This window comes from Podarcis gaigeae (assembly GCF_964106915.1).
Source record: "Podarcis gaigeae genome assembly, chromosome: 13".
NCBI lineage: Eukaryota > Metazoa > Chordata > Lepidosauria > Squamata > Lacertidae > Podarcis > Podarcis gaigeae.
Window position 1 is genome coordinate 22,619,571 of NC_139689.1, and position 72,089 is coordinate 22,691,659.

Genomic DNA, 72,089 nt, shown 5'->3' on the forward strand with positions numbered 1-72,089 from the left:
CAAGACTCCTACAAATCAAGGTCAAAAGGTTGACTGAGGTTGCAACACTATATACACTTACCTGGGAGTAAATCCCATTGAACTTATTAGTGTTTACTTCAGGTAGACATGTATAAGTTTGTACTGTTAAAAAATAAATACCCTATACTATGTATCACATGCTCCGAACCTGGTTGTGCATTGGCCACAACCTTTTGTACAGCAGGCTAGTTGTACAGCAGGCCCCTCTCTAACCCCCCCCCCCATTCAGGCAAACAAAAATCCAAGTTCAAGGACACAGTCCAGCCAGGCAAAAACACCTGAGGAAGGTACAAAGCAGGGCCAATAAGTGGTGCTATTCAAGAGGGTGTGGGGCTATGGTGAAAGTCCTGAGAGCCAGACAAAGAGACGCCTGGGCCTGAGGTTTCCCTATCTCGAAACCAGATGCCCAGCTTGCTAAAAAAAGAGAAAGGAGTCGAGGTTGCATTTTCAGCCAGCTGCATTCCTCTTACAAGTGTGATGTAGAATAGCTTATACAAACCTCATTAAATGGTAAGTTTTATAAGTCCTTAGAGGCAGCATACCCAGAGTGTGATTGGTGGCTTGTCAGCTTTAGACTGTGTTGCAAATAAGAATTTATGAGATGACTATTCATGACAGAAGATAAGAAAGCAAAGTGCCTCTCTCTCATCATGGAGGCTACTCTGACTAGTGCCTCTGAAATCCCCAGCTCTACAAATATTTGTTCTTTAAACCTGGTTTGCACAAGGTACATCAGTTCCCAGGCCCATGGGCTTCTAGGGATGTTAGATATCTGGGTGGTTTGCTTAAGTTTATAGGGGTGTTTGTTTTTTTTGAAACATAAATTTAAGAGAAGAAAAACACACAGCACCCAGTTTATTGGGGGTGGGTGGAGATGGAATTCTGAAGCAAGAGCTAATCTCATCAAATGCCCTATCACCATGGTTTAGTTTGTTCTTTTGATGGAGATTTTGTTTATATTATTGAACTTGGTTTTTTTTAATGGATACTGGAAGTTTTGTATATTGGTATCTTTCTTTTCCTGTATATTTATATTGTTCTTTTATTGCACTGTTTCCTGCTCTGGGATTGAAACATTCAGCGAAGAGTGGGTTATAAATATTAGGGTTAGGCACTGGATTTGGCTGAGTCCTGAGGCAAATTGGGTTTATTTGGGCATCAGCCAAGTTGGGTCGAGACAGCCACAGGATTGCAGAGGGTCTGTGTCCTGGCATTTTTGGAAGTGGGTCCCACATTATTTGCTGCCTACTGCTCCTCTTTGTTTTTTTAGTATGCACTGTGCTGCTTTGCTTTGCCTTCTCCACTCCCTCAGTGCCAACAGGAAGAGGTGAAACAGCACACAAACAGTGCACACTCAACAATCATTGAAGTACAAAAAAGGTAGACTGCTCTGAGAATTTCTTAGTCAGCAGATCCCATGGGAGAAGAATTTGGGAAGCAGCTCATGGATTTCAAGAAGAGCTGCTGAAAGGGAGATGAAAGTAAGATGTATGGGCTCCATAGTTTCCCTTTAGACAAACTTTTATCCAGTATTCCAAATGAAGCTTTTAACTTGGGGAAAATCGAAAAGCTTCTAAAAGAAAATATGAGTTAGAAATATAATGATATATGCATTTCCTGCTTATGAAACATAATGTGTTCCTGGAAATCATTCATTAGGCAAGTGTTTGCATAAGAAGTCCATAATTTCCATTATTTCTTATGGAAACATTTCTAATCAGGGATTTGTCCAATCCCCACCCCCACCTGATTTCTTCCTGAAATGGCTGCAACCAATCACTAAAAGAGAGACAAAGGCAAAAATTTATTTGTCCAGTTCCCCTGGACTCTGATTCATCTGTTCAAGTATCTGAATTTGCAGAGTGTATAGTGAGGTTTGGGCATAATTATTTATGCTTGAATATGTAAATTTACAAAAAGTGAGGGGACAGATAGTGGGACCCCTGTGTTGATAGATGAATAAGATTTATCTGTGCTGACTACTATAAATATTCTGCTCTGCATATTTGCAACTCTAGATCATAAACTAAAACAAAGGTTGCAGGTTCTTATTTTTTTCTGTATTTTCTTCTTATTAGCTCTTCCCTATTGTTCAGTTCAGGTCTCCATAATATAATGTAACATTTTGGTGAAAAGATGCACCCTAGCACCCCAGCGCTGGAGGCTAAGATAGAAAAGATCTCCACTGCAATCATGTATTTTCCTTTGGTGCTCAGGTAGGATGGAATAAAGGACAGCCAAACACTGCAAAAAACCAACATGCTAAAAGTGATAAACTTGGCTTCGTTGAAACTGTCCGGCAACTTCCTGGCAAGGAATGCTACAATGAAACTGACAATGGCCAGGAAACCCATGTAGCCAAGAACAGAGTAAAACAGAGTCACAGACCCCTCATTACATTCCAATATGATTTCATCTGTTACAGAGTGCATGTCCACATCTGGGAACGGGGGGGAGGTTGCCAGCCACACCATACAGATACCTACCTGAACCAAGGAGCAGGACAGAACAATGGAGTTGGCTAGTCTTTTCCCCACCCACACCCTCATCTTGGATCCTGGCCTGGTGGCCATGAAAGCAAGAACCACAGTGATTGTTTTTGCCAAGACACATGAAACAGCCGCTGAAAAGATTATGCCAAAAGCAGTTTGTCGGAGGAGACATGTTACCTTCTCAGGTCGGCCAATGAATAGCAGTGTACAAAGGAAGCAGAGCAAGAGGGAGATGAGGAGAATGTAGGTAAGGTTGCGGTTGTTAGCTTTGACGATGGGTGTGCCATGATGCTTCATAAATGCTCCTAGGATCAGAACTGTGATCAAAGCAAAGGAAAGAGAAAAACAAGCTAAACCGATCCCTAATGGTTCTTCATAAGCCAAGAAGGTTACAGTCTTGGGAATACAGAAATCCTGGTTTTTGTTTGGATAGTTCCCATCTGTGCATTTTTGGCAGTCATTCATATCTGCAACATGAAATGATTTGGTCAAGCCATTAAGCTTTCTGGCACCAGTTTGAAGAACATGCCAGAGCTCCAAAACTACTACAAATTCTCTATTTAAAATTATTGCAGATATGATGAAATGTGGCAGAGGTTGAGTGGTTAAATTATTTTTAATGGCCAGCTATTCACTGATTTTTTTTTAAAAAAAACAGATCATAGACGCACTCCAGATACACACTCCAGATTATTTTGTCTCCAGTAGCTTCCTCACAGCCTCTCCTTACCAAATCATACCACCTAAGAAAAGTATTGCTATATACCAATTCCTCTTAATTACATTTGAAATATATTTCTTACCATTCTGGCTTGAAATCTTCCCTTCTGGACACAGGATGCAATCATAACAGCAGAATAGCTGACCCTCCTTCACTATCTTGCTGTAACCAGGAGCACAACTCTCGCTACATATTGACAGGGGTCGTGTCTAATCCATACATGAAAGAGAATAAACATGTTCAGACTAAAGAGTTTGGGGTCCTTAAGTTTCTAGGGCTTTTCCATATGTATTTGAAATGACATGACAATTCAGTAATGCATGAATGGGATCAATACTTCTATTTCCCCCTTTTATAACAATAAAAATGGCACAACATTGTGGCTCTCACCAATCTACATGGATTGGTGAGAGCCACAATGTTGTGCCATGGTCGATAGTATGAAAAGCCAATGAGGGATCAAAATGCAGGAGCAAGGTCACACAGCCCACCACATTCTTGGCATAGGTCATCTACCTGGGCAAGCAAGGCCAATTCTATTCTTTGGCCATTTCTGAACCCAGGTTGGGACTGAATCTAAGTAATCTGTGTCTTCCAAGGATGCCTGCAGCTGCCCTTACAGGGCCCTCTCTGCCACCTTCCCGCCAAAGCGGATACTTACAACTGGTCAATAATTGTTCCAGTCCAAAGGGTCCAGAGTTAGTTTCAGCAGGAGCATCTCCCCACTGCCTCTTTCAATGCAACACTTGCAACGGGGACCACCCTCTCATGCAGTGCAGTGTTAACCACACACTGGACCCAACCAGTCAGCCCCTGGCCCCTCTTGCTGTAAGCCAAGAGGGATGGGGCCAAGGGAGCACATGTAATGGCCTCAAGTTGCAGGTCTGCTTCAGTTAGCTGCTACCTAGAGATTAATATTTTAGTCATAAAATGTTTAGCCCACCCTCCAACATTTAATAAACTCAGGGCAGCTTAAAAATACAACATTCAACATTTGAATAATTCCCTACTTGTCTAAAGTTGGATCCTACCTGGTTAAACCAGTTGTGCCATGTTATGTCATCCTCACTGATTGTGAATGCTTGGTCTGCAGGACTCTCAGGATCAACCTTCCCAACTTTCACGGAACGAAATGATTGGTTCAAGGAAAAAATCCAGTTGACAATGTCCAATCCAGCTACTACCTCCCCATTCTGGTTGAAGGATATTTTGTCCCCCACACTGTTGTTAAATGAGATAACTCTAAGGAATTGATGGAGCTAAATAGAGACATAAAAGGCAAGACTTGAAAAAGGCTCCATTTAGATCTTTCAGACGATGCTTTACATTTGAGTGGAAAAAGAATGATGCAAAATATGCCCATTCTTTATAACCCAGAGAAGACCACAAAAAGTCAAACAGGATGTCTGATTGTAATAAAGTCTATCATGTCCTTTCTAGGTGGAAAGGAAAGGAAGGAAGAAGAAAATGTTAGCACAGTAAGAATTGGGAGAGAATAACATCCAATATACAGTGTGAAGCCAAATGAAAGATTTTTAATTCAGTACCTGCCAGAGCTGTTGATTTTGAAGTTTTGGTCCTCTTTCATCCACCATTCCTCTCCATTTGGGTATAGATGAGGACATGTCATGTAACGCATGGGCCACAGCATAGACAGCATTGTAGATGCTGTAGCTATGACCAGTCATGGATAACTCAAAATAAGTTCCTGGAAGGCTTTCCATCTTCTCCCACCCTGTACAAATGTCTCCACTCACATTATCCACAACCACATTAGGAAACGTGCAGCCAAATGCCTGTTGCCAGAATGGCATTATAAAACTATCTCCTCTTCTGTTGAATGGGATTCTGCTTGCAACAAATTGGGGGAAACTAGGTATATTACTGGAGTGAATTTTGAAAGACAGAGCTCCATGGAATGATTTGGTTTCCCAAGTTCTTTGATAGACCAATGAAGTGAACTCCACTTGTGCTGTCATTATCCATACTGTACCTTTTGGATTCTCGCTCATGTGTTCGAGTTGTGATACATATGGAAACCATCTGAAAATGGTCATGGAATATGATTCTCCATAGGCTACCACTACATTGGCTTTGCTGCCAATTATGGTATCATGAAGTTTTGCTCCCATTTCTAGCATATCATTAATTTTACTGACAAAATTAAAACTGGGGACTTTTTCTAGGAAGGCAAAGCAGATACCATTCTTGGAAAACAGGGGAACTACAATATGTGCAAATCTTTCTCCGATGTCATTATTCATCACAATGCCTCCAATCCACGTCCATCTAAAATGCAGCAACAAAGAGAGAATCCCCATGTATTGTTGGCTTTCCTGAGGTGCCATCTGGTAGAAGGAAAGGCCTGGGGTCTTATCATTCATCACAGGAGCAGAACCATAAATGAGCTAAAGAAGTATTAACAACAGGGATAAAAGACAATAATAAGAATGCCATTTTCAAATTTGGGGGGGGGGACCCCAATCCACATTCAATTAATAGAATAACCCTCTAAGAAAGAGAAATTTGATTGTTCCTGTGACACAGAAAGGAATCTGATATTCAGGAAATGGGAGCCAGTCTATTGTCATCTAGTGAGTTCAATGCTTAATGGATAACTGCTGTTGACTCTAATGAAAAGAAATAGACTTGAACTCAAATACCTTTGCTAGGACACTCCATTAGAATGGAGTTAAACAATTCTTCATCTCATCCACCTCAAAAATGGCTGTTTTATCGATGGGGAAAGCTATATTCTAAGGTGTTTTATGAACTTGGAAGCAAGTACTCTCCCATCTGAAAGTCAGACAAATTTTGCACTAATCTGAAGACCCTGAAAGCCACTCACCTTTTCATGAGAAGGGAAGTCTGGTGACAGTGTGTGTGTAGGTCTGTCTGTATAAGCCCCTGTCCTACTCCACAGCCTATATTTTGATATCAAATGCAATTGGCTCAGAGAGCAAGAAGTGTGAGGCAGTGAAAAGGTTGGTTTCATGCCCATCTGCAACATGTTCAGGTTCATAATAAATATAGACTCCCCTCCTCCACTGTAGCCAAAGGGGTGAGCTGTTTTTATTTTTGGTTGAACTTTTACACATGTTCAGTTTGGCTCTCAGAGTGTGGACCTTGACATGCAGATAAAAAGTTAATCCTTATCTGATTAGCCACAACATTCAGCTGCAATGAATGTTCATGAAGAATGTCTTTCTCAGCCAGCACAAGACAGTCATTCATAAATAAATAAATAAATAAATAAATAAATAAATAAATAAATAAATAAAAGATATGTATGATTATTTCATTTGCACCCATTTCCGACTCCAATGAATGAAATGAAAGCAGAAAAAAAATAATGGATTCCAATACTCCACATATAACCTACCTGTGGAATCTTATAGATATCCAAAATGGTTGCAATGTAAAGGGATACTTCAGAGTCCAGTCCTCCAATGACTCCTGTCAGACTATTCTGGACACCACATCTGAAATTGGGGACAAACCTGTCTAGAGTGGATTGAAATAGCAGAGTGGCCTGATAGGTCCACTTTGCACTTAAATAGCTGTCATAGATGTGGAAACCCAAGGTGACATTGGGTAAGAGCTGTGAGTTTTCATTGATTTCCTTCACCGCATACTCCAAGGCCAAGATGTGTTGGTAGTTCTTAGGCATAATGCTAGAACAAGAGATGGATTCTGTATCAAAAGGGGTTCTCTTATGTTGGTAAAAAAGTGATGAATGGAAGAAAGAAGTGGAAGAAAATGTAAAGAAGAAGAAGAAGTAAGGTAGCTTTGAAAAGTGTGACTATGTAGAGTAAAGGGAGCTTCTTTTCTTCATTGTTCTCTTTACCATCATAACATTTTCTACAGCTCAAATGAATAACCCAGAGTTCTGCAAATCTAATACTTCATTATATTCTGATTATTCTGGTGGAAGGAAGGAAGAAAGAAAAGTCCTCACACAAGCTCTTCCGGTAATGCTGGAGGGGGTTCTTTAGTGAAGGTGAATGAGCTGGAGATGAAGCGAGCCTGAGAGACAATTCCACCAATGATAAGATCTCCTGGCTGATGGTACTTTTGAGGCGGAGGATGAGGACTAGGGACCCTGCATTGAACATTGCAAACTTTGCATACCATGTGAGGAAGAAATACCAGCTGCAAGACCACTAAAATCGACTTCATGAGTACAATGGAAATATTCCTTCTACACCCAGATTCTCTTATTTTGTTCTTCCACAGTAAAATTGGGTTTTCTGTGATGATAAGTGTCTGCTAGTTTGGTCTGCTGATAGGCCAGAACCCAGGAATATCAGAGTTCAAACTATAGAATAGAAACTATAGAATAAAAAGCAGAGGTGTGCAGAAGATAGGTCAGAATCTACTAATACATGGTATTATGAGTGCAGTTCTGGTTCTGAAAAGAAATTCCAGGGCTGAGCATGTGCTCAAAGGTATCCTTAGGATATGTTGTCTCCCTGCCGCTATCTGATACCTGGCTCCACTGGTGGTTCTAGGGCTTCTATAATAAAACAAAGGAGATTTTGCAAGCCTGATATTTGCCTGCTCCTGATGCCAAGTGTTCAAGTCCTTTCTCTGGTTCTAAATGGTAGTGGCTCTACTTATGACATTGTTCACCGTCTTAGCTATTAATTATGCTCATGATTCCTGAAACTGTCTAGGATTTTTGAGAAGCAGCGGCGTTATAATTAGAGTTCTTTTGATAATGAGAGAAGCGGGCTATTATGGTCAAAATTGGGTATTCCTGTGGGTTTTGAGATTTCAGCAGAATTAATTACCATCATTTTGGTCATTAAATAGGAAGTTAATCACCATCTGAAATCTGGGGAATTGCTGAAGAAATCTTGTTTTTCACAACTATAGCTTTCTCTCCTTTGAAGAGAGTAGGACTTGGAATGACAGAGAACAAGAAAATGATACCGGGAATGCCACACACAAACAGGTGGTGTGCATTTGATACCAGAACCTGAGCTGGGCCTGAACATATAGATCAAACAGGCTACAAACCACACCAACATCAGATTCCCACAGACCCCTTTCCATTCTCCAGACAGCTGATCAATGCAGCTTCTTTGAAAGGGCTACATGCACACTCAATACAGTTGAATTGGGGGCAAAAAAAATCCACACAGAATTAGATTGTACTGGTGTTGAACCAGCTTAGTGTTTTGATATTCTAAACCCACATTTTAAATCCTTCTTTTTAAAGCAATATTAAGTTTAGTTTATAGTAAGAGGTTTAACATTATGTATCAGATCCACCCTTGTTATTTAAGCTCCTGGCAGTTGCTTAACAGTTCATATTTTGCAAATATTTTGTACTTGTAAAACATTTTAGGGGAGGAAGCGTGATCTGTTTTGAATTCTCAGTGCATCACATCTGTGTGAACAATAACAAAAGCGATTGGAAGGCTAGCTCATTACGTGAAACCAAGGCGGCTAACTTTTTTTGAGAGGTATTTTAAAAAGATGGTTCAATTTTTAAATGTGCCATATTAAAACTGTCCGAAGTAAGATGGTTGCTACTTTTCCCAGCTGATTTCTAGAAAATCCTTTTGTAAGAAAACATTATAAGCTGATCTGCATATTTACAAAATCTTTGTCATAGCAAACATGCAACTTACAGAACATTTTGTTCTATGGCTATTTATGAATTTGTATATATATATATATATTTCATCTCCACAGAAAAAAAACTTTTTTATAAAATATAACAAGTAATAAAACATCCAGTAAAATTCTGACAGAAAATAAATGGTGGCTTGTCCTCTTAGATTCACTTAGCTGTAAATTAAATTAGTTTTCCTAAACACTGCTTACCAGAGCAAGAGTGTCTTGGTCAAGGCCCCAAAAACATAGATTCCAGAGCTTTTGAGACATAATACTTACATTTAGGGACACCTCGTCATGTTATATTTTTCAGATGTGAGCTGGGGCATTGCTATGCAACATACTGTAATCAGCTCCATACCAATTAACTGTCATTGCTTTTCTCCAAGGAATCCTGGGGAGCATAGTCTGATCTGCAACAGATTCCCCATCACAAAACAGTCCCCAAGAGTCCCCAGGAAAAAGGTTATGGGCATTAAATACCTGTGGTGCACATACATCCATAGACACTTGTTTGCATCCACAGACAAGAAGAGCTTGCCAGACTGCATTAGCTGTATTTGTACTTCACAGTAAGCCATAAATCACAGCTTATCCTGAATGAGCAGAGTCGTCGTGTGTGTTTGTTGACCACTCCTCAACTGGCGCATGTAGGAACAACACAAACCTTGCTTACTGTGCCACCTGAAGCTGAGACCATGGTTTGCAGGAACAAACCACGGTTCTGGGTTTGGAAAACACGCTAAGCCATGGTTTGCGGTTTGTTTCTTCTGCTCACGCAAGCGGAGTAGTGAAGCAGCAGTAGCTGGGAAGCAGACATGGCCACATTGCTTGTTCACGGCTTACTGTGATGTATGAACATAAGTCGCCATGTGGTAAAACAGGTAACAGCAAAACCCTGGCTTCCCGACACATGTGTTTAGCCAAAATCTGGGAAATGGCTCCCATGACTGCACAGAAACCACACGCTTGTACAACCTGTTCTGGCAAAATGTTTTTCCCTATGCATATATGAAACGGATTAATCCTATCTGCAAAATATATACCATGGTAGGGAGCCCTGAGATGACATCTGTGAGGGGCTGAAGTCAAATGCGTGAAGAGTAGGTCACGTGGCCGTAACACGGTGAAACCATCAGTATTGTGACACAGTGTCTTCCCTGTTTCCTCATAAATATACAAAATATACACTTCCAGTTTCTTTCACAATTTTTCCTCTTTTAAAAATGGAGAGCAGTTCATATGCAGTCAAAACACTTAAGCTAATTCTAACCGAACGTGTATATATACTTTAACCGAGTCACTAGGAAGTTGCATAGATACCAAGAGCCTCATGGAAAAGTCCAGCCTAGTTCTGATGTCTCTTCATGTGCAGAGCCAAGTGGTCAGACCGAGAAAAGCTGCGACTGCACACGGCACACTGGAAAGGTTTGGCCCCAGTGTGCTTTCTGTAGTGGCGGGTCAACTCGTCGGAGCGCGCAAATCTCCAGTCACACCCTTCCCATGTGCATTTGTATGGCTTCTCTCCAGTATGAGTTCGCAGGTGCGCTTTTAAGTGGGAAGACTTCGTATAGACTTTAGTGCAACCAGGATAATCACAGTAATGAATACGCCTCTTCTCCAAGTCTGGGTTACTCCTCCTGTTGTACCTGGGCGCTGGGATGGCTGGCAAATTCATGGGGATGTTTGCAGGCACACTGGGATTGTGGATTGCCATCTTGGAGGCAATCGTAGCAGCGTAAGACGGAGGAGGGGTCAAATTCTGCAGCATTTCCGCTTGCCGGTCTGGGCTGCCAGGCTCCGAGCTTGGGGGCGAAGGCGGGAAGTAAGTGGCTTGTTGCTGGAGAAACTGGTTTGGCATGGTGTACGTGCAAGGGGGCATCGCGTGAAACTGCTTCATGGTCGTCTGCGGCATAGCGGAGGACAGGGTGTTAAGGCCCGCCATGGCAGAGGACATGGAGACATTACTGAAGGAGTCCATCACCGCCGCTTGCGTAGTCGGGTTGGGCATGTCTAAATCGGGAGAGCTCAGGAGCTGATACAGCTGACCTTGTTGGGGCACAGAGACGTGGATATCTGGAGTGGGAAGCTCCTGCTTGATGAAGAGGTTGTTGACGTCGGGTGTCTGGTGGGGGCTGAAGATGCTTGTGAACTCGGGGAGCGCCTGGGTAGGGTTGGGGACGGGAGCAACAGTTTCACTCTGGTGGCTGAAGGCTGTCACGGGCTCCGTTTTGATGTGGGTGACCGGTGGCCTCTGCGATTTGTACAAGCCCGTTCTCAGCTGTGTGATATCAGGAAGGTAGATGTTCATGTTGACGCTGTAAGGCACCCCTTCACTGTTGGTGAAGAACTGGTCAACCACGGAGGCACTCTCTCGGCGGTACTTTTTCTGCTCAGGGAGAACCGGGGCAGGAGGGAGCTGAGGTGTCAGATATTTCTCCATTTCACATCGGGCCTGTGCCATCTCCTCGCTGGGGATCCTGGCTGCTGCGCCCGCTTGCTGCTGCTTGATCTCCTCGGGACCCTGCCCCGGGAACTGCGCGGCTTCCCGGCCGCCCAGCACGGGCTTGAGCTGCGCGAAGACGGGCTCCTCGGGCCCCAGGCGGGCGCTCATGCTCAGCACCCGCGTAGCCATGCGGAAGGCGCGCCTCGGCGCGAAAGCGGCAGGACGCACGGAATGGAGCCTCGCCTCGCTCACTCCCGCCCGACAGCAGCGCGCATGAGGCTCCCAAGCTCGCTCTACCTGGCTGAGGTCGCGCCGCCGGGCCAGCCAAGAAAGCTTGCCACATTTTTGTGACATTATTTTGGTTCTTCCCAAGGCAAGGCATTTCTCAAGTGTAGATTCCAGTAATAATAGACTGGTGTGGTAGCAGAGAAGTAATGATTATACTTGTTGATGCAGCTGAGCTTCTTGAGAATATGCCAAATAAAAGACGTTTGCTCAATATTTTTTTTTAATTTTGAAAAAATATTTTAAACCGCCCCCCCCATCCAACCCAGTGTTATTTTTTGTTTTTGCAACCTGAGCATGCCTCTGTTACAGGGGTAAAATCCTTTACCTATCATACTGTCTAATAGAATACAGTTAACAGAGCTATCTGTCCAGGGTTATATCTTTCATTTACGGTATATACAGAAAGCCCACAACTCATGCACATTAATTTGTGTTCATTCAACTTTATGTGCTTGGCATAGATAGCTAGATAGCTAAATAAATAAATAAATAAATAAATAAATAAATAAATAAATAAATAGATGATAGATGGATAGATGATAGATAGATGATAGATAGATAGATAGATAGATAGATAGATAGATAGATAGAGATAAGGAGTGGCAAGGAGGTAGGTGTCCAAGAAACAACATTGTCATTTTGACAATTTGAAATATTGGTTTCAGTGCAATCCCTGGAATGTAACCCGCATATAAGTTATGGGCTTACTGTACAGTGGTACCTCAGGTTAGAGACACTTCAGGTTACGTGATTTCGGGTTGCGCACTGCGCCAAACCCGGAACTACTGGAACGGGTTACTTCCGGGTTTTGGCACTCGCACATGCACAAATACACTAAATCGCACTTTGCGAATGTGCAGAAGTGTTGAATTGTGACCCACGTGTGTGCAGACGTGGCACTGCGGGTTGCAAACGCTGTGGGTTGCGAAGGTGCCTCCTGCACGGATCACGTTTGCAACCCGAGGTTCCACTGTATTTCAATGTAGCAGATTCAGTGGCACAGACTGTAGTGCTTTTCTGGTCAAGTTTGACTTTGAATTGGCCTTTATTCTGCAGCCAGGGCATTACATAGGGTAGCTGCTGAAAATACTATAGTATAAAGACACAAATTATTCATTCTTTTCTTCTTATTAGCTGTTCCTTGTTGTTCAGCTCAGGTCTCAAAATAATAATGTAGCATTTGGGGGAAAAGATGCAACCCAGCAAGCCAGCACTGGAGGCTAAAATGGAAAAGATCTCCACAGCAACCATATATTTTCCCTTGGTGCTCAGGTAGGTTGGAACAAAGGACAACCAAACACTGCAAAAAACCAACATGCTGAAAGTTATAAACTTGGCTTCGTTGAAACTGTCCGGCAACTTCCTGGCAAGGAATGCTACAATGAAACTGACAATGGCCAAGCAGCCCATGTAGCCAAGAACAGAGTAAAACAGAATCACAGACCCCTCATTACATTCTAGTATAATTTCTTTAGTCATTGAGTGCCTGTCAGCATCTGGGAATGGAGGAGAGGTTGCCAGCCATAAAGTACAAATGCCTATTTGAATAACAGAGCAGGAAAGAACAATGCTGTTAGCTAGCTTTTTCCCCACCCACTTCCTCATCCTGGATCCTGGCCTGGTGGCCATGAATGCAAGAACCACTGTGATGGTTTTTGCCAAGACACAAGAAATAGCCACAGAGAAGACACTTCCAAAAACTGTTTGTCGCAGGAGACATGTCACCATCTCAGGTCGGCCAATGAACTGTAAAGCACAAAGGAAGCAGAGCAAGAGGGAGATGAGGAGAATGTAGGTGAGGTCGCGGTTGTTGGCTTTGACGATGGGAGTGTCGTGGTGCTTCATAAATGTTCCTAGGTTCAGAATTGTGATCAAAGCAAAGGACAGAGAAAAACAAGATAAACTGACCCCTAATGGTTCTTCATAAGACAAGAAGGTTACAGTCTTGGGAACACAGAAATCCTGTTTTTTGTTTGGATAGTTCCCATCTGTGCATTTCTGGCAGTCGTTCATATCTGAAAAATGAAAAAGGTTTTGTCTTACTCCATTAATCTTGAAAGAACACGCCAAAATCATTCCTCCAGGACCAATAAAAACCATGTATTCAAATTACAGGATATATTTAATGCTGATACTCTGCAATGTAGCAGCATCTGGGTATTTAAATCTGGAGCCTTTAAAGTCATTTAAATAGATATAAGTCCAATTTTGGGTTTAGGCATGAGGATATAGTAAGCCAGCTGTGATAAGAGAGCCCTGCTAATGGTGAATGGAGTCCAATTATCATTAAACCTTCAACAAAAATTGACTGCATCAGTGTATTGGACACACAGCATGCTGGGTATAGCTGACCTCACAGTAGTTTTTTAAAAATAAAATATGTGCCATGAGCATACCTATGATTATTTATATAGTTGCTACAATATTAAACATGTATACAATATTGCAAATAATGATTGTACAACTGAGCAAGAATAATCTGTTGTGAATTACTGGTAAGAATGAGTATTCAGATCTTGCAAGCATAACACACACTGCCTGAGCAGCCTACGCACATGTAGGTGGACAAAACAGTTGCATAAAGCATATTGTTGCTGCAATTTTCTGTCATTGCATCAGTTGCAAAGATGACACCCTTCTCTTTTCTCAGTGTCAGCGGTGCTAGGTGCTACTACTTCTGAGGGTGCCTTACTTGATGTCCCAGGGAAAGTAACTTTGTTTTTAACTCAACCCAGTGCTTGATTTAGAGATCACAGAGGAGTTTTATTTAATCTGCATTATGGAGTGAACCTGTGCATTCTATCCCTCCCAGAGCCATGTGCAGAAATGGATTATTTTTCATCTATGCAAATGGATGTGCACATGGGCAAGAGGTGGCCCAAAGATGGTCTTCTTTATTAACACTTTACAGTAGGGACCAGAGGAGAAATGACCACTGGGGGGAGTGTAGAGAGAAGAAAGACCATGGTGCATCTGTAGCAACAGAACCGGACTCCTTCATCTGCCCCACCTGCAGTAAAACATGTCTCTCCTGTATCTGTTTCTACAGCAACAGCAGGCACTGCAGCTCTTCAATGGTTTGATCTCAGCCCTGAAGGCACACTCTTTCATTGTCTCCTGAGACAGATGAATGCCATCAACAACAGTTGCTGCTTGGAGCACCAAGAAAAACCCATGCTCCATGGGTTGCTCTATGTCAGGGGTCAGCAACCTTTTTCAGCCGTGCCCTGGTCCACCATCCCTCAGACCATGTGGTGGGCTGGACTATATTTTTCTGGGGAGAAATGAGCAAATTCCTATGCCCCAGAAATAACCCAGAGATGCATTTTAAATAAAAGCACACATTCTACTCATGTAAAAACACCAGGCAGGCCCCACAAATAACCCAGAGATGCATTTTAAATAGAAGGACACATTCTACTCTTGTAAAAACACACTGATTCCCGGACCATACGTGGGCCAGATTGAGAAGGCAATTGGACTGCATCTGGCCCATGGGCCTTAGGTTGCCTACCCCTGCTCTGTGTCATAATAGGCATAGTATATGCACATATTTCATTTCAAACTGAATTGACCCCCCCCCCCCAGTTCACACCATCATTGGCTGTTCAAGCGCCACTAGAATCGGAAACCGCCCACCCTGGCTACTGTTTGATAAAGTATGTGGACATGTATGTGGAAACCATCTCCTCTTATATGACCATATCACCTTTAATTCTGTTATCATAAAGAATGATGCCCACCATATATAGTAAACATATGTCCCAGAGTGCAGAAGAGTAATAACGTCACACCACTTTTTTTAAAAAAGCAGTTCTGTATACCTATTCCTCTGGATTATATTTGGTCTACTTGGTAAACCAGGAGAATATATTTTTTACCCTTCTGCTCTGAAATCTTCCCTTCTGGACATGGGATGCAATCATAGCAGCAGAATGGCTCCCCCTCCTTCACCTTCTTGCTGGTCCCAGGGTGGCAACTCTCGGTACATATGGAAAGAGGCTGCGTCTAATCCAAATATGAAAGAGAACAATGTTCAGAATGAAGAGCTTGGAATCCTTAAATTTCCAGGAATTTTCCATATGCTTCCAAAGTGACAAGACTATTTAGTAATGTATGAATGGGCTCAAAGCTACCACCATTTTCTTTTTCTACAAACAATTAATATGGTACAGTGTTATTCTTTTATTTATACCTACACAGACAACATATTGTAAAAACTGAACAGGTTTCTCTAAATTTGGTCGCAATTTTGCTTCCTACACAGTAGTATGATTTCACTATTGTTGCCATGTTTTTAAAAAGAGTAATTCAGAGCTGGAATATCATTTTGGTTCCATTTCTTTTTACAAGATGACAGTGATTTTGTTCACTGCCATTTCCCTCAAAATTGACTCTTGTTTTAATGCATATTTTGGGCACAGTATTTTCAACAAAAACAACATCTTATTGAAAATATTTGTAACATGGTGGCAACAATCCTATTTTTCTTTATTAAATCTCCAAATTTTGAACTCCCTTGCCCCCTAATTAATGAAATGTGATACCCGATTTCTCCTAAGAAATCTATTAGTTTTATTACAGAAGCCAGAGGGGAGATACCTGGACTTAATTCATTTTTATACTTATCCTATATTTTTAATTATTGTAGCCGTGTCACATTCTGCTTCAGAGTTTCTTCCCTCTATTTACCCCTTAGCAAATATTTCCAATGTAATAAAAACAATAAATCAATCTACTACAAGGGAATAGGAGAGGAGAATGCAGAAAACAGAGGTGAAACAACAGAATATATATAGGGTGGGAATGACCACTCCCCGCCAAAACGGGGGGCGCCCTTTGCGCCCTAGATCTGGAGCGGCTCCAACAGCATAGGCTTGGCTTTGCCTTCCCTCAGGTGGGATACCTGGAGGTCTCCGCCTACCTCAGTCAGTTGTCCAATCTCACCTGGGGGAAGCATTGCCAAGGAGACCAGGCCAGGCAGTGGAGGGATTACCTGCCCACACAATAGAGGGAGGATCTTACCTGGGAATCCTCACTTGGCTCCAGAGCTTCTCCCACCCTACCCACCCTCAGTTAATGTCTTATTTTGCAGGTTAACTTTTCTTCACAGGTTTTGCAGGTTAACTTTTCTTCACAGGTATGCGAGTGCTGCTACGTTAAGGACGCTGTTGAAGGGCTGGAAAGGAATTTCCCTGCATTGGCAGGTTTCGCCTTTCCCGTAGCAAAATGTCACAACTTTGGCGGTATCAGGCCTTGGGCGGAATCCTTTAGTCCATCTTTGCGGCGGCGATACCAGGGTTCCCCGTTAAAGGGGTTTCTGAAGGGAGGCTTTGACCGTACGCCAAAAGGTCGTCATTGCTCTCCCCTGCGGCGGCGGTGCAACGGGGGCGGCTATCTCTGCTTGAACATATGTTCTCCAGAGCCGGCCCATCCCCCCCACACTGATAACCCTGATGCTCCCTCGGTCCCCGGCTGAGGACTGGGGAGGGAGAACGCCCAATGCCTGAGCCAAGGTCTACCCACATTTGAAATTTAATAAAGTTGTGGCCAATTTAATCCAATAGCACGTTGTCTTGAGACGTTATTCCACATGACGGGGGGGGGGGGGACAGGACTGCGTGGGATCTGGGGACTCCGCCTGTCCACGCAAAATGGCATATTGAACATCATTCCAGGCATATTGAACATCATTATAATTGCCAGTTTTCACAGTTATTATTGGAATGAGTCCTTCAAGAGGACCTGATTAGTTTCTTTTAAATTACTTCTAGAGGGTAAATATGGACTATTATTTCATTTTCTGCTTCTCTCAGCGAGTGTAGATGGAGCAGCAGGTAGCACCCCTTCCCACAAGGAAATATTCAACCTGGACCCACTGGATCAACTCTCCCTCACTTGATTTCACCAGCCATGATGGGAAGGGTTTGAGAGGGCATGTAAAAAAAAAGGTAAAGGACCCCTGAGTGTTCAGTCCAGTCACGCACAACTCTGGGGTAGCGTCACTCATCTTGCTTTACTGGCCGAGGGAGCCGGCATTTGTCTGCAGACTGTTTTTGGGTCATGTGGCCAGCATGACTAAGCTGCTTCTGGCGAACCAGAGCAGTGCACGGAAATGCAGTTTACCTTCCCACCGGATTGGGACCTATTTATCTACTTGCACTTTGACGTGCTTTCAAACTGCTAGGTTGGCAGGAGCAGGGACCGAGCAATGGGAGCTCACCCCATCGCAGGGATTCGAACCGCTGACTTTTCAATCGGCAAGCCCAAGGCTCAGTGGTTTAGACCACGGCACCACCCGTGTCCCCTTGAGAGGGCATGTAGTCAGACACATTTCTGCAAGCACCCTGTTCACATAATTAGGCCATATAAGCTGCAGATTGTGCTTTGGGCTGAACACTGCCCAAAGAAATTAAATGTACAGATTAGAAGTGAATGTTCACTCAACATTTGAATACTTCCTTGTCTGCTAAAAATTGTACCATACCTGGTTAAACCAGTTGTGCCACGTTATGCCATCATCTCTGATAGTGAATGCTTGGTCGGCAATGCTTCCAACTTTCACAAGATGAAAGGACTGGTTTGAGTGCAGAATCCAGTTGACAATATCCAATCCAGCTACTACCTCTCCATTCTCATTGAAGAATACTTTGTCCCCCACACTGTTGTTAAATGAAACACCTCTGAGAACGCGATGGAGCTAAATTGAAAGAGAAAAGGTAAGACTTTAGAAAGGACTGCATTGGGGTCTTTCAGATTAAGGTTCAATGGCAGCAGCAAAACAACTTTGTATATTTGTGTGGGAAAAGGGTTATGGAAGACATGCTCATTCTTGATGACAAAGAGATTGCATGAAGGACTTGTACATGAATCTGCAAAAATTAGTACAATGTACATATAGTAAATTAACAAACCACAAACATTAAAACAGAATAGCAGATTGACATAGGGACTATTATATGCTGTCAATGTGGAAGGAAGAAGAAAATGTTAGCACAGTAAGAATTGGGAGAGAAAAACATCCAATATACAGTGTGATGCCAAATGAAGGATTTTGAATCCAGTACCTGCCAGAGCTGTTGGTTTTGAAGCTTTGGTCCTCTTTCATCCACCATTCCTCTCCGTTTGGGTACAGATGAGGACATATCTTGTAAAGCATGGGCCACAGCATAGACAGCATTGTAGATGCTGTAACTGTGACCAGTCATGGTTAATTCAAAATAGGTTCCCGGAAGGCTCTCCATCTTCTCCTGCCCTGTACAAATATCTCCATTTATATTGTCCACAACAGTATTTGGAAACTCACATCCAAATGCCTGTTTCCAGAATGCTGTAATAAAACCATCTTCTGTTCTGCTAAATGGGATTCTGCTGGCAACAAATTGGGGGAAACTAGGTATATTACTGGAGTGAATTTTGAAGGACAGAGCTCCATGGAATAAATCTGTCTCCCAGTTTCTTTGATAGGCCAGTGAAGTGAATTCCACTTGTGCTGTTGTTATCCATACTGTACCCTTTGGTTTATTTCTCATGTGTTCGAGCCCTGATATATATGGAAGCCATCTGAACATTGTCATGGAATAAGATTCTCCATAGGCCACCACAATGTTGGCTTTGCTGCTCATCACTTTATCATGTATTTTTGCCCCCTGATTTATCATGTCATTAGTTTCAGAGACAAAACTATAACCAGGGATTCTTTCTACGAAGGCAAAACACACACCATTCTTGGAAAACAGAGGAACTACAATTTGCACAAATTTTTCACCATTGTCATTATCCATAACAACTAGCCCAATCCAAGTCCATCTAAAATGCAGCAACAAAGAGAGAATCCCCATGTACTGTTGGCCTTCCTGAGGTGCCATCTGGTAGAAGGAAAGGCCTGGGGTCTTATCATTCATCACTGGAGCAGAACCATATATGAGCTAAAAAGATATTAATAATGGGGGAGAATGACAATAATAAACATGCCACTTGCAAGTATTCAATTCAATTAATAGTTATAACTATCCTCCAAGATAAGTGAATGTCGTTGTTTGCATGGTGGAGATAGGAATTTAATATTTAGGAAGCAGGAGGCAGCCTATGGTCATCTAGTGCAGTGTTTCCCAACCTTGGGCCTCCAGCTGTTTTTGAACTACAATTCCCATCATCCCTGACCACTGGTCTTGCTAGCTAGGGATGATGGGAGTTGTAGGCCAAAAACATCTGGAGGCCCAAGTTTGGGAAACACTGATCTAGTGAATTCAATGTTGGACAGAGATCTGCATTAGATTCCAGTGATAGAATAGATGTTGGAGAAAAGTAGAGACCCGAATGAAAGGGTTATCCAGGAAGGGGACTGGGGAAGGTGTTAGAGTTCACAAGTACATTTTACATGGGATGGGTATTGATAGTGGAGGATAAGAAAACCTCCTCACTGCCACACATGATTATCTGAAGCATGTCTTAAAACCACATTTGCCTTGCTGGAAATGTTGCTCTTTGGGGGAAACTCAGGTGCCACAATTTTCTCTTCTGCACTTTGAGAAAAATAGGGAGGAGAAGGTGAACTGCAGAAATTTAAAAGCACATTTCCTATGGCCATTGAGATCTGGGATAAAATAGCCTCCTCACCTGCACACGTAATTCTGGGAACCTCTGGTTTTGGGGGAACTGTAGGGGAAGGGCCATAGCGGTTGCTGCTGATAATAATAATAATAATAAAAAGTTATTATTTATACCTTGCCCATCTGGCTGGGTTTCCCCAGCCACTCTGGGCAGCTCCCAGTGGAATATTAAACAGAATAAAACTTCAAACACCAAAAACTTCCCTATACAGGGCTGCCTTCAGATGTCTTCTACCCTGGCGATCAATGGGGTGACAGATGTTGCAGCCAGATCACCCTCACATCCTCCTTCAGATGTCTTCTAAAAGACAGGTACAATAGTTGTTTATTTCCTTGACATCTGGTGGGAGGGCATTCCACAGGGCGGGTGCCACCACCAAGGAGGCCCTCTGCCTGGTTCCCTGTAACCTCCCTTCTTTCAGTGAGGGAACCACCAGAAGGCCCTTAGTTTCGGGGGTGAACACTGGGGGTGGAGGCGCTCCTTTAGGTGTACAGGGCCGAGACTGTTTAGGGCTTTAAAGGTCAGCACCAACACTTTGAATTGTGCTCAGAAACATACTAGGAGCCAATGTAGGTCTTTCAGGACCCGTGTTATGTGGTCTCGGTGGTCACCAGTCTTGCTGCCGCATTTTGGATTAGTTGCAGTTTCTGAGTCACCTTTAAAGGTAGCCCCACGCAGAGCGCATTGCAGTAGTCGAAGCAGGTGAGAACTAGAGCATGCACCATGCTGGCGAGACTCTCTGCAGGCAGGTAGGGTCACAGCCTGCATATCAGATGGAGCCCTGGACACAGAATTGACCTGTGCCTCCATGGACAGCTGTGAGTCCAAAATGACTCACAGGCTGCACACCTGGTCCTTCAGGGGCACAGTTACCCCATTCAGGACCAGGGAGGCCTCCATACCCACCTTCCTCCTGTCCCCCCCAAACAGTACTTCTGTCTTGTCAGCATTCAACCTCAATCTGTTAGCTGCACCTCAAAAGAGGGAAAGGGAAAATTATAGTTTATTAACACAGTCCTATCCATGTCTAATCAGAACTGAGCCCCATGAGATAAGTAGGATTTGATAAAGGTAAAGGTAAAGGACCCCTGGATGATTAAGTCCAGTCCATTTGATAAAGAAAAAAAACAGACTCCCCTCTCTTATTTTATAGCCAAGCAGGTAGGCACTTTGTTTGTTAAACATACACAGGTTCAGTTTGGCTCTCAGAGTGTGGACCTAAGTATGTAGATAAAAAGTTCATTGGTATCAGATATTCTGAGTTTCAGCAGGAACCAAGCTATATATGAAATGAATGTTCATGAAGAATATTTTTCATAGCCAGCACAGGACGGTCATAAATAAATATCTATATTAAAGCAGAAAGAAAAAATGAAGTAGATAGAATCCTATACCCCACTAAAAACATACCTGTGGAATCTTATAGATATCCAAGATTGTTGCAATGTAAAGGGAGATTTCAGAATCCAGTCCCCCAATGACTGCTGTCAGGCTATTCTGGACACCACACCTGTAATTGGGGACAAACCTGTCTGGATTTGATGTAAGTACCAAAGTAGCATGATAGGTCCACTTTGCACATAAATAGCTGTCATAGATGTGGAAACCCAAGGTGACATTGGGTAAGAGCTGTGAGTTTTCATTGATTTCCTTCACTGCATACTCCAAGGCAAGAATGTGTTGGTAGTTCTTAGGCACAATGCTAGAATGAGAGATGAATTCTGGATCAGAAGGGTTTCCCTTATGTAGTTAAAGAAAGAAACGACTGGAATAAAGGAGTGGATGTGGAAGGACAAAGAAAATCAATAAGGAAGAAGTAGGGTAGCTTTGAAAAGTGTGACCATTCTTTTAACATGTGGAGTAAAGAGAGCTTCTTTTCTTCAGTGTTTTCTTTATCATCTTAACATTTTCTACACCCCAAAGGAACAACACAGTGTTCTGCAGCTCCAATAATTTCTTATACAGTGGTACCTTGGGTTACAGACTTTTCAGGTTACAGACTCCGCTAACACAGAAATAGTACCTCAGGTTAAGAACTTTGCTTCAGGATGAGAACAGCAATCGCGTGGCAGCAGCAGGCCCCATTAGCTAAAGTGGTACCTCAGGTTAAGAACAGTTTCAGGTTAAGAACGGACCTCCAGAACGAATTAAGTTCTTAACCCGAGGTACCACTGTATTCTGATTATCCTGGTGGAATAAAGCAATATATATATTTTTTTAAATCCTTACACAAGCTCTTCTGTTGAAGCTGGAGGGGGTTCTTCTTTGAAGATGAATGAGTTGGAAACCAAGCGAGCCTGAGAAGCAATGCCACCAAGGATAAGGCTTCCGGACTTATGATACTTTTGAGGTGGCGGGTGGGGATTACGGTCCCTGCATTGAACACTGTGAATGTCACATACCACATGAGGAAGAAGTACCAGCAGCAAGAACACTGCAACTGTCATCACAAAAGTGAGCGGAAATCTTGACTCTACTGTTCCCCCCTATTTTCTTTAGCAACACTTTTCTTTAGCAAATAAGTACTGTCATTAGACTCTCCATAATTACGTCTATCTGACTTGAATGGTAGATTCAAGATTTGAAAATTGCAAGAACTTAGTCTGATAGATCTGATTCTTATTTTATATAATGCAGAATCATCACCTGTTCCCAGCCCCCCTCCCTAGCTCCAAATGGCTACTGGCTCTGGGGTTTTGAGAAGCTTCAGAATTAAATACAGCTATGTTGATAATCAAGGTAATTATTGCCAAAGCTAGAATTGCCCTGTGGAATCACTAAAGAAAATGTGTTTGTTACATATTCTGAAGAGAGGTTTTTTTCTTTTACTGAGATAGAAAACAAGGGGCAGTAAGTTTTGGAATGACTAAGAAAAGAAGTTCAGAAATAGAGTATGAGTGTGGATCTGTTACAAAGGCTATGCATGTTTCCTTTTCTTTATGGAGCTATTACCACAGGAAGCCATTTTAGGAAGATTGCTCCAGAACTGAAGCAACTGAAAGAGAATTGGTTTTAGTACTGAGAGTGAAGCACAAAACAAGATTTTGTGTTAACAGTTTGAAAGAAAGAACTTTAAAAGGACAACACACCAATATTTTATTGCTTTATCACGGCACTATATATTTAAGAGAGGTTATTGCTTTATTTCCCCTTCATGGATCTCTGCCTTGCCATGGCGAAGTGTCTTGAATAACTGAGAGAAGCTATGAGCTATGCCGTGCAGGGCCACCCAAGATGGACAGGTCATAGTGGAGAGTTTTGACCAAACGTGATCCACCTGGAGCAGGAATGTATGTATGTATGTATGTATGTATGTATGTATGTGAGTTACATGCCATTTGCCTCTGCAGCAGTTCTTTCAGAGCCTCTAAATAAAGAGCCTAGATTGAATATCCATTTGGCCAGAGATTTCGGTTATAATATTCAGTTTGAGGATTGGAAAAGACTGTGGAAAGAGAATTTAAAATTTACTGTTTGTACGGTACTTAAAGAAAATGTTATGAAAATGTTTTACAGATGGTATATTACACAGGTAAAATTAGCAAAGATGTATAAGATGTGTAATAAGTGTTGGAAATGTAAAGAAAAAGAAGGTACGTTTCATCATATGTGGTGGGAGTGTAAGAAAGTGAAGGGCTTCTGGGAGATGATCTATAATGAAATGAAAAAGATGTTAAAATATACATTTGTAAAGAAACCAGAGACCTTTCTTTTAGGAATTACAGGGAATGAAATAAGAAGAAAAGACTGTAAACTTTTTCAATATGCAGTCACAGCAGCAAGAATTCTACTGGCCCAGAAATGGAAACAAGAGGAAATACCGACAATAGAAGAATGGAGACTGAAGCTGACTGACTATTCAGAACTGGACAGACTAACCAGAAAAATTAGATATCTTCGAGACCAAAAGTTCATTGAGGACTGGGGGAAATTTGTTGAATATCTGAAAAGAATATGTGATGTGCAAACAACACTGGCGGGATTTCAAGAAGCACTGTGAAAGTTGAGATATATTGCTAAAAAGAAACAGGAGTGGGAGGGAAGTTTAATGGCAATATAAACAGAGGAATGCGTAATTGAGAGGTAAATATGGATGATTGCCAGAGAAGCTGAAGGAAGTCCAAAAAGAACCAAATTTGTGGAATTTTGATGAAATTGTATATTTGTGTTGGAAAATTAATAAAAATTACTTATTAAAAAATAGATTGAATATCCATTTTACACTGTCAAATGTGGTCAAAATCCAAGGTGATACTTATTTTCCATAAAAGCCTTTAGCCCCATGGAACACCAAGGAGGTGGATTTGTGCCCACAGTGAAATTGCTGGTGAAAGTTCCCATTGGTTGGAATTTTCAAGCTGAGAAAAATAGCCATAATGATATTATTCTCCTTTGGACTGAAACACCACACCCACCCACTTTTGGATACTAGACATTATCCCAGGACAGGTATTTCCAATGTATGACTCATTTGATTTCATTACAATTAAAAATTCAGAATAAATTGACACTTACCTTGACACTTAACCTGAACACCACAAGAAAACTGATAATGTCCAAGAAGCCAATGTAGCTAAGAACAGAGTAAAATAGAGTCAAAGACCCCTCATTACATTCAAAGACCATTTCTTCAGTCATTCGATGCCTGTCAGCATCTGGGAATGGGGGAGAGGTTGCCAGCCAAACAGTACAAATGCCTGCTTGAATAACAGAGCAGCAAAAGAACAATGGAGTTAGCTAGTCTTTTCCCCACCCAGTTTCTCATCCTGAATCCTGGTGGCCATGAATGCAAAAACCACTGTAATGGGTTTCCCCCCAGTACACAAGAAACAGCCACAAAGAATACAATTCATATCTATATCTATAATTTTATTAAAGTTTTTCACAATACAGAAGATAACAGCTACAAAAATAACAAGCAAAACAAGTAGAATACAGAGTCCTCTCAGCCCCCACCAGCTAAAGAGGGTAGCACTCACTCCCAGGAATCATCCTTTCCCCTCCCAGCCTCTCACTGTGGAGGACCCACCCAAGGTTCTCCATCAACCATCCATCATTCCCATAACTACTTAATCCCTGAACTTTAACAAAGATCCTAAACATAGGACTTCAAAATATAAATGAAATGGAAAGAAAAAGAAAGAAAGAAGAAAGAAAGAAAAGAAGAAGGAGAAAGGAAAGAATGAGAGAATAAGAAGATAAAGAAAAGGAAAAAGGAAAAAGGGAAAGAAACACAAAAGATAGATAAAAAGAGCTTCTAATTTTCCATCTTCTGGTTACGTTAAAAAAGGATTATTTGAAACATTCAGTCCATGTTAACATTCGTCTTCACCACTTTCTGTTAGACAATATTTCTTTGAAGTCAAAGTGTCTCAGAATAATTTATTTATCTTCCCCATGAAAAGTCCAAGAGGGATTCCCAATTTGTTATTATTATTGGTAATTAACTTTACCTCCATTAATCCCCATCACTATTCCAATGCATTGAGTAATAATAAATTCTTCCATCAATATCCATATTAAAATTTCTCCACTGTGATCACATATTGGATTAATATTCCATATTTCCCCTCATTATATATCCTTTAATTCATGCCCAGTTCTGTATGATCAGATTCTGTTTCCTGATGTTTCCATTTTCTGCTGTGTTTATGGTAGTATTCTGATCACCTCCTTTAGGTCCTTACATTTTTTCTTTTCTTTCCAATCTTTCCAATCTCTTTCCAGAGGCAAAGTTCCCAAGAAGGCGGTTGCTGTCCAGATCAGTGGGCTCATCCACACTTCTGTCTGCCCTGCTTCTTTATCCCGGGAAAGCCTGAGGAAACAGTGGGTTTTCTGCAGGAAAGCTGTGGGGTATTTTGGAGACCTGTAGATAAGACTAACATAAGACAACTGCCAATAAATTATTATTATTATTGTTTACAAATAGTCAATTTCATATGCATGCATGTGCTTGCTTGCACACGAGTACACACACATAGACTTATTGATTATAAGCTATATCAAATACATATTTCTTCATTTTTTAATTCTTATTAGTTGTTTCCTGTTATTTAGCTCAGGTCTAAACAAAATAATATAACATTTGGGGGTAAAGATGCAACTCAGCAATCCAGCACCAGAGGCTAAGATAGAGAAGATCTCCACAGCAACCATATATTTCCCCTTGGCACTCAGGTAGGATGGAATAAAAGATAACCAAACACTGCAAAAGATCAACATGCTGAAAGTAATGAACTTGGCTTCATTGAAGCTGTCAGGTAACTTTCTGGCAAGAAAAGCCACAATGAAACTCACAATTGCCAGGAAGCCCATGTAGCCAAGAACACAGTAAAACATAGTCACAGACCCCTCATTACATTCTAGTATAATAAGTTCAGTCACCGAGTGCATGTCAGCGTCTGGGAATGGGGGAGATGTTGCCAGCCACACAATACATATGCCTATTTGAAGAAGGGAGCATGAAAAAACAATGGAACTGGTCAGTCTTTTCCCCACCCACTTCCTCATTCTGGATCCTGGTTTGGTGGTTATGAAAGCCAGAACCACAGTGATGGTTTTTGCCAGCACACTGGAAAGAGCAACTGAGAAGATGATTCCAAAAGCAGTTTGCCGAAGGAGACAAGTCACATTCTTAGGTTGGCCAATGAACAATAATGCACAAAAGAAGCAGAACAGAAGGTTGATGAGGAGAATGTAGGTGAGGAATCGGTTGTTGGCTTTGACAATGGGTGTGTTGTGGTTCTTCAGAAATGTTAGCAATACCAGTGCTGTGATCAAAGCAAAGAAAAGAGCCAGGAAGGCTAAACTGATGCCCAAAGGTTCTGCATAAGACAAGAAGTTTATGTCCTTGGGAATACACACATCCTGGTTCTCACTAGGATAGTTTTCATCTGAGCATTTATTGCAGTCATTCATATCTGGAAAAAAAGGATGTGACTTGATTATCTGAGCTAATATACTTGTAATCAATTTCAACAGCATGCTGTGACTGCTCTCCTTGCACAGATCCTTTGAAATAAGATTATACAGTCAATGTGGTGTGTAGGGGTGAGTATGACGGCTTAAGTTTTACATGGATCTAAAGTAGCATCTGACTGGGGTGAGGAATGCAACAATGGAAATGATGTCATAAGCTATCTGGGATCAAAAACATATGCTAAATGTGGTAGTAATGTTATTCTCTAGGAAACTGTACTAGCTATTTCAATAATCATTCAGTAACTAACAAATTAAAAAATTAGAAGTTGGAGCTGCATAATTTGATGTGCATATTCCTCTGGATTACAGCCATTTTGCATTATAATTTAGTTGCATTTGTGTTTGATCCAGACTAATTTAAATAGGCTTACATGTATTTGAGAGCAATTTGTCAGACACGACTTAATTTCAATACCATTTATTCCTTTTCTCTTATTTTGGAAAGTTTTATTGAGAATTTTCACAACACATTACAATAAAAAACTAACTAAACAAAACTAAAAACATAAAAAGAGGAAAAGAAATATAGAAATTCCTCTCTCAGAGGTATATCTTAACTCTTATCCCACACAGAAATCCTTGTATGGAGGTCATTTCCATTTCCATGTGACAGTCTGCGTCCTTCAATTTGATTATTTCTTGATCCAGTCCTGCCGACTTTTTATCAATTTGATCTGGCCCCTCTGTTTATTCCCTGTTTCCATTTTCTATGTTGTATTTCTGTGGTTCATCATCTGGCTCATTTTCTTTATTTTCTTCATCTTCATCAAATATTATTTGATCATTTTTAATTGTTCAGCCATCAACTGCTGAACAATATCAACAGTTATTGGTTGATTCAAAAGCACCTTTACCATACTGGATATTTTCAATAATCTGGTTATTATTAGCCTTTCAGTCCTACTTAATGCATCCTCCATAGGATCATAGTCCTGAGCTTCCTCAGCAGTGACTGTTATCTCAAAGCAAATTATTTTTCCTCACAGTTTACAATAATCACTCCTCTTACCATATATTTCAAAGGAAACTAAGTACAATTAACTCTTACCCTCTTTGTTTGATATCTTCCCCTCTGGACATGGGATGCAATTGTAGCAGCAAAATGGCTCCCCCTCCTTCACTTTCTTGCTAGATCCAGGTTGACAACTCACAGTACATACAGAATGAGGCTGAGTCTAATACATAAAGAGCAGAATAATGATAATGAGAACAATTATTAATTCAGGAAGCCTTCTGGTAGTAGGTCATTTTCTATGGGGAGAGGGAGAATTACCTGGTATGATGTACCAGACATTGATAAAGCAACTTTAATTGGCCATTAGGAGAAAGTGCTGATAATATCACTAATGTTTTCATTTCAACTAGACAAAGCATTGACACACAGTGAACACTTATAGGAACTGCTTTTGGGGACTGATATTGAGGTGTTTGGGCAGTATTCTATATGATCAAGGTCACAAACTACAGTACAAGAAAGCGACCACAATATAATTGTGCACATATAACCCTGAAACACCTAAGACTGCAATTCCTCAAGGACTGCCTCTCTCCATATGAAACTGTGATTGGCCAACCTTTTTGTATCAATATAAACACATTGATAGACATTAACCTTCCTTCAATGAAAAACCAGCTTTTCATAGGTGTGTGTGATTGTCAAATTAAAGAAGTTTTAGAGGTCAAGACAGATGATCAGTGCTCATTTAGAATTATAATTCTTCAAAATAGCTCACACAAGGGCCCTACCTGGTTAAACCAGCTGTGCCACATTATGGCATCTTCATCAATGATAAATGCTTTGTCTGGAGGAGCCTGTGAATCTATCCTTCCAACCCTCACTCTAGTAAGGGAGTGGTTGGATGACATAATCCAGTTGATAACGTCCAAGCCAAATACTACCTCGCCATTTTCACTGAAGGAGACCTCATCCCCTGCAGTGTTGTTAAAGGAGACACTTCTCAGAAAGTAGTGGAGCTAGACAGAAAGAAGATGAAAGGAGGCATTCATAGAAGACTGCACTTTGATCTTTCATACAATGATTAAATGTAGGGATGGTATACCTGTTGCTCTGAAGGGATATTGACACAAAGGAAAACATTAAGGCATCATCTAATAATGAGCAAAGTCCCAAACTAATGGTGGGTGTTGAGAGAGGGCTTGTCCTCACTTCCGCTTATTCCATGCCTCTGATTCAGCAGTAAACCATGTGTTTACCTGGGGGAAAGGAGTGAGGCAAACAGAAGCGTGGACAAACTCTGAATCAGATGTAGGGTGGACTCAGAGCCAAAAGCCAAGACAACAATTTTTTTCTTTCTCTTTTTGCTAGCCTGGAGTGGTGTTACTTGCTGATTCCTTTTATAAGGAAACCAAGCACTTTTTATGTCATTAGGATTTTTTTTTAAAAAAATATCTTTGTTTTACTGCCTGAAGATGGAGACTTGCTTACTGTAACTTCTGAAATTCTGAGTAAAATATTCACTTACTGTATTTGGAAAGCTAAGTGTCTGTAATTTATTCTGGTCTAAGTATTTTTGTGGGGAACATTTGTTTAAAGGTGGATGAGGGGAGATGTAAATCTAACCAAGTCTAATGTGCTTGGAACAATTGGCATTTTGCTAACTCTGCTACGAGGCAGTAAGAATCTCTCTTCCAAACCTCTCTCTTCAACAGGTGTCACAAATGTCCAGAATTTGGAAGTATCACAATATATCATAAATCAACCAGGCCACCTTTAACTTCAATTCCTCCTGCCCTGCCTACAAAGTATAAATCCAGCACTGGTTTCCTCTTCTTGATACACACAAAGAAAGCTGTGAAGCCAAGCAGCAAAGACCAGGTCTGCAACATTGAGGTAGCCCAGATGTTGGAAGGAAGTAAGACCCAATTTCTGCCACTTGAGAATCGTCAACTCAGGAGTGCCTACTCGAATAAAATATTTTGGGGTCCCAGGTAAGCCCCACCCCACATAATCAATCTCATGCCGCAGTGCACACACACCATTTGAATGAGAATGCTCATAAACTTTGCGGGGGCCCAGTCACCTCAAATATTTTATTGTGGGGACCAAAACCCCACAGCCCCTAGGAGTTGCCTTCTATAGTTCAACTCCTTACCTTCCAGAACTGTTGGCTCCAATTCTTCTGTTTCCTTTTGTGTACAAGTCCTCTGTGTCTAAGCCTACCTGCAGACATCACATGTAAAGCATGGGCCACAGCATAAACAGCATTGTAGATACTATAGCTATGACCTGTCATGCTCATTTCAAAGAAGTCCCCAGGAAGGCTCTCCAGCTTTTCTTCCCCAGTGCAAATATCCCCCTCCATTTTAATATCCATGGAATCTGGGAATTCACAGCCAAAGGCCTGTTGCCAGAAGTCCCTGATAAAACCATCTCCATCTGTAATGGATGGATTTCGGCTCTTGACGTATTGATGAAATCCTTCTACATCATTCAAATGAATTGCAAAAGATAAAGTGCCATGGAACATATCTAAATTCAAATTCCTTTGAATGGTATAAGCAATGAACATAATCTGGGCTGTTGTTATCCATACTTTTCCTTTTACATTCATAGCCACTTGTGTAATGCCCTTTAGATATGGAATCCACCTAAGAAATACCATTGAGTAAGATTCTCCATAGAGCACCACAACATTAGCTTTACTAGCCATTATTTCATCATGCACTTTCCCCCCTTGTTCAATAATATTATCTAAGTTACTGACAAAACTAACTTTTGGGATTCTTCCTAGAAAAGCAAAGCAGATACCACTTTTTGTAAACATTGGGAGTACAGTTTGAACAAATCTTTCTCCATTGTCATTATCCATCACAAGGACCCCAATCCATGTCCATTTGAAATGTAGAAGCAAAGAGAGGATCCCTGCAAACTGTTGGTGTTCCTGGGGGGCCATCTGGTAGAAGGAAAATCCTGGGATTTTATCACTCATCACTGGAGCAGGCCCATATGTGAGCTAACGAGAGATCAGAGAAAGGTGATATAGATCCTATCATTTTACAGCAGATTCAACTATTTACAGCCACTCACACACATTATTTCAGGAACTGTTTTCTAGTCTGATATCCAATTTAGTTAATCTCTCAGAGATTAACAGGATTTAAGTTTCAGTGAATAGAGATAATGCTGGTAAAATTTCAATCTGGTCTCAATCTACAGTTTATCCCATCCCCCCCCCCCCCAGTCAATACACACAACAGAATTTATACAGATGCATTCTCACTTTATACCCCTTTCTTCATAGCTCAGGTTGGGAACCTTTCTTACTGCAAAGAAAATGAGAGCTTTGCTATTTAGGGGGTGCTGACACTTTTCTGATGTGGGCTTCATTTTTTTCAGGCGAAATCTGGTGGTTGCCACATGCCAGTGAAGCTGAAGCTAAAAACTCAGTAGAACTGGAGTCAAATGTGTGTTGGGCAACTCCCCAAACAAATCTCTTTGTGTCTTTCATTTTTCTCCTTCTCGCTTCCTATCACCACTCCCCTTCATGTTACACATATGAAATCAGGGCAGCTGTAGAGATATATTAGAAGTGCATTCTTGGCATCTGCAACCACTCCATCTCAGTAGTTTTTAAAATGCAAATTACATATTTGGGTGGGTAGGAGGAGATCTGGATCAGAAAAGTGGCATATAATTGGTAGGGGGTGTTTAACCCTATCATTGCATTGTGTTCCCATTCCAAAATCTTGCTTTGGGAAAAAACAATTATTTAAAAGCAAAGCAAAATCCCAAGTTTGGATTGGGACCATAGTGGATTTGTATGTGCAAGGAGTTAAAGCCTCCCTACCCTTCAAACTAAGGAACTGATCCAGATTAGCTGCCACAACTGCAAATTACATCAAAATGTTTATCATATTTACCTAGAAAGCTAATCATGCAATTTCTATTTATGTAGTTGTTATCCTGACTGATTTGGATCTCACATGTTACCCTATTTTTGATGGGTTATGTCAGGGGAAATTACGGTACATTTTATAATGTGGGGTTCATCCCTAGACCTGCATATGTTCAGTCTGGGACTGGAACCAACCCAGAAATGCAGAATTTATTCAGAAGATACACAAGTGATTATTAAAAGGTATTCAACATGAAAAACGTGCAAACAAAACACATTAACTTGGAGCATAAAAATTCTGAATAAGATGCTTATGGGAACATGGTCTGTGACACTGCAGAGGTGGTGTAAATTTTCAAATCCATGACTACTTATATAAATTTTAATATCAAAAGTAATTTATCTCTCTACTTTCCTCCCAAAAGAGCCTAGGATACAAAACCCACAAACAGTAAAACACCTTAAAAAAGTTCTAAAAACAATTCCACTACAGATGCAATTTGCTTAACATCCACTAAAAAGGTTTGTGTGAAGAGGATTCCCTTAGGCACTGAAACAGCAACAGGGACTGTTTCTGCCTAATATTTAATGCTCCTTCAGGGGAAGAATAAACTGAACCAAAGCAGGCAATAGATCAATTAAATGGACTTGGGGACCCTTCCCCAAGGTGCCTTCATCTTGCTAGGATTCAGAATCAGTTTGTTAGCCCTCATCTAGAGCACCATTGAGTCCAGGCTTGCACAATATCTAGTGATTTAATATTGCAGTGAAATAGCGTACTGATGACTTCCAGTCCAAATCTTCTAATGACCACACTCAATGGCTTCATAGAAGTGTTAAATGACATGTGGCATTTGATGATGCCCTGTGGCACCACTCACAGCACAACTGCCATGGGACTGAAAGATAATTGCCCAATGTTTTTCTCTGAAAGCAACCCTGCAGATAGGATCACAAGTAGTGCCTACAATCCCAATTAACTAAGTTGATTCAGAAGGACCATATGGTTAATGGTATGAAAGGTCATTGAGAAATCAAGTCAGTCATATTCTCCTATCAACTCCCCGTAAACATCATCCATCAGGACAACCAAAGATGATTCAGTTCCATAACCTGACCTGAACCCAGATTGAAATTGGTCGAGATAATTGGTTTTATGGAACAGTACTTGCAATTGTTGCACATCAAACCTTTCAATCAGCTTCCTTAAAATGTGATTTGTGCAACTGGGAGCTGTTTGTCACAAACCAATGAACATCAAAACCTGTCTTATATTAAAGACCAACTAGCAGTCTGAATTTGCCTAGTTCTGTATATCAATTATATTTTAAGAACTTCCTGTTCCCAATCCCATTTTCTTCCCTTATTTATGAATTTAAAGGTGGGCTTTTCTTAATCTGGGTATAAGAATGAAATAACGTTTGATCAGATTATTCCTAATGCATCCATTTTGCTTCCAATGCACAAAATAAAATCTCAAAGAATAAAAGATGTATGGAAAGAGTATTGGATTTTCACGCAGAAGTGTTCTACCTGTGGAATCTTATAGATATGTGAGATGGTTGCCACATGAAGGGAGATCTCAGTGTCAAGTCCCCCAATGACAGCTGTCAGATTATTCTGGATATCACATATATAGTTGGGGACAAATTTCTCCAGTGTGGATAAAAGCAGCATTGTGGCATGATAGGTCTTCCTTGCATTATCATTGCTGTCATAGATGTGGAAGCCCAAGGTGTAGTTGGGTAAGATGTGAGAGTTTTCGTTGATCTTCATTACTGCAAATGCTAAGGCTAGGATGTGCTGGTAACACTTAGGCATCACCCTAGAACAAGAGTTGCAATCTTTATCAAAATGATACTTCATACTGGTATGTCCTTTACATTTAAACTCAGAAGTTAATCATTTCAGTGTTATGTGGCCCTCACAGGGACCATAAAATGGAAGAATGAGATTTCTACTTCAGAAAAGAAGCTTTCCTATTAATTCTACTTGTTGCAGAAAGATTATATGAACTGCTCAAAGGTACACAAATTTCAGGCACATAATTATACATTCCTCCAAATAAAGTGTTATTTATTCCCCTGTGGAGCAACAGGACATTTCCCTGTTAAGTATTCTATTAATTGCCTTAATTTAACAGTATAATCCCCTGTATCTTCAGTCAGAAATGGATTTGAAGGCAGTTATTCTCACATAAGTGTGTATAGGTTTGCAGCCTCAGCAGGTGTTCTGAGGCTGCTGTTCTAGGACTGTTCATTCCAGTAACAAAATAAATAGAAGTATAATAATAATAATTAATAATAATAATAATAATAATAATAATAATAATAATAATAATAATAAGTTCTTACACAAGCTCTTCGGACAACTCCGGTGGGACTTGTTCAGTGAAGGTTACTGAATTGGAGAGGAAGCCACCATGAGAAGCAATGCCACCAATGATAAAATCTCCTGACTGATGGTACTTATGAAGTGGCTGATGTGTAAACTGAATCCTGCACTCTTCTATGTGGACCTGACATACCTTTGGAGTAAATATTGCTAGCAGCAAGACAGCAAAAAAGACCATCTTGCATATAAGGGCACATCTACCTTCAACCACATATTCATCTAATCTCTTCCACAGCACTGTCATCATATTATATTACATTACAACTGTCTAACCTGAGAGGTAGTTTAGTTTTGGGAGAGGTGGGAATCTAGGACATCCAGGATCAAAGTAATGTACCCCATATCGTTTTTTCATGTTCATGGCTATATTTATAACATCCTCCAACAGCTTTGTTTTGTGTTTTTCCAGGGCCACTGAAAGTACACAAAGGATTTGTGAAGCAGCAGAATTAATTACAGACCTTTCGATCATCAAACAGGAAGGTAATTATTAAGACAAAATGCTGGGTTCCCTGTAGAATTGCTGGATAATATTTACAACTCTCATTTTACCCCCCCCCCCTTTGTAAGATTATATGGAAACTGTGGTGGAGGGGGGAATTTTGAAGGTAGGAACTTATCATAACAATCCCTGTAGAAAGGAGACTCCAAAATTTAAAGTGGTATATGTAGCATGTAGGAATTAGGCAATGGTTCACATCTGTGATTTGAGAGAGAGCTCCATTGAACTCTGGATTTATTAACTAGGCATAGTTTTACAAATTTAGTTTTAAGAAAAGATATTCAGTGAGCTAAAAGACAATCTTTTGCTTTTAATTAAAAGGACAAAAAGAGGAAGGAGACTGGGAGGAGGAGGTGTCAGAAGTGGAAGAAGTAACAGGGTTTAGTGAGCAATGAGAGTCGGTGGCAGAGAGAAGTCCAGAATCAGGATCAGAAGCTGAAGCAGGAGAGGAGGAAGGCAAAACAGCAGAAATAAGTTTGGCTGGTGAAGAAGTCAGGTGTCTTCCCCTCCTGCTGCAAGAAGTCCCCCCCCCCATCTCCTTGGACCAGAAGAGATATAAAGAGGGAGGAGCAGAGAGCTAACGAGAAGAGTTGCTGTGCTCATTAGGCATGGCACTTCTAAGCAGACCTTATTTCTTCTAATATGGAGTTAACTTCACTTACTTTGTGTGATTTATTCTTGACACCAGCTCCTGACAGTCCACCATCTCCCAAGCGAGCCCATTCTGCTGTGTAACAACACTTACTGTCAGAGAGTTAGTCCTGATGTGCAGTCAGAATCCCCTTTCTTGTAACTTGAAGGCATTGGTTCGTGTCCTACCCTCCAGAGTAGGAGAAAACATGCTTGCTCTGCCCCCCCCAGGTCCTATGCCAGACACAACCCTGCTCAAGCGTCCACCTAGAAGCTGGAAAATGGATAAGCGCCTAATGCCTGGACCAAAGCCTACCTACATTTGTAATCAATAAAAGTTGTGGCTAATCTTAAATCCCAGAATGTTGTCATGTGCAGTTTGCTTACACCTGTGGTTGGTATTGCCTTTCACCGCCGGGGGGCACTGTGAGTAGGTCGGCAATAAGAATTGCAGCTGTAGTTGATATTGGTTGTCTCTAGCAAAGAACAACCAGGCTATGGGATACATGTTGGGAGAGCACCAATTATCAGTCAAGGAGTGTTTTAATAATTTATTTAACAGAAATTGTATATTGTTTAAGTGTAAATCAAACCTAAGCAGCTTACAGAGACTCTAACACATATAACACAGCCAAAGATCTGACTGTACACCATGACTGGACAAGGCTTCTCACTGTGGATAGAGACTGCAAACTCACATAGGGCTGCAAACGACCCCAAGGTGCCATGCACTTGACTCGTGGTCTGGGGAGAGGCTAAATCTGATAGTGCCTGCTATTTCCAGAATTGTGGGGAATGGAGGTTGTGGCCTGGTGTGGCTATGGTGGGATGTGGGCTATTCCTATTTCTCAGCTACATTACAATGGGAAGGGTCATTTTTGTGGTTGAACTGGACTAGATGGGCTTTTGATCTGATCCACCAGAGCTCTTTATAACTTTGCATGGTATAAAAAAGAAGATAGGTGTTACATGATATCAATTCCCCTCCTCCAAATTCTCAAATGCTAGAAACTGAAATCCTGGTTTGTTTGGTTTGTATATTAAATATCACTTCACAAAACCTGCTTCCTGATCCCTCTTTGGTTTTTGTCTCTGTAAAGAGTGATGCCAACCATCAATCAGGTGGGGTTGGTGATCAAAATGAATAGTCAAATCCAGATGGTTCTCCTTTCATTGAGCCTCACGCTTTAACTGAGGAGCACAGATGAAATACACAGGTAACAAAAGAGACCACTTATTTCCATAAGGAAAGAAAAATGAGGAGCAAAGGAAGTGGTTCAAAGGGGCTATCCTAATTCCCTTGAGGTCAATGGGACTTACTTCTGATCAGACAGAATTAGCATTGAAGCCTTAGTGCATATTGACTGTCTCTAGTAATAAATAATGAAGATATGAGACACAGGTCAGGAGAGAGACGATATTGTATGCCGCTTAGTTGTAAATTGTAATTGGGACTTACTTCTGATCAGACAGAATTAGCATTGAAGCCTTAGTGCATATTGACTATCTCTAGTAATAAATAATGAAGATATGAGACACAGGTCAGGAGAGAGATGATATTGTATGCTGCTTAATTGTAAATAAAACCTCTACTCATTTTACATAAAATATAACATATACATTAACATTGTAAATAAAATTCAGGGTTAAAAAGAAGGTGTTTTTTAAACTAGCAAAATATAAATGAAGTCAATAGTTACAAATGTTCATCATAAACTAGTATTACAGATTTAAATCCATAAATACTTAAATAATGTGTATTGCAGAGCAATTTACACTTCTTTTTACATATAATGGATACATGATTTAATTTTTTAGATTTTTTTCTTTCTTTTAGCAAACCAAGGTGGAAAATACTTTGTTGAAGGTTGAATAAGTGGGAGGAAGGCTATACACTTGAGAATTCAGTAGATTGCTTTGACATCCCCACTCACATGTGAACAAATATAGAAGAGGAAGCTGAATCACACTGCAAAGCCCCACCCTCTCAGGTTCATACAATGCACCACAAGCTTTATAGTAAGAGAGGCAACTAGTGTATCATGACATGAAAAGGCTCCCCAATGCACATACAATAATTTAAAATCAAGGAGGACTGCAAATTAGCCAAATGTGATGTACTGGAGTGGGCAGCATTTGACATGCTCCTCTTCCTACTTTTTTTTTTTTTTGGACTTGGAGTAGATGGCTCTTTGGCATCTTCCACTATGACTTGTTTTCTGTTTGCATGGAATAAGAAGGACTGTAGACTTGATTCTGCTCTCCAAACACATTCCTCAACTGGGAGAGACTGAAGTCTTGTAGATAAAATTTCCGTTAAGCTGCTGAATAAAAGGGAACTACAAATATTGTTCTGTATGGAAACATCCATAAAACACATCAGCATAAATCAACATTCCATAACAAAGAACTCACAATAATAACTTCATTCTTTTCTTCTGATAAGCTGTTCCTTGTTGTTCAGCTGAGGCTGCAACAAAAGAATATAACACTTTGGGGGAAAAATACAACCAAACAACCCAGCACTAGAAGCTAAGACAGAGAAGATCTCCACGGCTACCATATATTTCCCTTTAGTGCTCAAGTAACTAGGAACAAAAGATAACCAAACGCTACAAAAGACCAACATGCTGAAAGTGATGACTTGGCTTCATTGAAACTGTCTGGCAACTTCCTGGCAAGGAAAGCCACAGTCAAACTTACAATTGCCAGGAAGCCCATGTAGATGAGGACACAGTAAAACATAGTCACAGACTCCTCATTACATTCTAGTATATTTTTATCAGTCAGTGAGTGCATGTCAACGTCTAGGAATGGGGGAGAGGTTGCCAGCCACACAATACAAATGCCTGTTTGAATAAGGGAACAGGAAAGAACAATGGAGTAGGCCAGTCTTTTCCCCACCCACTTCCTCATCCTGGAACCTGGTTTGGTGGCCATGAAAGCCAAAACCACTGTGATAGTCTTTGCTAGCACACAAGAAACAGCTACTGAGAAGATAATGCCGAAAGCAGTTTGTCGGAGGAGACATGTTGCATTCTCTGGTTGGCCAATGAATAATAAAGCACAAAGAAAGCAGAGCTGTAGGGAGATGAGGAGAGTGTAGGTGAGGTTTCGGTTGTTGGCTTTGACGATGGGAGTCTTGTGGTTCTTCAGAAATATTCCCAGCACCAGTGCTGTGATTAAAGCAAAGGAAAGAGAAAGGAAGGCTAAACTAATGCCTAAAGACTCTTCATAAGACAAGAAGCTTATATCCTTGGGAATGAATGTATCTTGCCTCTTGCTAGGATAGTTTTCATCTGAGCATTTATTACAGTCATTCATATCTGGAGAAAGAAAGATGTTTATTGCCATTAATTTCAACAGCATGCCATAATTGCTCTCATTTCACGTATCCATTAAAATCCAGTGAAACCGTCAGTGTTGATACTATAAAGTTGTTTGATGGATATAAAGTATCATCAGAGTGGAAATAGGAATGCTGCATTGAAAATGATGTGGTCATCCATTTGGGGCTAAATGTGGCAGAAATGTTTTGATAACATCTCAATAACATTCTAAACATTCCTCTGGAAAACAGAACACAGCAGCCTTTGTGTTTGATCCAGAATAACTTAAGCAAACTTACACTGCTTGCATTTATTTCATTTGGAGGTGAGGGCAAGTAATGGCAAGTGGATCCTGCCGTCTGTGTCTATTGCTTACCCTCCCTGTTTGAAATCTTCCCATCTGGGCATGGGATGCAATCGTAGCAACAAAAAGGCTCCCCTTCCTTCACTTTCTTGCTAGATCCAGGTTGGCAACTCACAGTACATACGGAATGAGGCTGAACCTGAACCATAATGAAAGAGCATAATGTTGATAAAAAGAATAATTATTAGGAAATCTTTCTGGTTCTGAGTACCTTTGTGTAGGGAGAGGGAGAAACTATTTGGTAACTATTTGGTTCCAATCCTTCTGTCTCTTTTTGTGAACCATTCCTCTGAAGTTAGATGAGGTCAACATATGCAAAGCATGGGCCACGGCATAAACAGCATTGTAGATGCTATAGCTGGGGCCTGTCATACTCATTTCAAAAAAATCCCCAGGAAGACTCTCCAGCTTTTCTTCTCCAGTGCAAATATTCCACTGCACCTTGCCAGCCATGGAATTTGGGAATTGACAGCCAAAGGCCTGTTGCCAGAAGTCCCTGAGAAAACCATCTCCATCTGTAATGGATGGATTTCTGCTCTTAACATATTGATGAAAACCTTCTAGTTCTTGCAAATGAATTGCAAAAGATATAGTGCCTTGGAACACATCTAAATCCCAATTCCTTTGAAAGCTATATGAAGTGAATAACACCTGGGCTGTTGTGGTCCACACTTTACCTTTTATATTCATTGTCACAGGCACTATGTTTTTTAGATAGGGAAGCCATCTTAAAAATATCATTGCATAAGATTCTCCATAGACCAGCACTACGTTAGCTTTGCTGCTCATTATTTCATCATGCAATTTTGCCCCTACTTGAATCATGTCATCAGTTGCATTGGCAAAACTAATAATTGGCATTTTTTCTTGAAAGGCAAAGCAAATACCACTCTCTGCAAACATTGGAAGCACAGTGTGCACAAATCTTTCTCCATTGTCATTATGTCATCACAAGGACCCCAATCCATGTCCATCTGAAATGCAGAAGCAAAGAGAGAATTCCTGCAAATTGGTGGCGTTCCTGGGGGGCCATCTGGTAGAAGGAAAATCCTGGGCTTTGATCATTCATCACTGGAGCAGGGCCATATGTGAGCTAAGGAGAGATTGGAGAAATAAATGTTAGGTTGGAAATTCTTATTTTAACATATCAAAAGTGGCATCATATCCTATGAATAATTATCCCTTAAAAGGGGCTATAGGTAATCAGCTGGTATTTACCACAAACCAATTAATAAAGGGACATCAGAAGATGTGTTACACTGAATCAGACAAGTAGTCTGGTTTGTGTCATTATGAATCTCAGTTATACTTTGTGACTATCATGTGACAATAATTTCATTCCCCATCCTTTATTTATGAGGGTTTTCTTAGTCTTGGAACAATGAGAAGAGGGAGGAAGGAAGGGCCACCCATCCATTTCTAGTGCACCCCCTTCTGGTTCCAACCCACACAAAACAAAATCTGGAAAGACCAAGGAAGTATGAAAATGGTATTGGATTCAAATAATACAGACAAAAGTGCCCTACCTGTGGAATCTTATAGAGATGCAAGATAGTTGACATATGAAGGGAAGTTTCAGTGTCAAGTCCCCCAATGACAGCTGTCAGATTATTCTGCATATCACATATATAGTTGGGGACACATTTCTCCAATGTGGATAAAAGTAGCATTGTGGCATGACAGGTCTTCCTTGCATTGACATAGCTGTCATAGATGTGGAAGCCCAAGGTGACGTTTGGTAAGATGTGATGGTTTTCATTGATCTCCTTTACTGCAAATGCTAAGGCCAGGATATGCTGGTAACCCTTAGGCACCACCCTAGAACAAGAGTTGCAATCTTTGTCAAAATGATATTTCGTACTGCTAAGTACTTTGCATTTAAACTCAGAAGTTAATTATTTTAGTGTGAGGTGGCCCTAATAAGGACCATAAGATGAAAGAATCAGATTTCAGCTTCAGAAGAGAAGTTTTTCTATTCATTCTACCAGGTTGCAGAAAGTTTATAAGAATGCGTGCCTCTCAATAAAGTGTTATACATTTCCATGTGGAACAATGAGATTTTTCCCACTTTTGGTATTCTATTAACTTCCTAAACCTAATACCACCATCCTCTCCATTTTCAATAAGAGATGGATTTGAAGGGAATTATTCCCAAATATGTATGTATAGAGTTGCTGCTCAAGCAAGTGTTTTAGGACTGTTCATTTCAGTGACAAAATAAGTAGAAGTAAATAATAATAGCTAAGTTCTTACACAAGCTCTTCAGGCAACTCCTGTGGGACTTGTTCAGTGAAGGTTGCTGGATTGGCGAGGAAGCCACCACGAGAAGCAATGCCACCAATGATAAAATCTCCTGACTGATGGTACTTATGAAGTGGCTGATGTGTAAACTGAATCCTGCAGTTTGCTATGTGGACCTGACATGTCTTTTGAGTAAATAGTGCTAGTTGCAAGACAACAAAAACTGCTGTCTTCCATACAAGGGCATATCTAACTTATATCCACATATTCATGTAATCCCTTCTACAGCACTGTCAATACATTAAAACTGGCTAACCTGAAAAGTTGTTTAATTTCACGAGAGGCTATATTTATAACATTTCCCACAAACTTTGCTTTGAGTTTTTACATTGGCCACTGAAATTGCACCATGGATTTGAGAAGCAGCAGAATTATTCTGATTATTAAGTTAAAATGCTGAGTTCCCTGTAGGATTGCTGGAGAATAGTCAGAACTGTCATCTTAAATTCCCCTTGGTTATATAATATAGGAGCCGTAGTGCAGAGAGGAATTTTGAAGTTGTAGCCAAAGGAGAGTCCAAAGTGTAAAGTGGTATATGTAGCAAGTTGGTATAAGGGCATGGCAACCTGGGTTCACAGCTTTGGTCACTGAGATCCAGCACCGACGGCCTTCTGGTGGTTCCCTCATTGCGAGAAGTGAGGTTACAGGGAATCAGAGACCCTTCTCAGTAGTGGCGCCCCCCTGTGGAACACCCTCCCATCAGATGTCAAGGAAATAAGCAGCTATCTTATTTTTAAAAGATATCTGAAGGCAGCCCTGTTTAGGGAAGTTTTTAATATTTAATGCTGTATTGCTTTTAACAGTCGATTGGGAGCCGCCAATCTCAGCCAGATGGGCGGGGTATAATAAATTATTATTATTATTATTATTAGGCATGACAGCAATTCTGAGTATAGTAATTATTTGAGAGAGAGCTTCATTGATCTCTGGAATTCTTAACTCAGCTGTCAGGAGCTGGAGTCAGAAGTAGGTCACTAATAAAACACCCAGTGAGAGTGAGGTTAGCTCCTTATTTAAAGAAACCAAACCAACGCAGGCATAATGATCACAACAATTCATCCCAATAGGTCTTGCCCCAATGAGGCAGTTGTGAGGACTGAACATCCTTGCCTTTCCACTGCTCTCTAAGGCTCCTCTCCTAGGCCATTCCCCAGCAACCGGAGGCTCTTTCCTCTTGTCTCTCTTTCCTCCCCCCTCTTCATTCCTCTTTGTGTTTTAGAAGACCAGGGAGGAGGGGAGCTGGTCACAGCAGGAGGGCGAGGCTCCCTGGCTTCCTCGACTGTCTGCCCCCACCACAGTTTCTGCTTCTGCCTTTGATTCTGGACTGCCCTTGGCCACAGCCTCTTCCTGCTCACTAAACACTGTTACCCCTTCAGCTTCTGACACCTCCTCCTCTCAGCCTGCTCCCTCTTCTCCATCTGACAACTCATCATCATCCCACCACCAGTCTCCTGGATCTGAGTCTTCCTCCCCTTGGAACAGCTGATGCCTCCTACCACTCTTCTGCATCTAGCCAGTCCATGACATCAGCATGGTTTTTCAAATTTCAACATGCAAACCATATTTAGCTTCAAGAAAAGATATTTAGTGAGCTAAAAGGCAACCTTTAGCTTTTAATTAGAAATATATTATACTTGTAAACTGTTAGTATAAATGAGGAAGGCTAGCAAAAGAAAATATCCTGTCTCTGCTTAACAGTTTTCCCTAATCTCTGAGTTTTGTATGCTGTTTGTTCACAAGCAATAGCAAAACTTGAAAGGTTCATTATCTTTTCATTAGCAGAGAAGCCCCACCATTTACCCTTGTGCTGCGGCAGATGACACCACTCCTGTTCTGGAGAAAAAACACCCCAGAACTGTGCTCTATCAGTTTCTGCTGCTGTTCACCATGACAAGAGGCATTTGGATTTGGCATATCAAGAAACGGACACCAGAAATAACAGCAACAAACTGTTTATTGAGGTTATTAATATTACACATTTGGAAGTAATAGGATGAGTAAAAACTGATACTTCTTGAAATAAAAATTGCCCAGTCAAAAAATATAGTTCAAAAGCTTTACTAACAGAACTTATTCCAAAACAAATTTAAAACAATAAAGTTAGATGCATAACATTATGTCCTGATCCCAACTCAGACAAAAACCTCATAGAAATATGAATATCTCCATGCAGAGCTGAAATCAAAGCTCTGCCTCTCCAAATAGCCTGCATTTAAGTCTTAGGCTGTCTTTCTTGGAGAGACTCAAGAGATGCTGTTGACATACTCCATCTAGTGAACACTCTTTGCTCCTGACTCCAGTGCTTCTCAATTCATACTGCTGGCTACTAGGACAGTTTTGCTGATTGCTAAACCCCACAAAAAAGTAGCAACTCTTTTTTGAAGAGGAAAAAATTATGGTACCTATTTAAGATTAAAGTTAACAGAGAGTTATATCTATTTCCGTTAAAAGCAAAACTACCATTTTACAGCATATCTGTATCAGTTTTTTTTTTTTATAAAGATATTTATTAGGGTTTTTTATAAAAAATACAAAAATAATAAACAACATTCCTTTTGTCTTAACAAATTTTCAAACCTTTTTGGACTTCCTCACGTTTCCCGTTCACACTTACATTATAAATACATTTTTCCAAGCAAATTATCATGTAATTTATAGTCGCTCTTTTAAATGATAAATAACAATTCTTCAGCAATTTTTGTTTTCTAAAATCTCACTTATCTTCCAATTCAAATCCAAATTAGTGATGGCCAATTTTTTGTAATCAAGCACCCTTCTTAACATTCCACCAAATTACAATATTTTTGTAAATAAATCTTAAATTTCCTCCAGTCTTCTTCAATCTTTTCTTCTCCCAAGTCTCGGATTCTGCCGGTCATTTCCGCCAATTGCATATAGTCCATCAGCTGCATCTGCCATTCTTCCAGTGTGGGTAAATCTTGAGTTTTCCAGTTCTTAGCGATAAGTATCCTTGCTGCCGTTGTAGCATACATAAAGAATGTTCGGTCCTTCTTTAACACCTTCTGGCCGACTATACCCAGGAGGAAGGCCTCTGGTTTCTTAGTGAAAGTATACTTAAATATTTTTTTCAGCTCGTTATATATCATTTCCCAGAAGGCCTTCACTTTCGGGCAAGTCCACCAGAGGTGAAAGAATGTTCCTTCATTTTCCTTACATTTCCAACATTTATTTTCGGACAAGTGGTATATTTTAGCAAGTTTAACAGGGGTCATGTACCATCTATATATCATTTTCATTACATTTTCCTTCAGAGCATTACATGCAGTGAAGTTCAGCCCAGTGGTCCACAACCTTTCCCAATCTTCAAACATAATATTATACCCAATGTCCTGTGCCCATCTTATCATAGCAGATTTAACCATTTCATCTTGTGTGTTCCATTTCAACAGCAAGTTATACATTCTTGATAATATCTTACTCTTTGGTTCTAACAGTTCTGTCTCTAACTTCGATTTTTCCACCTGGAATCCTAACTTTTTATCATTTTTAAAAACTTCTTTAATCTGAGCATAATGTAACCAGTCTAGCACTTTACCCTTCATTTTCTCCAAACTCTGCAATTTCCAATTGTCACCATCCTTTTCTAATATTTCCCAATACTTTGGCCAATTGGCCTCCATATTGGGTCTCTTCCGGGCCTTAGCCTCCAGAGGTGAAAGCCACCTTGGGGTTTTGTTTTCCAACAAGTCTTTGTATTTTGTCCAGACATTAAATACAGCTTTCCTGACAATATGGTTCTTAAAGGCCTTATTGGTCTTGACTTTATCATACCATAGATATGCATGCCAACCAAATGCATTGTTAAAACCTTCCAGATCCAACACATCCGTGTCTTCAAGAAGTAGCCAGTCCTTGAGCCAGCAGAAGGCTGCTGCTTCATAGTACAGCTTTAAGTCCGGCAGGGCAAAGCCACCTCTTTCTTTCGCATCAGTTAGTATCTTAAACTTAATTCTAGGCTTTTTGCCCTGCCAGACAAATTTAGAAATATCTCTCTGCCACTTCCTGAAGCACTCCGTCTTATCCACAATTTGTAATGTTTGAAACAAAAACAACATCTTTGGCAATACATTCATCTTAATAGCGGCAATTCGGCCTAGCAAAGAAAGTTTCAATTTTGTCCAACAGTCCAAGTCTCTCTTAATTTCAGACCAGCATTTTTCATAATTATCCTTAAATAGACTCAGATTTTTTGCTGTTATATTTACCCCTAGGTAGCCCTTAAAGTTTATTCTTTTTGAGAAGAAGGGGAAAAGTAAAAGAGATTGGCTTTCTTCTCTGGAGTCTTGTATTTTTTTAAAAAATGTATTCATTTAAACCAAAAAAATTATTTCAGTGACACAAGAAGAAAAAAGAAAGAAAGAAATAAAAAACAATAGAACTGAATGTAAAGGAAATTTAAACATACAAAGAAAGTGCAAATCTGGCTTGATTCATGGAAATTTGTTGAAAATAATAATAATAATTACTGGAGTTGAGGGTAGTAAAAATGCTTTATTTATAAATATCAGGAAATGGTCCTCAAGGTTTTTTCTTATGATATTCTCACTTAAAAGTAACTAAGCATTCCAAATTGCAGCCTATTTCAAAGGAAGTATTTGAACATCGTTATAATGATAAACATATATTTAATTGCCCACATTCCCCCCCAAATGTATTTGTTTGTTTGTCCTGTATTATACCTTCATTGCTGAGTTATTTATTCCACAGTAGCTTTGGACCAGATTTGATGATATGATACATCATTATTTAGTTCCTCTCATCATTTCCATATTCTCATGATAACCATACTAGCGCTATCAATAACAACATAATCAATTATTTATCCAAACTATATTTGGCCCACCTCATACCCCTAGTAATGATAATGAAGGAAATGGTATCAGTGCTGGTTTAGTAATCAAATTAACTTCTAGGAAAACAAACTCCCGAAAGTGGAAATATGTGACTTTATGGGGTGTCTTTTTAAAACAACAACAACAACAACAACAACACCTGCATTTGGGGGACAAATTGGAGTTAATAGATGGTAAAAATACCAGGGTATAATATAACCTAAGGAGTATCTTAAAAATAGGGGAGAAATAGATGTATCTTTGCTGAATTAATTTTGTAGCCATCTTGTTCCATATTATTTCCCATTTAATGGGGTAAATATTAGAACATAAATTTATAGGAAATCTTGTATAATTGATGTGTTGATCATATATAAAAAACTGGGTTTTATTTTTGTAGATAAAAGAAGAAAGTGTGGACTGGGTAGGAATTAGTTGCTTTCATCTCATCTAGATTTGAAAGTTGCAACTGTAGTTTTTAAGGAAGGGATTTTTCTGTGCTTTTTAAGATTCCAAGTGATTTTTTTCCAGGCAATGAGAATTAGACAACAGTGAAATGTGTATAAGTCTTTATATGTATGCACAAATATTTGATGTATATACAGAGAGAAAAATGCACAAACACCCTTTTGTTTAGAAAAGGACAGTCTTTTTTCTTTAATATTTTAGTTTTTCTTTCTTATTAGCTGCTCCCTGTTGTTCAGCTGAGGCCTGAACACAATAATATAACATTTAGGGGAAAAGATGCAACCCAGCAGTCCAGCACCAGAGGCTAAGATAGAGAAGATCTCCACAGCAACCATGTATTTGCCCTTGGTGCCCAGGTAGGATGGAATAAAGGATAGCCAAACACTGCAAAACACCAACATACTGAAATTGATGAACTTGGCTTCATTGAAACTGTCAGGTAATTTCCTGGCAAGGAAAGCGACAATGAAACTAATAATTGCCAGGAAGCCCATATAGCTCAGAACAACGTAAAACATCACCACAGACCCCTCATTGCATTCTAGTATAATTTCTTTAGCCACTGAGTAACTGTCTGCATCTGGAAATGGGGGAAAGGTTGCTAGCCACACAATACAGATCCCTGCCTGAACAAAGGAGCAGGAAAGGACAATGGTGTTGGCCAATCCCTTCCCCACCCATCTCCTTATCTGGGATCCAGGTTTGGTGGCCATGAAAGCCAGAACCACAGTGATGGTTTTTGCCAATACACAAGAAACAGCCACTGAGAAGATGATGCCAAAAGCAGTTTGTCGGAGGAGACATGTCAGCTTCTGAGGTTGGCCTATAAATAGCAATGCACATAGGAAGCAGAGCAGGAGAGAAATGAGGAGAGTGTAGGTGAGGTTCCTGTTGTTTGCAATGACTATGGGAGTGTCATGGTGCTTCACAAATGTACCCAGCACCAGAGCTGTGATCAGAGAAAATGAAAGCAAAAAGCAGACTAAACTGATGCCCAAAGGTTCTTCATAAGACAAGAAGCTTATATCCTTGGGAATACATGCATCTCGGTTCTTGCTTGGATAGTCTTTGTCTGAGCATTTATCACAGTTACTCATATCTGGAAAAAAGAAAGGCACAGTCCCCAGCTCTTAGACGTTCCATCAATCACATCAACATTGAGGGATGCTCAAAAGCTGTAACATGACTTGGTAATTCAAAATATATTTTGGTTACGTTAATATTCCCAAAGTAAAATCATTTTTAGAAATACATAAATTCATTAAAAATGACTTTCAAGTATTTCCAGTTATATTATATATTAATATTATATAAAGATCTTATTCAATTTTATTATTATTATTTAGCATTACAGTGGTACCTCGGGTTAAGTATTTAATTTGTTCCGGAGGTCCTTTCTTAACCTGAAACTGTTCTTAACCTGAAGCACCACTTTAGCTAATGGAGCCTCCTGCTACCCCTGTGCCACCAGAGCATGATTTCTGTTCTCATCCTGAAGCAAAGTTCTTAACCCGAGGTACTATTTCTGGGTTAGCAGAGTCTGTAACCTGAAGCATATGTAACCCGAGGTACCACTGTACTTGACATATTCAGAAGATAAAATTAAAATTCTTTGATTTTCTGAAAGCAGTATATATGCTTTTTAATCAAATGTAGACTTAGCAAGCTAATTATTGTTCAGTCACTAAGATAATATAGTGGAACCCTGGTTTCGAATGTAAAAAATTGAAAAACATGCAGCGGAAGCTGTTTGAATTCTGAGGCACGTTCGAAAATGGAAGCAATTACTTCCGGGTTTTTGGCATTCGCCTTCCGAAACGTTCGGCTTCCGAGACTCTCTAAAACAGAGGTTCCACTGTAGCAGATTTGAATTCCTGACACCCAAAAACTTGTTTTTACTGAAGAAATTAAGTTTCATTCCCTAAGATGACATGCCGTCATGTGCTAAGCCAGGTATGATAAGAAAGGCATGCTAAATTTATCCCATATTTGTGAAAAAGTAATGGTAGCTGGTTACATAATTAAGTTGGAGAGATCTCAAAGGAAAAGATGAGGTACTGACTAAATATGCATGGTTACTGAATATATAGGGTGCATCAAGACTAACATTATTTGGGTGTGGGATTCAATCACATATGTGCAAATTCAAGTTCTGCCATTAAAGTGGATTTGGAGCTCTTGCACAAGAATACCCCACCTCAAAAAGCACAGACTTTTTAACACATGGAAAGTGATTAGGATGTACACTGGAAAGTTTGAGATTACCATTTTTTCCATGTATAAGGTGCCCCCATGTATAAGGCTACCCTTATTCTTTTGAACCCAAAATTAAGGAAGCAAAACCCAAAAATAGAAGTGAAAATCTGGATGATCTGTGTTTATCTTTTTGGGGGCAATCGCCTCCAGGGGAAGCGAAGGGAAGGAGGCTCCCAAGTAGGATACCGAGGAAGAGCTAGGGGAAGGCAGCACTCACTCTGTGCCGGGCTATGCCGTCAAGCAAACTAAGCTGAGGAAGGTGGTGAGCGGGCATGGGGCAGGGCGGTAGAGAGGGGAAGCGAGAAAAAAAGGAAAGAAGGGCAAGGAGAGGTAGCTAAGGCAGCTCTCCGTGGTGGCGGTGGCAGCTGCTCTTATTCCAGTGGTTGAGCCAGCAGGGGCTTCAGGAGGCAAGGCAGTCATTAGCATGCAGCCTGGAGGGGGAGGAGAAAGGGGGAATGGCAGCAGGAGGGACCTCCTCAGCCTGCCCAAGCCAAAATCCTGGACATATGCTCAAAGAGTTTAACAAATCCTCCAGGATGCCCATGTTCCGTGTACCCCCATTTTTTTTACTATTTTTGAAAAGCAAAAACCCTTGTCTTATACACGGAAAAATATGGTACATTTGCTTGATGCAACCTTTTCTAACATTTGCACAAACTAAGCAGAATGAGTACACAATAAACAGCTGCTTCTGTTTTTTCTCAAACAAATGGCATGTAAACATCGAGCACACAAATCAGAATTAAGGCTTGATAAAGAGATTGCTTGGAAGAAACCTCAGTGGGTAACATTTGGTCCCCTTGAAAGCAAGTGGACCAGTTAGTCATAAGAAAATGAGTGTGCAATGGCGGGGATGGCTGGTGCGGACGCATTTGAACGGCAAGCCACGCCACCACAAGATTCCCTATTGGGTGCCCAACCGGGGAGGGGTGTGACACGCCAGCCCTGGAGTTGAAGCAGGGGGCGAAGTGCCCTCTGCATGACGCAGGAATCGTCTCCCGCTCACAACCTCTCCACTCTGGGAGGAGGAGAGGCTTTGTCCCATTCCTTTAAGGAAAACTCAATGGAAGTACTGTATCTGGATCCAAATTTCTGTGTATTTCTCTTACCTTCCTGGTTTGAAATCTTTCCCTCTGGGCATGGGATGCAATCATAGCAGCAAAATGGTTCTCCTTCCTTCACTTTCTTCCTTGATCCTGCGTGACAACTCTCAGTACAGACAGAAAGAGGCCGAACCTAATCAGTGAATGAAGGAGAAACATGATATTCATGAGAATAATGCATTTGGAATCAGTCAGGTTCTGGAGACCTTCCTTATGTTGCTAAAGTGTCACAGCAATTCACTAAGCCGTGGATCAGCTCTGCGGAGAGTAATTCATCATCGTCTGTATTAAAACAATGAATACAAAGGAGATATTATACATATTTTACCAGATTGCATGATATTACCCCCCTTTGGGATGGAAAGTGTGCACAATTTGATCCTGGACAAATATATGAATTTACATCCACTAAAAAAAAAAGAGAGAATTTTGTAACTTTTCTGATTCTCCAGTGAACATTATCTTAGACATCAAAGCATAGAGCAATTGCTCATTGAAAAAATGAATCTCTTTTGAATTAGCTAACAATGAGACTCCACCTGATTAAACCATCCATGCCATGTTATGGCATCTTCATGAAGGGTGAAGGCTTGGTCTGGAGGAGCTTCAGGATCCATCCTCCCAACTTTTACCCTATGAAAGGAATGGTTGGAGGAAATAACCCAGTTGATCACATCCAAGGTAGATATTACCTCCCCGTTCTGATTGAAGGACACTGTGTCTCCAGCACTGTTGTTAAATGAGACACCTCTCAGAAAATGATGGAGCTAGATTGAAAAGAGAGAAGGCAAGCATTTAGAAGAGGGTGGATCTGAATGTTTCAAAGAGAGCTCTAGTGCAAAGAGTGTAGCCCCACTGCCTGCAACATACATGTAGCCTATTTTAGGCTCACATATGGTCTGCAGTGTTCTCTATACTCCACTCCCCATTAGCACTGCTAAGGTGTAGTCTAAAGTGTGGGTGGGTGGGGGAGGGAATCCTATTTGTTTGACAGGCTTCAGATGGAGGTAAAGGTAAAGGGACCCCTGACCGTTATGTCCCATTGCGGATGACCTTGGGGTTGCAGCGCTCATCTCGCTTTACTGGCCAAGGGAGCCGGTGTACAGCTTCCAGGTCATGTGGCCAGCATGACTAAGCTGCTTCTGGTGAACCAGAGCAGTGCACGGAAACACTGTTTACCTTCCCGCCGGAGCGATACCTATTCATCTACTTGCATTTGACATGCTTTCGAACTGCTAGGTGGGCAGGAACAGGGACCGAACAACGAGAGCTCACATCGTCCTGGAGAGGGAAGTGTTAATTCCTCCCAACATCATATTTTAGTGAATGAGATCATAACTGAAAATTGGGGGTAATACTGAGAGAGAGAGAAAAAGAATGAATGGGTTTGTGAATAGGTACATAAAGTAGTGAATAAATGTCTTTCTGTGCATCTGTACATGGACAATGTATGCATGTAGAGTTCAACACTGAAAGTGTACTGGCCATCATGCATACTTGGACAGTTATGAAGTACAAGACTGAAGGAAGATACAATCACCCTTTACGACCCAGATATTGCAAACAGGGATGCTACAAAAATTAGCAGAGTTGCCAACATACACATTGTTCATAAACAACAAGGAGTATTGTGCAAAATTTGAAAGACTCTCAAATCACATTTCTTTGTTTTCTATACTGTAACAGAATTATGTAATTATATCTGTGGAAAGTATTATTAAAATTTAGTTTTCCTTTCTAGCTGCCAGGGAGGGCAGGGAGGAGAACAAAATGGTTAGTGGTTAGGGAAATCAAAACCTAGTATATACTCCATGCAATATATGGATTTCTTGCCCCTTACCTGCCAAAACTGCTGCTTCTGAAGCTTCTGTCTCCCTCTGCTCACCATTTGTGAGTGTTTGTGTATTGCTAAGGACATGGTATGTAAAGCATGGGCCATGGCATAGACAGCATTGTAGATACTGTAGCTTTGACCTTGCAATGTCACTTCAAAGAGAGATGCAGGAAGGTTCTCTAAATTCTCCATTCCTGTGCAGATATCCCCCACCACTTCGTCCAGAACGTGATGGGGAAATACACAGCCAAACGCATGTTGCCAGAAATCCCAGATGAAATCATCACCTTCTGCATTCAAAGGGTTTCTGCCCTCAATGTATTGCTGAAATCCTGGTAGATCATTGGAGTGAATTCTGAAGGATATACCACCATTGAATATTTCTGCATCCCAATCCCGCTGAAAGGCCAATGAATTGAACTCCACTTGGGCTGTTGATATCCATACTTTACCTTTTACGTTCGTTTTTGTGCTCCCAAGCATTGATAGATATGGAAGCCATCTCAAAAATATAGTGGTTGAAGCTTCTCCATAGGCCACCACAACATTGGCTTTGCTACCCATCACTCTATCATGTATTTTAGCCCCTTGTTGCATTAGAGCGAATCCTTCAGTGAGAAAACTAAATTTGGGGATTGTTTCTAGAAAGGCAAAACAAATACCTCTGTTTGAAAAGAGTGGGAGTACATTTTGTACAAATCTTTCTCCATTGTCATTGTCAACCACAGCGACCCCAATCCACGTCCACCTGAAATGCAGAAGCAAAGAAAGAATCCCTGCAAACTGGTGGCTTTCTGGTGGGGGCATCTGGTAAAAAGGTAGTCCTGGGATTTTAGTATTCATCACTGGAGTGGGACCATATATGAGCTAAAGAGATATTTGTTGGGAAAATGGAGAGAGAGAGAAAAAAACACCCTCAATTTATATAGCTGTGTTATGCATGGTGAAATGCAATTGACATGTGCAACTGAACATCCATATAAATAGCGCATCCTTCACAACAACAAACATTTTATTTCTCAACTGTACTACTTGAGTGACTAATGATAGGAGAGCAAGGGCTAAAGGCACTATCTTCATTCACACAAGGATCTCAGTCTGCATCAGCAACCACCCAGTTTTTGTTAAAGCTTTTCACAGTATTGTCAATTGCCTGACGGGCAGAGTGTCTAATTCCTCCTCTGATAAAGCCAACTTAATTAGTCTTTGAACTTTATGGTGTTTTCAGTTAAAGCCAGGCTCTGCTTTATAAAGCAGATCCCCAGCCTATACATACAGATTGTTCATGTTTGGCATGAATGGGCCATGAAGAAGTTTTCAAATGGGGGGAAATGAGATAGAAGAGGTTTAGCACAGGAAGGGAGCACTGAAAAGACAGACCCTTAACCAGATTTGACAGAATTTGTTATGGAGCAATTTGCTCAACAGAGGAAGGATTTTGAATAAAAGATGTTGGAATTATTTAAAAAATGAGTTTTAAAATACAAGAAAGTACAACCCAGCTGTCATGACACAGAGAGAGGATGGATGTAAAGTTTAAGGAGCTTGAGGAAAAATTGGTTAAATATGAGAACACCTCTGAACAGGTGACACAATTGAAACAACAACAAAACACATGTAAGGAAACACTTGGGTGGGGCTGTGGGTAGATCGGACTCGCTAGAAGATTCTATTCTTATGACACAATTGAGGCAGGATGAAAATACAGTGAGAATACACAATCTACTAGAGCAACAACAAGATCAGAGATTAGAGAAGTATATAGTAAAAATACTAGTGGAATGGCTAGGAGAAAGAGAAGAATTGCTGGCGGAGGCTATTCTGAATTGTTACGGGGTCAGAAATAGGAGAGACAGAGGGAGACGGCAGCCTGAAGATTATTTTGTTACTTTTGTAACCAAAAGAATCAAAGAAACAATTCTCCAGAAGGGATTTGAAATGGGACTAAAGGTTGGGGATAACAGGGTCAAGATTTTTAGGGAAATCATTTTTAAATTAAGAATTAGAAGACAGAAATATAAATTTTTGACAGAGGCCCCCCCTAAAAAATGCAGACATACTATGTAGATGGGAGTTTCTGGAAGGACTCTCATTTATATATAAAGGCAAAAGATACAGACTCACAACAGAAATACAGGCACATGAATTTTTTGAAAAACAAGGCAGAGACTTAGAAAGACAAGAAGCAGGTAGGCATGGGAGAACCCCTCTGGAACAGCAAAGGCTGGCAATGGAATTGCTGGCACAAGAAGAAGAGAAAGGTGCAGTAGGGGGTAGTCCTACCTCAAGAAAAATAGACAATGGCAAACATTAAAATAGTGAGCTGGAATGTGAATGGGCTGAATAATAAAACCAAGAGAAATAGGGTACAACATTTAATTCTTAAATAAAATTTAGATATAATTTGTTTACAAGAGACACATATAGCGAAAAGACACCAAAGAATCCTAACAAATAAAAAATTAGGGATAGATTTTATTACTGCTGACAATACCAAAAAAAGAGGTGTAGTTTTTTACATCAAACCTGCGCTGGAGCCCAAACTGATTAAAAAAGATGAAAAAGGGAGAATCTTAATAGTTCAAATAAAACTTCAGGGAGAGAATATATATTTGGTAGGAGTATATGCCCCTAATGACAACAAATCAGAATTTCCCAAAATATTAGAAACAGACCTGATGGAGTTTGCAGATCAAAAAATCATTATAATGGGAGATTTGAATGGCGTACCATCATTAGAGATGGACAGAACTATTAGAAAAAAAGAGACAAAGGAAGGGAAGCTTCCAAAAACTTTCTTTGATATGGCCCAAACTTTGAACCTGGTAGACATTTGGAGAGTAAGGCATTTAATGGAGAAGCAGTTCACGTACTATTCTCATGTCCATGAGAGAAGTGTGAGAATTGATGCTGTTTGGATTACTAAAGAGTTGGAATTAAAAGTTAGGAAAGTTGAGATAGATCCAAGGACTTTGTCGGACCATAACCCAGTGGTTATGGAAATGCAAAAAGAAGAATGGTGAGCTTTTAGATGGAGACTTAATGATGATTTATTGGATAATCAATAATTAGTAGACAATATATATAAAAAATAGAAGAATATTTTAAATTGAACTTAAACAAGGAAACAAAAATTCAAACTGTATGGGATGCTTGTAAAGCAATCATGAGAGGTCTTTTTATACAACAAAATGCTGGGGAGGAAAGAGCCAGGGAAGCAAGGAAAAAAAGAAATATTGGCTGCTTTATCAAAGAGAGAAAATGAATTAGGAAAAAACCCAAATAAACAATCAATAAAACAGGCAATCAAATTACTACAATCACAGTATTCAATGATAATCAATGAAGAAATAGCATGGAAAGTTTAAAAAAAAAGAAAGAAAAATTCTTTGAGCATACAAACAAACCTGGAAAATTGTTAGCATGGCAATTAAGAAGAAATCAACAGAAGAATCATATAGGTAAAATTAACTCCTATGGGGAAGTTTAAACAAAACAAAAGAAATGAGGGAAGTCTTTTAAAAATATTTTCAGAATTTATACAAAAGAGGAAATGAAAAGGCAATCAACATACAGGAATATATTAAAAAGAGTAATCTGCCAAAGATAAAACAATAAGAGAGAGTATTCTTAAATACGTAAGTAACAGATCAAGAACTCTCTGATGCAATAAGTCAAATGAAGGTGGGCAAATCACCAGGACCAGATGGATTATCAGCAAAGTACTATAAAAAATTTAAAGAACAGCTTGTAAATCCAATGAAAGATATAATGAGTGAAGTACTAAAAGAAGGGGAAATTCCAGAAACATGGAAGGAAGCTTATATTACTTTGATTCCAAAACAAGATACAGGTTTGACCTTGGTCAAAAACTCTAGACCTATCTCATTATTGAACAATGATTATTGGTAAGATATTTGCTAATATTTTAGCTAATAGATTGAAAAAGGTCTTAAATGTTTATATACATCCAGACCAAGTGGGATTCCTTCCAGATAGGCAGATGAAAGATAATATGAGGAATATCTTAAAGGTAATAGAGTATTTAGAAGTAAGAAATGAGGGAAAAAAGCAATGATATTTATAGATGAGGAAAAAGCATTTGATAATATATCTTGGGATTTTATAAAGAAAGTGATGGAAAAAATGAAATATGAAGAAAAATATATAAAAGGAATACAGAGTGCAAAATTAATTATTAACCAGGTGATGAGGAACCAATTTAAAATAGAAAAAGGAACGAGACAAGCATGTCTGTTATCATCTTTATTATTCATTCTGGTTCTTGAGGTTTTGAATGGAAACATAAGAGCAGACAAGCAGATTGTGGGAATAAAAACAGGGAAAAATGAATTTACGTTGAAAGCATTTACAGACGACTTGGTAATCACAGTTGAGGAACCAAAACTATGTCTCCTTAAGGCTTTAGAAAAAAATACAAGAGTTTGGGTGAGTGGCAGAATTTAAATTAAATAAAGGAAAGACAAAAATACTAACAAAAAATATGACGGAACTGGAGAAAAGGGAATTGCAGGAGATTACAAAAATAGAAATTCACAAAAAAGTCAAATATTAAGGAATTTGGCTTACTAATAAAAACTTAAATTTGTATAAAGACAACTATGAGAAAGTTTGGTAAGAGATTAAGAAAGATTTGGAAGTTTGGAATAGAATGAATCTCTCCTTGATGGGAAGGATAGCAGCAATAAAGATGAATGCACTACCAAAGATGTTATTTTTATTCCAGTCAATACCGATAATAAGCAATCTTGTCTGCTTCAGAAACTGGCAAAAAGATATTTCTAAGTTTGTCTGGAATGGGAAAAAGCCTAGAATAAAATATAAAATACTTAAAGATACAAAAGATAGAGGAGGCTTCTCCCTTCCAGACTTGAAATTATACTACAAAGTCGCTTGCATCACATGGATTCGGGATTGAATTAAATTAGAGAGATGAAATACTGGACTTGGAAGAACATGATAATAGATGTGGTTGGCATTCATATTTATGGTACGGGAAAGATAAAAAACATAAAGGATTTCATAATCATATAATAAGAAAATTGCTTCTAAAAGTTTGGAATAAATATAAAGACTTTCTAGAACCATGGTGGCTCTCGCTGGTGGAAGTATTAGCATTAAAACCACTTAATAAAGGAGGAAATTGGTCTACATATAGATAATTATTAATAGAGGCAGAAAGAGGGTTAAGGCTGAAAGGGTATGAGGAGTTGAAGATCTTTTTACAAAGCTGGTTACATCATAGACAATTAAATGAACAGTTTAAGGAAGAAAATAAGAAAGGTTTTAGTTATACAGTTTCAAACTTTCAAAAAGAGATAGTCGAGAGCGACACGAAATTACTTTAAAAAAGTACAATCTCCTACTTTATGGGGAAATGTTAAATGAAATGGTAAAGTCAGCACAAATAAAGTGGGCTCAGGATTTAGGTCTTAATATACAATTTGAAGATTGGGAAAAGATGTGGAAGGTGAACCTAATATTTACAGGCAGTATCTTATTGAAAGAGAATTATATGAAAATTATGTATAGATGGTATATAACACCAGAAAAAGTGGTCAATATATATAAAAAGGGATCAAAAACTTGTTGGAAACATAAAGAAAAAGATGGTACACTCTATCCTATGTGGTGGGAATGCAAAAAGATTAGAAATATTGGGAAATGATATATAATGAATTGAAAAAATGTTTAAAAATACATTTGTTAAGAAACCAGAAGCATTCCTCCTAGGAATTTTAGACCAAGCTGTAAAAAAAGGAAATTGGAAATCATTTGTGTATGCAACAACAGCGGAAAGAATTATATTAGCACAAACTTGGAAAACAGAAGAAATACCAACGAACAATGGCATGGAAAACTTATGAAATATGCAGAACTGGCAAAACTAACAGAAAAATTACATGAAAAGGACAACAAAGACTTTAAAAGAGAATGGGAACCATTTACAACATATATGAAAAGGCAACATAAAGAAATGGACTCATTGGCAGGGTTTGAGTAAACAATCACAACTGTATACTACAAAAAATGAGACTATATGTATTAGGAAAATTTTGGGCAATACGCAGGATGAATATGGAAATAAAACTAAACGGGAGTATGAGGGAAGTCCAGGGGAGGAGGGTGGAAATATGAAAAATTGTTAAAGATATACTGTTAGAAGTATATATGGAAAAATCATTTAAAAATATTTTTTTAAAAAGAAGTTTTCACATGGTGCCCTATTAATTATTGAAGAATTCTTTCCATCAACAATATAGAAAGTAAAAAGAATCAACAACTTGGAGCATTGGAAACAGTAACTGTGATGTCCATGTGGTTAATATATTGCTCAATTTATTTCTAATCTATGTAAACCATGTTCCAGTTATAGGTTCATTAACATTTTCATTTGTTAATGAACTGCTTTCAGTCTGCATAAAACATGCAAAGGAAAGAAAGAAAAAGAATACCGTATTTTTCGCACCATAGGGCGCACCGGACCATAGGGTGCACCCATTTTTTTGGGGGGGAAATAAAGGGGAAAAAATTATTTCCCCCCCCAGGTGCGGGGCTGGGGCGGGGGAAGCTCGAGCTTCCCCCGACCCCAGCCCGCAAACAGGCAGCTCTCTGCAAGCCGTGGGAGCACTCCCGCTGCTTGCGGAGAGGTCTGCAAAGCCTGGGCGCGCTGAGCTCAGCGCGCGCAGGCTTCGGCATGCTGGCAACTCTCCGCAAGGAGCGGGAGCGCTCCCGCTCCTTGCGGAGAGGTCCGCGAAGCCTGGGCGCGCTGAGCTCAGCGTGCGCAGGCTTCGGCATGCTGGCAACTCTCCGCAAGCAGCGGAAGCGCTCCCGCTCCTTGCGGAGAGGTCCGCGAAGCCTGGGCGCGCTGAGCTCAGCGCGCGCAGGCTTCGGCATGCTGGCAACTCTCCGCAAGCAGCGGAAGCGCTCCCGCTCCTTGCGGAGAGGTCCGCGAAGCCTGGGCGCGCTGAGCTCAGCGCGCGCAGGCTTCGGCATGCTGGCAACTCTCCGCAAGCAGCGGGAGTGCTCCCGCTGCTTGCGAAGAGGTCCGCGAAGCCTGGAGAGCGTGAGGGGTCGGTGCGCACCGACCCCTCTCACTCTCCAGGCTTCAGCGAAAGCCTGCATTCGCACCATAGGACGCACACACATTTCCCCTTCATTTTTGGAGGGGAAAAAGTGCGTCCTATAGTGTGAAAAATACGGTAATTGTTCTGATTTTTTCCAATGCACCCATTCCTGTTTCCAAACAGCATAACACAAGCTAGAAAAAACAAAAAATATGAAAGCACTATTAAATTTTCATACTCCTCTCAGAAGCAGGCATAGGCGTCCTACCTGTGGAATCTTATAAATATCCAAGATAGTTGCGACATGAAGGGAAGTCTGGGAATCGAGACCCCCAATAACAGCTGTCAGATTATTCTGTGTATCACATATATAGTTGGGGAGAAATTTATCCAGTGTAGATGAAAGTAGCATTGTGGCATGATATGTCTTAATTGCATTGACATAACTGTCATAGATGTGGAAGCCCAAGGTGAGATTTGGTAAGATGTGAGGGTTTTCATTGATCTCCTTGACTGCAAACGCCAAGGCCAGGATGTGCTGGTAAGCCTTAGGCACCACGCTGGAACAACAATTGCATTTTTGATCAGAAAATATTCCACAGTTTCATTCATTCATATATATGGATATATATATCCATCCATCTGACTGGGACTCCCCAGTCACTCTGGGCAGCTTCCAACAAGATATTAAAAACACAATAAAACACCTAACATTAAAAACTCCCCCGATGAAATTCATATCTCATTCTTCCTCCCAAATGAGTCCAGAGGACTTATCAGAAATATATACTTTGATACAGAGAATTTTGAAGATTGATTTTCAATTGAAACTAGAACTTTTCCTGCTGGAACTTAAGGATATACAGTTAGAAAAGGACTATTGAATTTTATTACAATATATGATTATCATTGCAAGACTTTTATATGTAGAAAGATTGAAGGACCCATCATTACCAACAATGGAAGAATGCCTGGTAAAACTAACATTTTTCATCAGAGAAAAGTCATTGTTAATATTTGTCAAAGACTGGAAACCCGTCATGGACTTTTTGCATGAAAAAGAAAAAGAAATAATTATATTACTAAATTACGCCAACTTCAGAACACACCATATGCTATACTTTCCCAGTGAGATTCCTTTTTAAAGAAACTTTGTCAAGATGAACAGAATAAAAGAGCTATTTTATTCAAACAACGATACATTTAACCAAGCACATTATTTTACTACTGTACAGCGCTTACCACCAAGCACCTTGAAAAGATCTTTAATTGAGAGATTTAGAAGGAAGAGTTCATTCATCTCCCTGAGTTTATTGAGGTCTTCTCCCTTGTATGTGGATATAAAACAGTAAGACTATAATCCCATGAACTGTTACGAGGGAATAAGCTGCTCTCTCCAGAAAATCCGCTATAGTGCATTTTCTTTCCCTTCTGCATTTTGCTTAATGGCCATGATGCTTTGAATTTATTTACAGTTATCTCGTTTAGATATTATGTGTTCTGAGGCAGTCCTTAGCTTAAGTTGGCTTCAAGAAGAAAAGTACACAATGCCAACTTCAGAATACCACATGCTGTACTTTCTCAGTGAGATTCCTTTTAAAAAGTTTGTCAAAATGAACAGAATAAAGGAGCTATTTCATACCTTTAATCTAGTCATACTATTTCAACTATACATTTAATCCCATACATTCTTACTACACTTACTACACTACAGCATTCATCACCAGGCATGTTGAAATGACCTTTAACTGAAACAGAGATGTAGAAGGAAGATAAAAGAAGAAGGATAGCTGTGTGAAAGTAGGATGGTATCAATCATAAGTCACAAGAGTTCTACTTCATAGCTTAAACAACATAAATATCAGGCAGCATAACCGTCTTCTGGGTCCACAGTACAGTGGTACCTTGAGTTACATACGTTTCAGGTTACATATGCTTCAGGTTACAGAATCCGCTAACCCATAAATAGTACTTTGGGTTAAGAACTTTGCTTCAGGATGAGAACAGAAATTGTGCTCCAGCGGTGCGCTGGCAGCAGGAGGCCCCATTAGCTAAAGGGGTGCTTCAGGTTAAGAACAGTTTCAGGTTAAGAAAGGACCTCCGGAACAAATTAAGTACTTAACCCGAGGTACCACTGTATTAGATTATTACTGGTTTACGAGAGCAAATTTCCTGACTTGATATAAGTAAGGGAGCTACATATGTTTGTTTGGAAGCTTCATTTTCGAGGAGGAAAGTTCAATATGGTACAGTCTGGAAAGAGAAGGGCCTGTTTCAAATCCTTGCTCAACCTTAAAACCATGTGATGACCCATCTTTCATAGGCCATATTAAAACCATACATGTATAGTGCTATGATAGCACTTTAAAGAGTCATGGCTTCCACAAAGAATCCTGGAAGCTGCTATTTGTTAAGGGTAGCAAGAGAAATTTCATAGTAAATCTTTCTTTTCAAAGAACTTTGAAAATTGTAGTTGTTAGGGAAACTGCTCTCAGGAGTGTCTATGAAAACTGCTGAAACACAAAATGAGAGTTGTCAGAATGGAAATTGAAAGGGGAACACAAGATGAGTAAAAAACAAAGAGGAACAAAGGATAACAGAGCAAAAAGTGAGAGGAAAGAATCAAAAGGAAGAGGACAAAGATGGTGTAGTAAAATAAACAAATGCATTTTAAAAACAACAAAGCATCTTGCATTTCCTGTGCAGATTCCCTTGGTTATTTTTAACTGCTACTGCAGCCTGCGTGAAGATTAACACAATCCTTGCTCATGTCTACTCAGAGATATCCTTTTTAACTCAATGGAACTACAAAACGGAAATAAAAACAGACATAATACACATTCTTACGCAAGCTCTTCTGACAATGCAGGTGGGGGTTCTTCAGTAAAACTTGCTGAACTGAAAATAAAGGCACCGTGAGAAGCTATGCCACCAATGATGAAATCTCCTGGCTGATGATACTTGTGAAGTGGGTGGTGTAGATACTGAACCCTGCATTTAACGGTGTGGGCCTCCTGTGCCATGTGAGGAAACAGAGCCAGCAGCAAGACCACTAAAACTACCATCCTCTATGGAATGGTAAATCTTCAATCTAAACACAGATTCCTCCGTTGTTTGCTGTAGTACAATCATGAGAGTGTCAGTGATGAGAACTTCTTGCCTTAATGACAGTTCACTCTGTACACAGCCCTGAGCTTCAGGGTTAATCGTGCAAAGAATCAGAGATCACAACAGATGGTTGTTCTTGGTCCTCAGCCCCTCTGTCTCTATATGGTGGCGGCGGACATATTCATAATATTCTTCGTGCCTTGGCTATTTATTTTGTTCATGGCCTTTCAAATTCTATAGTGGGCTGAATGAGCAGTAAAATTAGTGCTTTTAAGAATTAATGAATCGGGAAATCACCTGTTCAGATGTGGGGATTTCCTCTGGGAATTGCTGAGGAAAACATGTTTGTCACATTGGAATGGAAATATATCTGTTTTGCACAGTTAGATGGCAAGAGACTATGATTGTGATTGGAATGACCTACAACATGAATCAAATTGGATGTTTTCCATGATCTTAGCCAAAAAGCTGTGAAGGAAATACTGAATAGTTATAATTGACTGTAATAAGAAGATTGAGTGACTGACACTGGAGAGAATTGTGTACCACAAGTAGAGCAAAAAGCAACTTTTTTCTTGAAAGGGTTGATCTTCCTGAAAAAAAATTATTACCAACATAATGTATAGAAAGAAAAGTTGCTTCAGTATCTTTTTGTAAGCATTGCCCCAGTTTTTTAAACATACAAACTTTTCATGCCACAATAACTCAAAGTTTCTCAATGTGACCCCTTTGTGCTGTCACCCATCCCTTTGCCATCATAGAAACACCCCCATGTGAAGGAATTTCCACAATTTACTTTAAATCAGCTGGATGCAAGATTAACTATTCACTAAGATTATTAAATTGCTATTTTATACATCAATGGAAAACTGATACTTACATTAGGCAATTTCTAAGAACTCAGGAGATGGTGCTATGATGTAGCTAAGTGATTCCAATCTATATACAGCCATAGATGGTGTATCAAGTGAAGCTGGTACAAGCCATTCCTAGCCACTGAGGTCATTTGTCCCTCTCATGATTAAGACATATCCAAGAGTATTGCCAAGCTATGAACCTGCTCCTTTAGATGGAGTGCAAATTAACCCAGGACAAGCAGTGAGCCATGGGAAATTAGGAATTTGTGTGCAACCCTGCCCCCCCTCTACAAATCCTGAATTATGAAATGGAATGAGGCAGCTGAGCAGAAGAGGGTTCTTGCCAAACATTTCAAACTGACACTTGGACCTCTGAAGCACTTGGGGGCATTTTCTTTTTCAGAAAAATCTTTCTTGTTCACGTTTATCTTAATTCAATTTGGGTATATACAGTCCGGCTGAAGAATAACTCGTGAAAGGTAAACCAAATTAACAGAAGCCAAATTATTGGGCGTAGGGGAGAGAAAAATGGGGAATAAAAATTCAAATAACAAACACATCATTGTATAATATGTTTAATTTATAGAAAGCATAAAGGATTTGGTAAGTAAAAGAGAACATCCTTCGCAAACTTTATAAAGTGCAACAAAAGCAGATAAGCAGATAATAGTTGGAGATTTATGCTCAGGAGGCAGTGGCCCCAATGATTTCAGCATCAAATCAAACTGATGGGTTTTCTTTTGCCAACAAAATACTCATGTCAAAACAGCTTTGTGCTTTATTTCTGTGACTCTTCATACTAAATGTGAAGAACACAAGTCTGGACGTGCCCCCCACATCCAAGCGTGTTTTTCTGACATTAGTTTTTTTCCTTCTTCCTAGCTGTTCATGTCTTGTAGGTATCATTAGGCTAGGAAGCAACCATCAGTGATCTGAGTTCTGAATTCACAGGCAAAATCAAACCACATGAGCAAATAGCAAGCCATGAGCAATAGCAAGCCATGGCTTCAGAGAATGCTCCCCCCCCCCCAGAGTATAACTAATATAAATAATGTAAATAAATAAATAAAAATAATTATTATTGATAGTAAAAATCCTGAGTAAAACCACTGGCAGAGATCACACTTAATACTAATTCATAACTGTTAACTACAGTTTCTAAAACCTTGCAACCAGCATGATTAGCCTCATCTTTCACCAGCTCCAGTCCTGGTATTAACATGTTCCCCAATGGAAAAAGGCATCTACTGCCCAAGGGCAACATGGGGCTCTTTGAAATCCCTATTGCACAAAGCTCTGATGCCTGCCATTCCTTTCCGCACTCCACCCCCGAAGGATTAGTTGCTTCCATCTAGATTTGAATAATGCAAATGTAGTTTTTAAGGAAGCAGCGTTTCAGTGCTTTTGTAAATTCCAAGTGATTTTTTTTCCAGCCAAGGAGAATTGAACAACAGTGAAATGTGTAGAAGGCTTAATATGCATGTACAAATATTCTACTGCATATACACAAAGAAACATACACACATACACTCCGTTTGATGAGCAAAGGACATATTTTCTTTCTTTCTTTCTTTCTTTCTTTCTTTCTTTCTTTCTTTCTTTCTTTCTTTCTTTAGTTTTTCTTCCTCATAAGCTGCTCCCTGTTGTTCAGCTGAGGCCTGAACACAATAATATAACATTTAGGGGAAAAGATGCAACCCAGCAGTCCAGCACCAGAGGCTAAGATAGAGAAGATCTCCACAGCAACCATGCATTTTCCCTTGGTGCTCAGGTAGGATGGAATAAAGGATAGCCAAACACTGCAAAACACCAACATGCTGAAACTGATGAACTTGGCTTCATTGAAGCTGTCAGGTAACTTCCTGGCCAGGAAAGCGACAATGAAACTAATAATTGCCAGGAAGCCCATATAGCTCAGAACAACATAAAACATCATCACAGACCCCTCATTGCATTCTAGTATAATTTCTTTAGCCACTGAGTAACTGTCTACATCTGGAAATGGGGGAAAGGTTGCTAGCCACACAATACAGATCCCTGCCTGGACAAAGGAGCAGGAAAGGACAATGGTATTGGCCAGTTCCTTCCCCACCCATCTCCTCATCCGGGATCCAGGTTTGGTGGCCATGAAAGCCAGAACCACAGTGATGGTTTTTGCCAATACACAAGAAACAGCCACTGAGAAGATGATGCCAAAAGTGGTTTGTCGGAGCAGACATGTCAGCTTCTCTGGTTGGCCCAGGAAGAGCAGTGCACAAAGGAAGCAGAGCAGGAGAGAAATGAGGAGAGTGTAGGTGAGGTTCCTGTTGCTTGCAATGACTATGGGAGTGTCATGGTGCTTCACAAATGTACCCAGCACCAGAGTTGTGATCAGAGAAAATGAAAGCGAAAAGCAGACTAAACTGATGCCCAAAGGTTCTTCATAAGACAAGAAGCTTATATCCTTGGGAATACATGCATCTTGGTTCTTGCTTGGATAGTCTTTGTCTGAGCATTTATCACAGTTACTCATATCTGGAAAAAAGAAAGGTACAGTCCCCAGTTAATACACATTCCAGCCATCACATCAACATTGAGGGATGCTCAAAAGCTGTAACATGGTAATTCAAAATATATTTTGGTTACATTAATATTCTCAAAGTAAAATCATTTTTAGAAATACATAAATTCATTAAAAATGACTTTCAAGTACTTGCAGTTATATTATATATTAATATTATTTACAGAACTTATTTAATTTTATTATTGTTATTTAGCATTACAGTGGCACCTCGGGTTAAGTACTTAATTTGTTCCGGAGGTCCGTTCTTAACCTGAAACTGTTCTTAACCTGAAGCACATTTTAGCTAATGGAGCCTCCTGCTGCTGCCTCGCCGCTGGAGCATGATTTCTGTTCTCATCCTGAAGCAAAGCTCTTAACTCGAGGTACTATTTCTGGGTTAGCAGAGACTGTAACCTGAAGCGTATGTAACCTGAAGCGTATGTAACCTGAAGCGCATGTAACCACAGGTACCACTGTACTTGACATATTCAGAAAATAAAATTAAAATTCTTTGATTTTCCGAAAGCAGTATATATGCTTCTTAATCAAATGTAGACTTAGCAAGCTAATTACTGTTCAGTCACCAAGATAATATAGTGGAACCCTGGTTTTCGAATGTAATCTGCTCCAGGAGACCGTTCGACTTGTGAAACGTTCGAAAACTGAGGAGCAATGGGTGGTCTGCAAAAGCCATTGAGAAAATTGAAAAACATGCAGCAGAAGCTGTTTGAATTCTGAGGCACGTTCGAAAATGGAAGCAATTACTTCCGGATTTTTGGCATTCGCCTTCCGAGACTCTCTAAAACAGAGGTTCCACTGTAGCAGATTTGAATTCCTGACACCCGAAAACTTGATTTTACTGAAGAAATTAAGTTTCATTCCCTAAGATGACATGCCGTCATGTGCTAAGCCAGGTATGATAAGAAAGGCATGCTAAATTTATCCCATGTTTGTGAAAAAGTAATGGTAGCTGGTTACATAATTAAGTTGGAGAGATCTCAAAGGAAAAGATGAGGTACTGACTAAATATGCATGGTTACTGAATATATAGGGTGCATCAAGACTAACATTATTTGGGTGTGGGATTCAATCACATATGTGCAAATTCAAGTTCTGCCATTAAAGTGGATTTGGAGCTCTTGCACAAGAATACCCCACCTCAAAAAGCACAGACTTTTTAAAACATGGAAAGTGATTAGGAAGTACACTGGAAAGTTTGAGATTACCATATTTTTCCATGTATAAGATGTCCCCATGTCTAAGGCTACCCTTATCTTTTGAACCCAAAATTAAGAAAACAACAACCCCAAAATAGAAGTGAAAATCTGGATGATCTGTGTTTATCTTTTTTTTGGGCAATCACCTCCAGGGGAAGTGAAGGGAAGGAGGCTCCCAAGTAGGATACCGAGGAAGAGCTAGGGGAAGGCAGCACTCACTCTGTGCTGGGCTATGCCTTCGAGCAAACTGAACTGAGGAAGGTGGGGAGCGGGCATGGGGCAGGGCGGTAGTTTGAGAGGGGAAGCAGAAAAAAAGGAAAGAAGGGCACGGAGAGGTAGCTGAGGCAGCTCTCAGTGGTGGCGGTGGCAGCTGCTCTTATTCCGGTGGTCAAGCCAGCAGGGGCTTCAGGAGGCGAGCCACTCACTAGCATGCAGCCCAGAGGGGGATGGCAGCAGGAGGGACCGCCTCAGCCCACCCAAGCAAAAATCCTGGTCATATGTTTAAAGAGTTTAACAAATCCTCCAGGATGCCCATGTTCCGTGTACAAGATGACCCCCAATTTTTTACTATTTTTTAAAAGCAAAAATCCTTGTCTTATACACGGAAAAATATGGTAAATTTGCTTGATGCAACCTTTTCTAACATTTGCACAAACTAAGCAGAATGAGTACACAATAAACAGCTGGTTCTGTTTTTTCTCAAACAAATGGCATGTAAACACTGAGCACACAAATCAGGATTAAGGCTAAATAAAGAGATTGCTTGGAAGTAGCCTAAGAGAGTAACAGTTGGTCCCCTTGAAAGCAAGTGGACCAGTTAGTCATAACTTAATTTGTCCCATTCCTTTTAAGGGAAACTCAATGGAAGTACTGCATCTGCACCAAATTTCTGTGCATTTCTCTTACCTTTCTGGTTTGAAATCTTTCCCTCTGGGCATGGGATGCAATCATAGCAGCAAAATGGTTCTCCTTCCTTCACTTTCTTCCTTGATCCTGCGTGACAACTCTCAGTACAGACAGAAAGAGGCAGAACCTAATCAGTGAATGAAGGAGAAACATGATATTCATGAGAATAATGCATTTGGAATCAGTCAGGTTCTGGAGACCTTCCTTATGTTGCTAAAGTGTCACAGCAATTCACTAAGCCGTGGATCAGCTCTGCAGAAAATAATTCATCATCGTCTGTATTAAAACAATGAATACAAAGGAGATATTATACATATTTTACCAGATTGCATGATATTATATCCCTTTGGGATAGAAAGTGTGCACAATTTTATTCTGGACAAATACATGAATTTACATCCACTAAAAAAGAAAGAAAGAGTATTTTGTAAGTTTTCTGATTCTCCAGTGAACATTATCTTAGACATCAAAACACAGAACAATTGCTCATTGAAAAATTAATATCTTTTGAATTAGCTAAGAATGTGACTCCACCTGATTAAACCATCCATGCCATGTTATGGCATCTTCATGAAGGGTGAAGGCTTGGTCTGGAGGAGCCTCAGGATCCATCCTCCCAATTTTTTACCCTATGAAAGGACTGGTTGGAGGAAATAACCCAGTTGATAACATCCAAGGTAGATATTATCTCCCCATTATGATTGAAGGACACTGTGTCTCCAGCACTGTTGTTAAATGAGACACCTCTCAGAAAATGATGAAGCTAGAATGAAAAGAGAGAAGGCAAGCATTTAGAAGAGGGTGGATCTGAATGTTTCAAAGAGAGATCTAGTGCAAAGAGTGTAGCCTCGCTGCCTGAACATACATGTAGCTTTTTTGCGGTTGCGCTTCGAGGCCCCCAAGCCCTTCCCCTGAAAATAACTTCACACTGACTCGTAATTTTAGTTTAAATTATTGGGCAAAATTTAGGCTGCAATTCTGTTGATTACAGCAAGTTGAGCGGTGTTGGCTTAGGCATTGGCAACAGACTATAACTGATTCCTGCCTCTCTGACTGGAGGTCTGAAAGGGTAAACACCAAACAAGGGAGCAACATTGATGAAGACCAACCAAAGCTCACCCTGGGGTTCCTGTGGTCCTCTCATGGCCCTAGCCCCTCAAGTGGACTTTGGACGGGATCCAGGACCCCCAGATTCCTATCCCGGAATACCCTTATACATCCAATCTGCCAAATGGAAAAAAATTCCTACCCAGCCACTGCTTCAAAGCAGGCGACCCAATCCAAAGCAAGGCCAAAGCAGCAGCACCTAAAATTAGGGAGGGCGGGTGTTCGGCAGCGCGATGCAAGTTCCCCCAGTTACACTGCGCTGCCTCTTTTATAGTACCCAGGAATCATGCCAACCACCACGATTGGCCCAAACAGCCTGACACGACCCTGGGGCCCAATGGTTAAGGCTTGGGCCACACCTGGCAACAACTCTCCCAGTGGGGGTGCCTTAGGGGCCGGTATGCAATCAGGACCCTCATTAAGGAGGATCCCATTTCACATAAGGCCTGCAGTGTTTCCTATACTACACTCCCCATTAGCCCTGCTAAGGTGTAGGCTAAGGGGTGTGTGTGTGTTTGTGTGTATGTATATATGGGGTCGGGGAGGGAATCCTATTTGTTCGACAAGCTTCAGGTGGAGAGGGAAGTGTCAATTCCTCCCAGCATCATATTTTAGTGAAAGATATCATAATTGAGAATTTGGGGAGAGTGAGAAAAGAAATGGGTGGGTGTGTCAATAGGTACATAAAGTAGAAAATAAATGTCTTTCTGTGCATCTGTGCATGAACAATGTATGTATGTAGAGTACAATGCGGAAAGTGTACTGTCCCATCAAGCAAACTTGGACAGTTATGAAGTACAAGACTGAAGGAAGATACAATCACCCTTTACGACCCAGATATTGCAAACAGGGATGCTACAAAAATCAGCTGAATTGCTCACATATACACTGTTCAGAAACAACAAGGAGTAGTGTGCTAAACTTGAAAGATTCCCAAATCAAGTTTCTGTGTTTTCCATACTGTAACACAATTATGTAAGTATATCTCTGGAAAGTATTATTAAAATTCAGTTTGCAGACAGTGAGGAAAGCAGGATGGTAGCTTGCATGATAGGTAATCTATCATTTCTAGGTGCCAGGGAGAACAGGGAGGAGGACAAAATGGTTAGTAGTTAGAGAAATTGAACACCTAGGATATATTCCATGCAACGTATGAATTTTTTTGCCCCTTACCTGCCAAAACTGCTGTTTCTGAAGCTTCTGTCTCTCTCTGCTCACCATTTGTGAGCGTTTGTGTATTGCTAAGGACAGGGTATGTAAAGCATGGGCCATGGCAAAGACAGCATTGTAGATACTGTAGCTTAGACCTTGCACTGTCATTTCAAAGAGAGATGCAGGAAGGTTCTCTAAATTCTCCATTCCTGTGCAGATATCCCCCACCACTTCATCCAGAATGTGATGGGGAAATACACAGACAAACACATTTTGCCAGAAATCCCAGATGAAATCATCACCTTCTGCATTGAAGGGGTTTCTGTCCTCAACGTATTTATGAAATCCTGGTAGATCATTGGAGTGAATTCTGAAGGTTATGGCACCATTGAATATTGTTGCATCCCAATCCCGCTGAAAGGCCACGGAAATAAACTCCACTTGGGCTGTTGATATCCATACTTTACCTTTTATGTTTGTTTTTGTGCTCCCAAGAATTGATAGATATGGAGGCCATCTCAAAAATATAGTGGTCGAAGCTTCTCCATAGGCCACCACAACATTGGCTTTGCTACCCATCACTATATCATGTATTTTAGCCCCCTGTTGCATCAGGGTGAATCCTGCAGTGAGAAAACTAAACTTGGGGATTGTTTCTACAAAGGCAAAACAAATGCCTCTGTTTGAAAAGAGTGGGAGCACCTTTTGTATAAATCTTTCTCCATTGTCATTGCCAACCACAGCGACCCCAATCCACGTCCACCTGAAATGCAGAAGCAAAGAAAGAATCCCTGCAAACTGGTGGCTTTCTGGGGGGGGGGCATCTGGTAGAAGGGAAGTCCTGGGACTTTAGTATTCATCACTGGAGTGGGACCATATATGAGCTAAAGAGATAATTGTTTGGAGAGAGAGAGAGAGAAACACACCCTCCATTAATATAGCAGTTTTATGCAAAGTCAAATGCACTTGGTATTTGCATTTGGGCACCCATATAAATAATGCATTATTCAAAGCAGCAAACATTTTATTTCTCAACTGTACTACCTGAGTGACTAATGATGAAATTGAAGATCCAGGGGAGTTTATTCTGATCAATACTGAAGCGGGATAAAGACACTATCTCCATTCACACAAGGATTTCAATCTGCATCAGCCACCACCCAGTTTTTGTTTAAAACTATCATGGTATTTTCAATTGCCTGATGGGCAGTACGTCCAATTCCTCCTCTGATAAGACCAACTTAATTAGCTTTTGAACTTTATGGTGTTGCTTCAATGGAAGCCAGGCTCTGCTTTATAAAGCGGATCCCCAGCCTATGCATACAGATTGTCAGTTCATAGTAGGCATGAATGCGCCCCCAAAATTTTAAATGGTGCCCTATTAATTATTGAAGAATGCTTTCCATGAACAATATAGAAAGTAAAGAACTGCTGAAACACAAAATGAGAGTTGTCATAATGGAAAGAGAAAGGGGGACACAAGATGAGTAAAAAGCAAAGAGGAACTTGGAATAAGAGAGCAAAAAGTGAGAGAAAGAATCAAAAGGAAGAGGACAAAGATGGTGTAGTAAAATAAACAAATGCATTTTAAAAACATCAACCCATCTTGCATTTCCTGTGGAGATTCCCTTGGTTACTTTAACTGCTACTGCAGCCTGCGTGAAGAGTAACACAATCCTTTCTCATGTGTTCTCAGAGATATCCCTTTTAACTCAATGGAACTACAACACGGAAATAAAAACAGACATAATACAAATTCTTTCGCAAACTCTTCTGACAATGCAGGTGGGGGTTCTTCCGTGAAACTTGCTGAACTGAAAATAAAGGCACCGAGAGAAGCTATGCCACCAATGATGAAATCTCCCGGCTGATGATACTTGTGAAGTGGGTGGTGTGGATGATGAACCCTGCATTTAACGGTGTGGGCCTCCTGTGCCATGTGAGGAAACAGAGCCAGCAGCAAGAGCACTAAAACTACCATCCTCAATCGAATGATAAATCTTCAATCTGAACACAGATTCCTCCGTTGTTTGCT

General features: G+C 40.3%; 1 protein-coding gene and 1 pseudogene across 2 annotated transcripts; both read right to left on the reverse strand.

Annotated features, from left to right (window-relative positions):
- Positions 1–8,383: 8,383 nt before the first annotated feature.
- On the reverse strand, positions 8,384–11,616 carry LOC310830652 (Krueppel-like factor 5 pseudogene; annotated as a pseudogene). The gene has a single exon. The product of its transcript is annotated as a Krueppel-like factor 5 pseudogene (transcript).
- A 1,090-nt stretch (positions 11,617–12,706) lies between these two features.
- Positions 12,707–43,085, reverse strand: LOC310830460 (vomeronasal type-2 receptor 26-like; the record flags this gene model as incomplete). The annotated part of the gene is made up of 13 exons (XM_083710238.1): positions 12,707–13,608; positions 15,475–15,601; positions 18,081–18,293; positions 18,661–18,909; positions 30,550–31,161; positions 33,577–33,868; positions 34,398–34,587; positions 34,711–34,851; positions 37,727–37,922; positions 38,273–38,418; positions 39,275–39,401; positions 40,789–41,080; positions 43,060–43,085. The coding sequence occupies 13 exons, from the start codon at positions 43,083–43,085 to the stop codon at positions 12,707–12,709; spliced, it is 3,513 nt and encodes a 1,170-aa protein (XP_083566364.1).
- Between the last annotated feature and the right edge of the window lie 29,004 nt (positions 43,086–72,089).